The following is a 72089-nucleotide window of genomic DNA, read 5'->3' as shown; positions in this document are numbered from 1 at the left end:
GGAAGGAGAGAGGAGGACAAGGGTGGAGGTGGTGAAAGAAGGGGGATGCAGAGAGAAGAGGAGGGGGGATAAAGAGGTAGCGAGAGAGACAGAGGGAGGCAAAGGGAGAGAGGGAAAGAAGGAGGGAGAGAGAGGGAATGGAGGAAGTAGGAGGGGCAGAGAGAGAAAAGTGGGAGAGTGAGGGAGGGGAGAGAGAAGGGGTGAGGGTGAAGGAAGGGGGGAGAGACAGAGGGGGCAGAGAGAGAGAGAGAGTCGGAGGATAGGGAAAGAGGAAAGAGAGGAAAATAACTAATAGGAGAGAGAGAGAGAGAGAGAGAGAGAGAGAGAGAGAGAGAGAGAGAGAGAGAGAGAGAGAGAGAGAGAGAGAGAGAGAGAGAGAGAGAGAGGGAGGGGGTTGAAAGAAGTGGGAGGGAGAGAGAAGAGACGGAGGGGAGAGAGAAAAGAGAGAGATGGAGAGGTAGAGTGAGGGAAAGAGATAGGGAGAGAAAGAGGGAGAGAGGAGGGATAAAGATAGAGGAGAGAGGGAGAGAGAGAAAGAGGAGAGAGAGAGGAGGGAGAGAGGGTGGAGGGGTGAAAGAAGGGGGAGGGAGAGAGAAGAGAATTGAGGGAGAATAAAGAAGTGGTATAGAGAGACACAGAGGGAGGCAAAGAGAGAGACAGACAAGGAGAGAGGGAGGGAGAGAGCGATAAGAGAGAGGGAGAGAGGGATTAAGGTACAGATATATAGAGAAAAAACCAACAGACATGAATGCAATTGACCTACAGTGCCTTGCAAAAGTATTCATCCCCCTTGGCGTTTTTCCTATTTTGCTGCATTACAACCTGAAATTTAAATGGATTTTTATTTGGATTTCATGTAATGGACATACACAAAATAGTCCAAATTGGTGAAGTGAAATTTAAAAAATAACTTGTTTCAAAAAATTCAAAAATAATAATAAATGAAAAGTTGTGCGTGCATATGTATTCACCCCCTTTGCTATGAAGTCCCTAAATAAGATCTGGTGCAACCAATTACCTTCAGAAGTCACATAATTAGTGAAATAAAGTCCACCTGTGTGCAATCTAAGTGTCACATGATCTCAGTATATATACACCTGTTCTGAAAGGCTGAGAGTCTGCAACACCACTAAGCAAGGGGCACCAACAAGCAAGCGGCACCATGAAGACCAAGGAGCACTCCAAACAGGTCAGGGACAAAATTGTGGAGAAGTACAGATCAGGGTTGGGTTATGAAAAAATATCTGAAACTTTTAACATCCCACGGAGCACCATTAAATCCATTATTTAAAAAATTGAAAGAATATGGCACCACAACAAACCTGCCAAGAGAGGGCCGCCCACCAAAACTCACGGACAAGGCAAGGAGGGCATTAATCAGAGAGGCAACAAAGAGACCAAAGATAACCCTGAAGGAGCTGCAAAGCTCCACAGCGGAGATTGGAGTATCTGTCCATAGGACCACTTTAAGCTGTACACTTTACAGAGCTGGGCTTTACGGAAGAGTGGCCAGAAAAAATCCATTGCTTAAAGAAAAAAATAAGCAAACACGTTTGGTGTTTGCCAAAAGGCATGTGGGAGACTCCCCAAACATATGGAAGAAGGTACTCTGGTTAGATGAGACTAAAATTGAGCTTATTGGCCATCAAGGAAAACGCTATGTCTGGCGCAAACCCAACACCTGGTGGTGGCAGCATCATGCTGTGGGGATGTTTTTCATCGGCAGGGACTGGGAAACTGGTCAGAATTGAAGGAATGATAGATGGCACTAAATGCAGGGAAATTCTTGAGGGAAACCTGTTTCAGTCTTCCAGAGATTAGAGACTGGGATGGAGGTTCACCTTCCAGCAGGACAATGACCCTAAGCATACTGCTAAAGCAACACTCGAGTGGTTTAAGGCGAAATATTTAAATGTCTTGGAATGGCTTCGTCAAAGCCCAGACCTCAATCCAATTGAGAATCTGTGGTATGACTTAAAGATTGCTGTACACCAGCGGAACCCATCCAACTTAGACTCCCGAGTTGCGCAGCGATCTAAGGAACTGCGTCGCAGTGCTAGCTGTGCCACTAGAGATCCTGGTTCGAGTCCAGGCTCTGCCGGCCGCGACCGGGAGACCCATGTGCGGTGCACAATTGGTCCAGCGTCGTCCAAGGTAGGGGAGGGTTTGGCCGGCAGGGATGTGGGTTTGTTTCCCATGGGGGGCCAGTATGAAAAAAAAATACATAACTGTAAGTCGCTCTGGATAAGAGCGTCTGCTAACTGACTAAAATGTAAAATGTAAGGAGCTGGAGCAGTTTTGCCTTGAAGAATGGGCAATAATGCCAGTGGCTAGATGTGCCAAGCTTATAGAGACATACCCCAAGAGACTTGCAGCTGTAATTGCTGCAAAAGGTGGCTCTACAAAGTATTGACTTTGGGGGGGTGAATTGTTATGCACGCACAAGTTTTCTTCACAAGAAAAATATTTTGCATCTTCAAAGTGATAGGCATGTTGTGTAAATAAAATGATACAAACCCCCCAAAAAATCCATTTAAATTCCAGGTTGTAAGGCAACAAAATAGGAAAAATGCCAAGGGGGGTGAATACTTTCGCAAGCCACTGTATGCATCAATTACTTTAGGCATATCTATGTAGTTTGTGACCTTCATGACCTGTGCTTTGAGGTGCCCATGGCAACCACTTTATGCCATGGCCACCAGATGAGTAGAAATGATTCTGGTAAACAGGAGGACAAATGAACGAACCACAGGGCCCTGCTAGCACCTTTAATGATGATCCCATTCCCACAGGTGTCTCACCACTCAAAAGGTGTTGATAAACAATGGGGGTGATGTCATGTTTGGCAGTTTGTACTCATTTTGATTAGGCTCTGATCATGCAACTTTAAAGGAGCAATCTGGGATTCAAAAAAAGAACAAAGCTGACACCCCGCCACTTGTTTTTGAAAACAACTGAGGGATGGGGCTGTAAAAATGTAACCACGCTTCAATTTATAGAACAAGCTATGAATGCAAGGACTGACCATCAATGAGATTAAAATTATAGTTTGAAATTAAATTGAGCTGATCCCCTAACCCTAGCTTCATGTCCAGCCTAACTCTAGCATAACCCTAACCCTAACCTAACCCAACCCTAGAATAGTATTACAATGTCCCTACAGCTGTATTGGTAACAACAACCTAACCATAACTCTAACCCTAACCTAACCCAACCCTAGAATGGTATTACAATGTCCCTACAGCTGTAATGGTAACAACAACCCTAACCATAACTCTAACCATAAACCGAACCCTAGAATGGTATACAATGTCCCTACAGATTGCCCATTTATACATTTGTTAATCTGTATATTTTGTGCATTCTGTTGGTAAATTGTTATGAGACGGAGGAAATGATAACAAGTGAAGTAATAAGTATGAAAAAAAATTTATGCACTCACTAACTGTAAGTCGCTCTGGATAAGAGCGTATGCTAAATTACTAAAATGTAAATGTAAATGTAAGTACAATCTGCAACAAAAGTATCACAGAAAACATCACACATTGTCTCCTAAATGCAAACATGTTTTTAACATTTGTATTTGTATTTATAATGGATCCCCATTAGCTGCTGACAAGGCAGCAGCTACTCTTCCTGGGATCCAGCAAAATTAAAGCAGTTATACAGTACCAGTCAAACGTTTGGACACACCTACTCATTCAAGAGTTTTTCTTTATTTTTACTATTTTCTACATTGTAGAATAATAGTGAAGACATCAAAACTATGAAATAACACATATGGAATCGTGTAGTAACCAAAAAAGTGTTTGATAGTCAAAATATATTTGATATTTTAGATTCTTCAAAGTAGCAACTGTTTGCCTTGATGACAGCTTTGCACACTCTTGGCATTCTCTCAACCAGCTTCATGAGGAATGCTTTTCCAACAGTCTTGAAGGAGTTCCCACATATGCTGAGCACTTGTTGGCTGCTTTTCCTTCACTCTGCGGTCCAACTTATCCCAAACCATCTCAATTGGGTTGAGGTCGGGTGATTGTGGAGGCCAGGTCATCTGATACAGCACTCCATCACTCTCCTTGGTCAAATAGCCTTTACACAGCCTGGAGGTGTGTTTTGGGTCATTCTCCTTTTGAAAAACAAATGATAGTACCATGTCACGATTGTTGAGAGACGGGTCAGACAAAGGTGCAGCGTGGTATGCGAACATGTTTATTAATAATAAACACAAAACAACAAACCAAAGTAACGTGAAGTCCAAGGCTATACACAATACAAGCCTCACACAGGAACAAGATCCCACAAACATAGTAGGCAAACAGGCTACTTAAGTATGATCCCCAATCAGAGACAATGAGCAACAGCTGCCTCTGATTGGGAATCACACCAGGCCAAACATAGAAATACGAATCTAGATCCTAAACATAGAAAACATCACATAGATTTCCACACCCTGACTAAACAAACAAGAGTTCCATACGTCAGGGCGTGACAGTACCCCCCCAAAGATGCGGAGTCCGACCGCACAAACCTGACCTAACCGGGGAGGGTCCGGGTGGGCTTTCAACCTCGGAGGCGGATCTGGTCTAGACCTCGGAGCGATGCTTCCCCTCTCCTTCCTCCCACGATGCACCAAGCCCTGTCTGGACCCTGGTGTGGAAGACCCCGAACCTGGAGAGGGGCTGACGTCTGGGCCTGGATCGGCAATCCTCCCGCGATGCACCAAGCCTTGTCTGGACCCTGGTGTGGGAGACCCCGACCCTGGAGAGGGGCTGACTTCTGGGTCTGAAGTGGAGCTGCTGACCGGAGCTGAACTGGACCCCGGTGGAGCGGACTGCTCTGGCTCCGGAGTGGAGCCGCTGACCAGAGCTGGACTGGAAACCGGTGGAGCGGACTGCTCTGGCTCCGGAATGGATCCGCTGACTGGGGCTGGATTGGGCACCGGTGGAGCGGACTGCTCTGGCTCCGGAGTGGAGCCGCTGACCGGAGCTGGACTGGAAACCAGTGGAGCGGACTACTCTGGCTCCGGAATGGATCCGCTGACCGGGGCTGGATTGGGCACCGGTGGAGCGGACTGCTCTGGCTCCGGAGTGGACCCGCTGACCGGTGCTGGACCAGGCACCGGTGGAACGGGCACGGGCCATGCCGGACTGGGAACACGCACCACTGGCTTGGTGCGAGGAGCTGGCACGGGCCGGGCTGGACTGGAGACACGCACCACTGGCCTGGTGCGGGGAGCAGGTACGGGGCGTACCGGGCTGGCAACACGCACCACTGGTTTGGTGCGAGGAGCAGGAACGGGCCGTACTGGACTGGGAACACACACCACTGGCTTGGTGTGTGGAGCAGGAACGGGCCGGGCCGGACTGGGAACACGCACCACTGGCCTGGTGCGGGGAGCAGGTACGGGGCGTACCGGGCTGGCAACACGCACCACAGGTTTGGTGCGAGGAGCAGGTACGGGCCGTACCGGACTGGATACACGCACCACTGGTTTGGTGCGGGAAGCAGGCACGGGCCACGCCGGACTGGAGACACGCACCACTGGTTTGGTGCGGGGACCAGGCACGGGCCATACCGGACTGGGAACACGCACCACTGGCTTGGTACGAGGAGCAGGCACGAGGCGTGCCGGACTGGGAACCGGCGCTGGAGGTCTATGACTGTACCAGTCCTTTACTCTCCGCGCCCAGTCCTCCTCCAGTGAGGACTCCTCCTTGAGCCCCCACGAGTGTAGTGGTCGGGGCTCTTCTCTATCGATCACCGACCATCCTTTTAGCCCCCCCAAAAAAAATTATTGGGGCGGTCTCTCGGGCTTCCTCCTCGGTCAGCACCTTCTGTGTTGCCGTTGCTCCTCTCTAACCCGGGCCTCCTCTGTCTCTTCCCAAGGACGGCGATCCATCCCAGCCTGGATCTCCTCCCATGTCCAAGATCCCTTATCATCCAGGATCTCCTCCCATGTCCAGGATGTCCGCTCCTGGCCACGCTGCTTGGTCCTCGTTTGGTGGGATCTTCTGTCACGATCGTTGAGAGACGGGTCAGACCAAGGTGCAGTGTGGTATGCAAACATGTTTATTAATAATAAACACAAAACAAAACAACAAAACAACGTAACGTGAAGTCCAAGGCTATACACAATACAAGCCTCACACAGGAACAAGATCCCACAAACATAGTAGGCAAACAGGCTACTTAAGTATGATCCCCAATCAGAGACAACGAGCGACAGCTGCCTCTGATTGGGAACCACACCCGGCCAAACATAGAAATATGAATCTAGATCCTAAACATAGAAAACATCACGTAGATTTCCACACCCTGACTAAACAAACAAGAGTTCCATATGTCAGGGCGTGACATACAACTAAGCGCAAACCAGATGAGATGGCATATTGCTGCAGAATGCTGTGGTAGCCATGCTGGTTAACTGTGCCTTGAATTCTAAATAAATGACCGACAGTGTCACCAGCAAAGCACCCCCACACCATCACACCTCCTCCTCCATGCTTCACGGTGGGAAGCACACATGCGGAGATCATCCGTTCACCTACTCTGCGTCTCACAAAGACACAGCGGTTGTAACCAAAAATCTTAAATTTGGACTCATCAGACCAAAGGACAGATTTCCACCAGTCTAATGTCCATTGCTCGTGTTTCTTGGCCAAAGCAAGTCTCTTCTTATTGGTGTACTTTAGTGGTGGTTTCTTTGCAGCAAATCGACCATGAAGGCCTGATTCACGCAGCCTCCTCTGAACAGTTGATGTTGAGATGTGTCTGTTACTGGAACTCTGTGAAGCATTTATTTGGGATGCAATCTGAGGCTGGTAACTGTAATGAACTTATCCTCTGCAGCAGAGGTAACTCTGGGTCTTCCATTCCTGTGGCGGTCCTCATAAGAGCCAGTTTCATCATAGCGCTTGATGGTTTTTGCGACTGCGCTTGAAGAAACTTTCAAAGTTCTTGAAATTTTCCGTATTGACTGACCTTCATGTCTTAAAGTAATGATGGACAGTTGTTTCTCTTTGCTTATTTGAGCTGTTCTTGCCATAATATGGACTTGGTCTTTTACCAAATAGGGCTGTCTTCTGTATACCACCCCTACCTTGTCACAACACAACTGATTGGTTCAAAAGCATTAAGAAGGAAAGAAATTCCACAAATTAACTTTTAACAAGGCACACCTGTTAATTGAAATGCATTCCAGTTAACTACCTCATGAAGCTGGTTGAGAGAATGCCAAGAGTGTGCAAAGCTGTCATCAAGGCAAAGGGTGGCTACTTTGAAGTATCTCAAATATAACATAAATTTTGATTTGTTTAACACTTTTTTGGTTACTACATGATTCCATATGTGATGTCTTCACTATCATTCTACAATGTAGTAAATATTAGAAATAAAGAAAAACCCTTGAATGAGTAGGTGTGTCCAAACTTTTGACTGGTACTGTAAATTTTTTAAACGTTAAAATACATTCACAACAGATTTCACAACATATTAAGTGTGTGCCCTCAGGTCGCTACTCTACTACCTCATACAGTGAGGGAAAAAAGTATTTGATCCCCTGCTGATTTTGTACGTTTGCCCACTGACAAAGAAATGATCAGTCTATAATTTTACTGGAAGGTTTATTTGAACAGTGAGAGACAGAAAAACAAACAAAAATCCAGAAAAACGCATGTCAAAAATGTTATAAATTGATTTGCATTTTAATGAGGGAAATAAGTATTTGACCCCCTCTCAATCAGAAAGATTTCTGGCTCCCAGGTGTCTTTTATACAGGTAACGAGCTGAGATTAGAAGCACACTCTTAAAGGGAGTGCTCCTAATCTCAGTTTGTTACCTGTATAAAAGACACCTGTCCACAGAAGCAATCAATCAATCAGATTCCAAACTCTCCACCATGGCCAAGACCAAAGAGCTCCCCAAGGATGTCAGGGGCAAGATTGTAGACCTACACAAGGCTGGAATGGGCTACAAGACCATCGCCAAGCAGCTTGGTGAGAAGATGACAACAGTTGGTGCGATTATTCGCATATGGAAGAAACACAAAATACCTGTCAATCTCCCTCTGCCTGGGGCTCCATGCAAGATCTCACCTCGTGGAGTTGCAATCATCATTAGAACGGTGAGGAATCAGCCCAGAACTACACAGGAGGATCTTGTCAATGATCTCAATGCAGCTGGGACCATAGTCACCAAGAAAACAATTGGTAACACACTACGCCATGAAGGACTGAAATCCTGCAGCGCCCGCAAGGTCCCCCTGCTCAAGAAAGCCCTTCTGAAGTTTGCCAATGAACATCTGAATGATTCAGAGGAGAACTGGGTGAAAGTGTTGTGGTCAGATGAGACCAAAATGGAGCTCTTTGGCATCATCTCAACTCTCCGTGTTTGGAGGAGGAGGAATGCTGCCTATGACCCCAAGAACACCATCCCCACCATCAAACATGGAGGTGGAAACATTATGCTTTGGGGGTGTTTTTCTGCTAAGGGGACAGGACAACTTCACCGCATCAAAGGGACGATGGACGGGGCCATGTACCGTCAAATCTTGGGTGAGAACCTCCTTCCCTCAGCCAGGGCATTGAAAATGGGTTGTGGATGGGTATTCCAGCATGACAATGACCCAAAACACACGGCCAAGGCAACAAAGGAGTGGCTCAATAAGAAGCACATTAAGGTCCTGGAGTGGCCTAGCCAGTCTCCAGACCTTAATCCCATAGCAAATCTGTGGAGGGAGCTGATGGTTCGAGTTGCCAAACGTCAGCCTCAAAACCTTAATGACTTGAGAGGAGTGGGACAAGAGGAGTGGGACAAAATCCCTCCTGAGATGTGTGCAAACCTGGTGGCCAACTACAAGAAACGTCTGACCTCTGTGATTGCCAACAAGGGTTTTGCCACCAAGTACAAAGTCATGTTTTGCAGAGGGGTCAAATACTTATTTCCCTTTTTAAACTGCAAATCAATTGATAAAATTTTTTACATGGGTTTTTCTGGATTTGTTTGTTGTTATTCTGTATCTCACTGTTCAAATAAACCTACCATTAAAATTATAGACTGATAATTTCTTTGTCAGTGGGCAAACGTACAAAATCAGCAGGGGATCAAATACTTTTTTCCCTCACTGTACCTACAACACAAAATCCATGTGTAAGTGTGTGTATATTGCGTATATTATTGTGTGTTTGTATGTGTCTGTGACTATGTTTGTGTTGCTTAACAGTCCCCGCTGTTTCATAAGGTGTTTCATAACTGTGTTTTTTAAAATCTAATTTTACTGCTTGCTTGAGTTACTTGATGTGGAATAGAGTTCTATGTAGTCATGGCTCTATGTAGTACTGTGCACCTCTCATAGTCTGTTCTGGACTTGGGAACTGTGAAGAGACCTCTGGTGGCATGTCTTGTGGGGTATGCATCAGTGCATTCAACATGTCAATACCTCTCAAAAATACAGGTAGTGATGAAGTCAATCTCTCCTCCACTTTGAGCCAAGAGAGATTGACATGCATATTATTAATGTTAGCTCTCTGTGTACATCCAAGGGCCAGCCGTGCTGCCCTGTTCTGAACCTATTGCAATTTTCCTAAGTCCCTCTTTGTGGCACCTGACCACATGACTGAACAGTAGTCCAGGTGCGTATCCGGGAGGGGGATGAGTGGAAGACTGCATTTACTACCACCTCTGGGCACTATGAGTACCTAATCATGCCGTACGGGTTGATGAATGCTCCATCAGTCTTCCAATCCTTCGTAGATGCGATTTTCAGGGACCTGCACAGGGTGTAGTGGTGTATATAGGTGTTTGGTCGATGTATGTGTCCCTGGTGCGCAAGGTGTTTGGTCGACTGTTGGAGCATGACCTGTACGTCAAGGCTGAGAAATGTCTGTTCTTCCAACAGTCCGTCTCCTTCCTAGGGTACCGCCTGTCCGCGTCAGGGGTGGAGATGGAGAATGACCGCATTTCGGCTGTGCGTATTTGGCCGACTCCAACCACGGTAAAGGAGGTGCAGTGATTGTTAGGGTTTGCCAACTACTACCTTGGTCAGGTAGCGGCTCCCATTACCTCCTTTACCTCCCAGATGTATGACACAGAGGAGCGGTCCACGGATCCCACTCCCATACTTCCGGCTTCTTGCCTGGTTGCACCGGTGGTATGGGAGGTTGACGCGGACATCGAGCGGGTGTTACGTACGGAGCACACTCCCACCCAGTGTCCATTTGGGCGTCTGTACATTCGGTCTGATGTCCGTGATCGATTGATCTGTTGGGCACACACGTCACCCTCCTCTGGTCATTCTGGCATCGGTCGGACAGTGCGCTGTCTTAGTGGGAAGTCCTGGTGGCCCACTTTAACTAAGGACGTGAGGGTTTATGTTTCCTCCTGCTCGGTGTGTGCCCAGTGCAAGGCACCTAGACACCTGCCCAGAGGGAAATTACAACCCCTACCCGTTCCACAATGGCCGTGGTCACACTTATCGGTGGACTTCGTGACGGATCTTCCTCCGTCACAAGGTAACACCACAATCCTGGTCATTGTGGATCGGTTTTCTGAGTCCTGCCGTCTCCTTCCTTTGCCCGGTCTCCCTACGGCCCTACAGACTGCGGAGGCCCTGTTTACCCACGTCTTCCGGCACTACGGGGTGCCTGAGGATATAGTGTCTGATCGGGGTCCCCAGTTCACATCGAGGGTCTGGATGGCGTTCATGGAACGTCTGGGGGTCTCGGTCAGCCTGACCTCAGGTTTTCACCCTGAGAGTAATGGGCAGGTGGAGAGAGTTAACCAGGATGTGGGTAGGTTTCTGCGGTCCTATTGCCAGGACTGGCCGGGGGAGTGGGCAGCTTTCATCCCCTGGGCAGAGATGGCCCAAAACTCCCTCCGCCACTCCTCCACTAACATGTCTCTGTTTCAGTGTGTACTAGGTTATCAGCCGGTCCTGGCACTGTGGCATCAGAGCCAGACCGATGCACCTGCGGTGGATGAATGGTTTCGGCGCTCGGAGGAGACATGGGACACTGCCCATGTGCGCCTGCAATGGGCCATCAGGTGACAGAAGGCGAGCACTGACCGCCACCGCAGTGAGGCCCCGGTTATGCACCGCGGGACCGGGTCTGGCTCTCGACCCGAAACCTGCCCCTTCGCCTGCCCTGCCGGAAGCTGGGTCCGCGGTTTGTGGGGCCATTTAAAGTCCTGAGGAGACTGAACGAGGTATGCTATAGGTTACAGCTCCCCCCTGATTACCATATTAACCCCTAGTTCCATGTGTCTCTCCTCAGGCCGGTGGTGGCAGGTCCGCTCCAGCAGTCTGAGGTGCGGGAGGTTCCTCCGCCCCCTCTGGACATTGAGGGGTCCCGGCATATACTGTACGAGCCATCATGGACTCAAGGCGTCGGGCGAGGGGCCTTCAGTACTTCGTGGAGTGGGAGGGGTACGGTCCGGAGGAGAGATGCTGGGTGCCGGTGGAGGACATCCTGGACCCTTACCTTACTGCAGGAATTTCACCGTCTCCACCTGGATCGTCCTGCTCCTCGTCCTCCGGGTCGTCCCTGAGGGCGGTGTCGGCGCGCTGCTGGAGCCGAGCGTCAGGGGGGGGGGGGTACTGTCACGACTTCCGGCGAAGTTGTTACCTCTCCTTGTTCGGGCAGCGTTCGGCGGTTGTCGTCACCGGCTTTCTAGCTGCCACCGATCTACGTTTCTTTTTCGATTTGTTTTCTCTTGATTGTACACACCTGGTTCCCATTAAATTATATTATTTCCCTATTTAACCCTCTGGTTCCCACATGGTTTTGTGCGTGTTTGTTCTTTGTTTTGTGTCTGAGACTTATGTGAGCTGGTGTGTTTTCCCTGCGTGGAAATTAGTGTTTACTCAGTTCTGTGTCCTGCGCCTGACTCCGTCCTACCGCTGCACATTGACACTTGACAGCTATTATGCTCAGTAATTTTCCATCCAAGTTATCAGACCCCGGTGGCTTGTCATTGTTGATGGACAACACTAATTTTTTCACCTCTTCCACACTTACTTTACGGAATTCAAAATTACAATGCTTGTCTTTCATAATTTGGTCAGATATACTTGGATGTGTAGTGTCAGCGTTTGTTGCTGGCATGTCATGCCTAAATTTGCTAATCTTGCCAATTAAAAAATGTGTGACGAATGAGCCATCTGATTCAATTAATGATGGAGCGGAGTTTGCCTTTGTGTCCAAAATTTCATTTAAAGTGCTCCAAAGCTTTTTACTATCATTCTTTAGTGTAGTTTCTTCTTCTTTTTATTCAGTTTAGTCACACGATTTCTCAATTTGCAGTATGTTTGCCAATCGGTTGGACAACCAGACCTATTTGTCATTTATTTTTCCTCATCCCTCTCAACCATACAATTTTAATATTGTCCATCAATCCATGGGGATTTAACAGTTTTTACAGTCATTTTCTTAATAGGTGCATGCTTATTAGTAACAGGGATAAGCAATTTCATAAATGTGTCAAGTGCAGCGTCTGGTTGCTCCTCATTACACACCACGGACCAACAAATATCAATAACATAGGAATCACTCCAAAACGTATTGTATGACCTCTTATACACTATATTAGGCCCAGCCTTTTGAACTTTAGTTTTCCTAGATATGGCTACTATATTGTGATCACTACATCTGATGGATTTGGATACTGCTTTCAAACACATTTCTGCAGCATTAGTAAAGATGTGATCAATACATGCTGATGATTTCATTCCTGTGCTGTTTGTAACTACCCTGGTAGGTTGATTGATAACCTGAACCAGATTAAAGGCACTAGTTACAGTTTGAAGCTTTCTCTTGAGTGCGCAGCCTGATAAAAGCCAGTCAATATTTAAATCACCCAGAAAACAACCCTCTCTATTGATATCACATACATTATCAAGCATTTCACACGTGTAGCTCAGTTGGTAGAGCATGGCGCTTGCAACGCCAGGGTTGTGGGTTCGTTTCCCACGGGGGGCCAGTATATATATAATAAATATATATTTAAAAAAACATGTATACACTCACTAACTGTAAGTCGCTCTGGATAAGAGCGTCTGCTAAATGACTCAAATGTAAATGTAATCCAGATTCTGACTGTTAAGCACTTGGTGGTCTATAGCAGCTTCCCACCAGAATTGGCTTTAGGTGAGGCAGATGAACCTGTAGTCATATTACTTCAACAGTATTTAACATGAGATCCTCTCTAAGCTTTACAGGAACGTGGTTCTGAATATAAACAGACACACCTCCACCTTTGGCAATTCTGTCTTTTCTGTAGATCTTATAACCATATATTGCTACCACTGTATCATCAAAGGTATTATCTAAGTTTACATTACATTACATTTAAGTCATTTAGCAGACGCTCTTATCCAGAGCGACTTACAGTTAGTGCATACATTACTTTTTTCATACCCCCCGTGGGAAGCGAACACACAACCCTGGCGTTGCAAACGCCATGCTCTACAAACTGAGCTACATCCCCTGCCAGCCATTCCCCCCCCTACCCTAGACAACGCTGGGCCAATTGTGCGCCGCCCCATGGGTCTCCCAGTCGCGGCCGGCTACAACAGAGCCTGGATTCAAACCAGGATCTCTAGTGGCACAGCTAGCACTGCGATGCAGTGCCTTAGACCACTGCGCCACTCGGGAGTGTAACTGTAAATGTAAATCTAAGTGAGTTTCAGAGATTGTCAGAGTATGAATGTCATCTGTAACTAGCAAATTATTGATTTCATGAACCTTGTTTCTTAAGCTACATATGTTAACGTGGGCTATTTTTAACACTTTTCTGGGATGCTTGATTGTTTTTCTTGCTTTATTGTAAAGCTTAGCAGAGGTAGACATGCTCGAGTTATTTATGTTAGTGCAAGGTGACAACATAATTCCTGCTGCTTGAGTTGCAAAACGTCTTTTTTTTAAATGTAATTTCACCATTTAAGTTGACTGAGAACACATTCTCATTCACAGCAACGATCTGGAGAATAGTTACAGAGGGTAGGAGAGGGGATGAATGAGCTAATTGGATGCTGGGGATGATTAGCCATGAATCACAAGCTGGAATATTATTTATTTATTGACTAAACAAAGCAAAGTCACACACATAATATATTTGTTTTACTTGTTACAGATTAACCAAAATAACAATAATGTATAATACGGTACATACTGTAAGTCAATTTACAGCAAGAACATGCACAGTTATCCATCTTGAAAATGTTCATATTATTTTAGGCAGATTATATTTGTTGAAGTAAAATCTGTGCTCATATCATATAGTCCACTGAATAAGGTTAAGGATGGGAAAACAAAGAGGAATATCAGACATCTGAGTTATGAAAACGTGATCAAAAGGACTACTGGATCTCAGATACAGATGGAAATCACAAAGTAAAAACATTAACCAAAAACAGGAAAACATTTATATGTGACTCATTTGTAAATGAGACGTATAATTATCACATTATAGCCTAAAGTATGGGACAGTTTCCGTGACAGTACCCCCCCCCCCTTGACGCACGGCTCCAGCTGTGCTGCCGACCCCGGCCTTGGGGACGGCCAGGAGGACGTGGAGCAGGGCGAGTCGGATGACTCCGGTGGAAGTCCCTCAACATGGAGGGATCTAGGATGTCCCTCCTAGGGACCCAGCACCGTTCCTCCGGACCGTACCCCTCCCACTCCACGAGATACTGCAGGCCCCCCATCCGACGCCTCGAATCCAAGATAGAACAGACTGAGTACGCCGGAGCCCCCTCGATGTCCAACGGGGGCGGAGGAGCCTCTCGTACCTCATTCTCCTGGAGTGGACCAGCCACCACCGGCCTGAGGAGAGACACATGGAACGAGGGGTTAATGCGGTAATTAATGGGCAGTTGTAACCTATAACATACCTCATTCAATCCCCTCAGGACTTTAAATGGCCCCACAAACTGCCGACCCAGCTTCCGGCAGGGCAGGCGAAGGGGCAGGTTTCGGGTCGAGAGCCAGACCCGATCTCCCAGTGCATACACCGGAGCCTCACTGCGGTGGCGATCGGCGCTCGCCTTTTGCCGCCTGAGAGGCCGCTGCAGATGGACATGCGCAGCGTTCCAGGTTTCTTCCGAGCGCCGAAACCACTCGTCCACCGCAGAGGCTTCGATCTGGCTCTGATGCCAAGGTGCCAGGACCGGCTGATAACCTAGCACACACTGAAAAGGCGTAGGTTAGTGGAGGAGTGACGGAGGGAGTTTTGGGCTATCTCTGCCCAGGGAATATATCCCGACCACTCCTCCTGCCGGTCCTAGCAATAGGACCTCAGAAACCTACCCACATCCTGGTTCACTCTCTCCACCTGCCCATTACTCTCGGGGTGAAAACCTGAGGTAAGGCTAATCGAGACCCCCAGACGTTCCATAAACGCCCTCCAGACTCTAGAGGTGAACTGGGGACCCCGATCAGACACTATATCCTCAGGCACCCCGTAGTGCCGGAAGACGTGTGTGAACAGGGCGTCAGCAGTTTGTAGGGCCGTAGGGAGACCTGGCATAGGAATGAGACGGCAGGCCTTCGAAAACCGATCCACAATGACCAAGATCGTCGTGTTCCCCTGGGAGGGGGGGAAGGTCCGTGACAAAATCCACCGATAGGTGAGACCACGGCCGTTGTGGAACGGGTAGGGGTTGTAACTTCCCTCTGGGCAGGTGTCTAGGCACCTTACACTGGGCGCACACCGAGCAGGAGGAAACATAAACCCTCACGTCCTTAGCTAAAGTGGGCCACCAGTACTTCCCACTAAGGCAGTTCACTGTCCGACCAATACCAGGATGACCAGAGGAGGGTGACATGTGAGCCCAATATATCAATCGATCGCGAACCTCGAGCGGCACATACTTCCGACCCTCTGGACACTGTGGGGGAGTAGGATCGGTACGTAACACCCGCTCGATGTCCGCATCAACCTCCCACACCACCAGTGCCACCAGACAAGACTCCGGAAGTATGGGAGTGGGCTCAATGGACCTCTCCTCTGTGTCATATAGTCGGGACAGGGCGTCTGCCTTAGCGTTCTGTGACCCTGGTCTATAGGTGAGCTTAAATACAAATCGGGAAAGAAACATAGCCCACCTTGCCTGGTGAGGGTTCAGCCTCCTCGCTGCCTGGATGTACTCCGGGTTACGATGGTCAGTCAGAATGAGAAAAGGGTGTTTAGCCCCCTCAAGCTAATGCCTCCACATCTTCAGGGCTTGAACCACAGCCAACAGCTCCCTGTCCCCCACGTCATAATTGCGCTCCGCCGGACTGACCTTCTTAGAATAGAAAGCACAGGGGCAGAGTTTTGGTGGCGTACCCGAGCGCTGAGACAGCACAGCGCCGATCCCAGCCTCGGATGCATCCACCTCAACTTGGAACGCCAAAGAGGGATCCGGATGTGCCAGCACCGGAGCTGAGGTAAACAGGTCCTTCAGATGTCTAAACACCCTGTCCGCCTCAGCCGACCACTGCAGACGCACCAGACCCCCCTTTAGCAGGGAGGTAATGGGAGCTGCTACCTGTCCAAAGACCCGGATAAACCTCCGGTAGTAATTGGCAAAACCCAAGAACCGCTGCACTTCCTTCACCGTGGTGGGAGTCTGCCAATTACACACAGCAGAAACACGGTCAATCTCCATCTCCACCCCTGACGCGGACAACCGATGTCCCAGGAAGGAGATGGACTCCTGGAAGAACAGACATTTCTCCGCCTTCGCATACAGGTCATGCTCTAACAGTCTACCAAGCACTCGACGCACCAGGGACACATGCTCGGCTCGTGTAGCGGAGTATATTAGAATGTCATCAATATACACCACTACACCCTGTCCATGCAAGTCCCAGAAAATCTCGTCCACAAATGATTTGAAGACTGAATGAGCATTCATTAAACCGTATGGCATGACGAGGTACTCATAGTGACCCGAGGTGGTACTGAATGCTGTCTTCCACTCATCTCCCTCCCTAATGCGCACCAGGTTGTACACGCTCCTGAGATCCAATTTTGTGAAGAATCGCGCCCCGTGTAATGACTCCATCATACTAGCAATCAGAGGGAGAGGATAGCTGTATTTGATTGTGATCTGATTGAGACCACAGTAATCAATACACGGGCGTAAACCCCCATCCTTCTTCTTCACAAAAAAGAAACTTGAGGACGCAGGGGAAGTGGACGGCCGTATGTATCCCTGTCTCAGAGATTTGGTGACGTATGTCTCCATAGCCGCCGTCTCCTCCTGAGACAGAGGATACACATGACTATGCGGAAGCGCAGCGCCTACTTGGAGGTCTATCGCACAATCCCCCTGTCGATGAGGTGGTAATTGAGTCGCCTTCTTTTTACAGAAGGCGAGTGCCAAATCGGCATACTCAGGTGGAATGTGCATGGTGGGAACTTGGTTCGGGCTTTCCACCATCGTTGCCCATACGGAAACACCTACACACCGCCCGAAACACTGATCAGACCATCCCTTGAGAGCCCTCTGTTGCCATGAAATGTTGGGGTCATGAGATGTTAACCAGGGAAGCCCCAACACCACGGGAAGCGCAGGAGAATCAATCAAATACAAACGTAGTATCTCCTCATGGCCCTCCTGCGTTTTCATCCTGAGAGGCGCTGTGACTTCCCTAATCAATCCTGACCCCAAAGGGCGGCTATCTAGGGCATGGATGGGGAAGGGCACATCAACAGGTACAATAGGAATCCCTAACTTATAGGTGAATTGGTGATCGATAAAATTCCAGGCTGCGCCTGAATCTACTAGCGCCTTATGCTGGGAGTGAGGAGAAACCTTGGGAAACACAACTTTAATACACATATGCGCAACAGAGAGCTCTGGGTGAGTTGGGTGCCTACTCACCTGGAATGACTCATCAGTGCGCTGCCTACTGCCTCGATTCCTAGGAGACCCTCCCCAGCACCGACCAGCAGTGTGTCCTCTGCGGCCACAGTTGGTGCAGGGGACGGCCTCCCTCCTGGTCTCTCTCCTGGTCTCCCTAGCACCAGCACCTCCGAGCTCCATAGGGGTCGGCTCGGAAGTGCTGGGGGATGGAATGGACGGCCCTGAATCCGGACGTCCGCGGGTAGCCAACAGGGTATCCAGGCGAATGGACATGTCCACCAGTTGGTCGAAGCTGAGGTTGGTGTCCCTGCAGGCCAATTCCCGACGCATGTTCTCCCTCAGGCTACATCTGCAGTGGTCGATGAGGGCCCTCTCATTCCATCCCGCGTTGGCAGCCAGCGTCCGGAAGTCCAGCGCGAACTCCTGTGCGCTCCTCCTCCCCTGTCTAAGGTGGAATAGACGCTCACCCGCCGCTTTACCCTCTGGTGGATGATCGAATACTGCCCTGAAGCGGCGGGTGAACTCTGCATAGTTGACAGTAGTGGCGTCTATTCCCCCCCACTCGGCATTGGCCCACTCCAGTGCCTTGCCGGACAGACAGGAGATGAGGGCGGACACGCTCTCGTATCCCGAGGGCACCGGGTGGATGGTTGCTAGGTAGAGTTCAACCTGGAACAGGAAACCCTGACACCCGGCCGCTGTGCCATCATAAGCCCTCAGGAGCGAGAGCCGAATCCCACTGGACCCCGGAGGTGAAGCGCTGGGCATTGCCGATGGTGGTGGTATCGTTGGAGGAGGCGTAGGCAGACCCCCTCTTTCCCATCGCTCCATAGTGCTCACCACCCGTTCCATGGCGGTGCCGAGAGCCTGGATCATGGCCGCTTGGTGTTCGAAGCGTTCCTCCATTGATCCAGCTGGCACCGCCGGTGCTGCTGACTCCATGTGTGGTGTCTGATTCTGTCAGGGCGACGTGTATGGTGTGAGCGAAGTCAAGCGCAGGACACCGAGCTACTGGCAGACGAACTTTACTTGCACAGTAATCAAAAATACAAACAAAACCTCCAAACAGGGAGGAACAAAATACGCATACACCCGAACACTGCCGACCTCACGGAAAACAATCACACACAATAACCAATGAGAGACAGGGGGTTATAAAGGGAATACAATGTAACATAATGGGAAACAGGTGAAAACAATCAAGACAAACTAGACAAACACCGAAACATAGATCGGTGGCAGCTAGTACTCCGGGGACGACGAACGCCGAAGCCTGCCCGAGCAAGGAGGAGGAGCAGCCTCGGCTGATTCCGTGACAGCTAAAGCCTTATTCTAAAATGGATTAAATTGATTTTTTCCCCTCATCATTCTACACACAATACCCCATAATGACCAAAAAAACGGAAATATGACATTTACATAAGTATTCAGACCCTTTACTCAGTACTTTACTGAAGCACCTTTTGCATTGATTACAACCTCGAGTCTTCTTGAGTTTGCCACTACAAGCTTGGCACAACTGTATTTGGGGAGTTTCTCCCATTCTTCTCTGCAGATCCTCTCAAGCTCTGTCAGGTTGGATGGGGAGCGTCGCTACACAGCTATTTTCAGGTCTCTCCAGAGATGTTCGATCGGGTTTAAGTCCGGACTCTGGCTGGACCCCTCAAGGACATTCAGAGACTTGTTCCGAAGCCATTCCTGCGTTGTCTTGGCTGTGTGCTTAGGGTCGTTGTCCTGTTGGAAGGTGAACCTTCGCCCCAGTCTGAGGTCCTGAGGGCTTTGGAGCAGGTTTTCATTAAGGATCTCTCTGTACTCTCCCGAGTGGCGCAGTGGTCTAAGGCACTGCATTGCAGTGCTAGCTGTGCCACTAGAGATCCTAGTTCAAATACAGGCTCTGTCGTAGCTGGCCGTGACCGGGAGATCCATGGGGTGGCGCACAATTGGCCCAGCGTCGTCCAGGGTAGGGGAGGGAATTGGCAGCAGGGATGTAGCTCAGTTGGTAGAGCATGGTGTTTGCAATGCCAGAGTTGTGGGTTCGATTCCCACAGGGGGCCAGTACGAAAAAATAATAATAATGTTGTTGTAAATATACTTTGCTCTGTTCATCTTTCTCTCGATCCTGACTAGTCTCCCAGTCCCTGCTGCTGAAAAACTTCCCCACAGCATGATGCTGCCACCACCATGCTTCACCGTAGGTATGGTATTGGCTAGGTGATGAGCGGTGCCTGGTTTCTTCCAGATGTTACGCTTGGCATTCAGGCCAAAGGTTTCATCAGACCAGAGAATCTTGTTTCTCATGGTCTGTGAGTCCTTTAGGTGCCTTTTGGCAAACTCCAAGCGGGCTATCATGTGCCTTTTACTGAGGAGTGGCTTCCGTCTGGCTACTCTACCATAAAGGCCTAATTGGTGGAGTGCTGAAGAGATAGCTGTACTTCTGGAAGGTTCTCCCATCTCCACAGAGTAACTCTGAAGCTCTGTCTGAGTGACCATCGGGTTCTTGGTCACCTCCCTGACCAAGGCCCTTCTCCCCCGATTGCACAGTTTGGCCGGGTGGCCAGCTCTAGGAAGAGTCTTGGTGATTCCAAACTTCTTCCATTTATGAATGATGGAGGTTACTGTGTTCTTGGGGACCTTCGATGCTGCAGTAATGTTTTGGTACCCTTCCCCAGATCTGTGCCTCGACACAATCCTGTCTCAAAGCTCTACGGACAATTCCTTTGACCGCATGGCTTGGATTTTGTCCTGAAAATAAACATTCAAATCCGATCTTAAATCAGGGAAATGTAGTTGACAGTTTCTGGTTGCGACCATGGTGATTTCCATATGATTTGTTTAGATCTATCAAAAGTATTACACTTTCCAGACCGTGATTTTGCTTATTTCACAGTAGATGGTAAGCATGATACCTCTGCTTCAGGCCACTGTCAACTGTGGGACCTTATATAGACAGGTGTGTGCCTTTCCAAATCATGTCCGATCAATTGAATTGATCATAGGTGGACTCCAATCAATTTGTAGAAACATCTCAATGATGATCAATGGAAACAGGATGCACCTGAGCTCAATTTCGAGTCTCATAGCAAAGGGTCTGAATACTTATGTAAATAAGGTATTTCTGTTTTTTATTCTTCATAAAATTGCAAACATTTCTACAAACCTGTTTTCGCTTTGTCATTATGGGGTATTGTGTGTAGATTGATTAGGACAAATAATTTAATCAATTTTAGAATAAGGCTGTAATGTAACAAAATGTATGTATGTGCTAGATATGGGAGTGGAGAGGCTACACTAACTCTCACTAGTGAATATTGCTGGATTTGCTGTGGATAGGCTGACTGCAGTCTCCCCTATGTTCAAATAAAATGTTATTAAATTGCTTTTGAATCCTATACCCCTGTGGCTGATGTGGTTTTAAAAAGGACTAACAGCAAGGCAAATATTTGTCACGCTTCCTTGTCAGTACCGGTTTTGGACATGTTTATTTTAACAATTGTATTAATGAACAATCAGTTTGAAATATTTTACAAGAAATGTTCATTCTAAACCCCCTCTTGAACCAACTGTAAAATAATGAATACAACATGGGATTCATAGTTTAATTCAAATAGCCAATCCATATAAATGTTACAGACAAAACTGGTGTCGTAGAGTAACGAATATAGGGATCAATACAGTTGGAGATAAAATGGTGTCCAGAATGATAGAAATACCCCCATAATGATACCAAATGTTTTGATGGCTTTTCTCTGTGATTTGCCTAAAGAGTTCTGATTGGTTGTACCCTGATTTGAGTGTGCCTTTCTCTGTGCTATAAGGAAAATCTTTAGGTAGATGCTAAGCATCCCTACTCCTGGGATGTAGAATGAGATCACTGAAGACACAGTACTCAATACTTGTGAAACAAAATAACCTCACAGGCAACATATTTATAGGAACACTTCCAATGCCCCAAATATTGCACTCTGCTTCCTGATCTGCATGTCATGCTTTCAGTCACTTGATCCACTCTATGCTCTGCTTTACAGCAAGATCAAATTTCAAATCGGACTCAAACCCGGGTACCTGCTGTTTAGTTCAACATCAGCCATTAGACAAAATGGATGTTGTTGAACTGGGGAGGTAGCCTAGCGATTAGGAGCGTTGGGCTAGTTCCTTAAAGGTCACTGGTTTGAATCCCTGAGCTGAATAGAGGAAACATCTGTTGATGTGCCCTTGAGCAAGGCACTTAACCCTTATTGCTTCTGTAAGTCACTCTGGATAAGATAAATAAATGATGTAAATGTAAACAGTTTAGTTCAATATTAAACCAAATAACTGTTTAGTTCAACACCTGCCATTAGACCAAAGAACTGTTTAGCTCAACACCAGCCATTAGATCAAAGATGATTGAGTTAAAAGAAAATCCAATGATACATTTTATGTACTTTATGAAAATGTATTCAAAGGTACAATAAAAATACAATTCAAAATACAATAAAAGGTAAATAAAAGAGTTAGAAAGGATTTATAAGTTAAACACAGTTACACCAAAAAGACCTGGCAAGTATTGACAGCAGTAGAATGTGCAGAAGAGGTTTTGTCAAATGCTTCTCTTCATTTGCCTCCTTGAACACATTATTCAATGTGGCCATGTAATTGTGAGGTACATACTGTTCACACACAGTTTTAAATTATATTAATGTAGCTTGACAATATATCATATAGTAGCAAATACATTTATATATGAGGAATTTGTATTGAATATTTTCAATGTGACAATGAGATTAAGACATTTTCTAAACCAAGGATAAAACAGTGCATATATGATTGGATTTGCAGTAGAATTAAAGTAACCCAGCCAGATAAACACTTCAAAGAGAATAGGTGGTGTGCTAAAGTTTGTGTATGGATCAACTATAGAATTAACAAAGAAAGGCAGCCAGCAAAAGATGAAAACACCCACCACAATGCCTAAAGTTTTAGCTGCTTTTCGCTCTGACCGTTGAGACACCACACCTCTACCTCCCTCATTGGAATTATTTTGGCTCTCTTCAATCTTTCGGAGATGTTCTTTTGCCACCAAAAATATTTTGGTATACAAACCCACCATTACAGAGCATGGAAAGAAAAAGGCTATCAATGTGTCTAGGGCGCCCCACAGTGCATTAAAGAAAAGATTACAACTTCCCAGGCAGTACATGGATGCAATGAATTCATTCAGTCCTCTCACATTTGCTTTTGAATATAGTAGGCCATAGGAGTACAATGCCGCAACGGCCCAACTGGCAAAAACCATGAGCCATGCAATTGGTATAGTAATCTTGGTGGAATAGCGAAGTGGATTGCACACCGCCTCATATCGATCTATGGCTATGAATACCAGGTGAAAAATTGAAACAGATGTGAGGAACATATCAAAACTAGAATGCAGCAAACAAAAAGCATCTCCAAAGTACCAGCAGCCCTCCGCAGCCCTCACTGTACTAAAAGGCATCACAGTCACTCCAAGCAGCAGGTCTGCAAGTGCCAAAGACATTATAAGCATGTTAGTTGGCGTGTGGAGCAGTTTTATGTGAGCAATGGAGATTATGACCACACCATTCCCTAGAATAGTGACCAGCATACTTGAAACAAACAAAAAGTATAAAGCAATTTGAGCTCCTTCACTGAAGATTTCTCTGGTGCAGGAGGCATTTGATTCTGGGTAACAGAACATCTTTGGATCAAGATGTTGATGAGATGAGATATCCATTGGCAAAAACAAAACAAAAACACATTCAAGTTAGAGCTGATCACTTGCTACTGTAGTCACAGGTGCATTAGAGCTGATCACTTGCTACTGTAGTCACAGGTGCAGGTGTGTAAGTGGTGCTGAATCAAGCACAGTCTTTTTAGAAGAATGACAGTGTTTATATACTGTATTGGGCATATTTTGGACACACCCCTTTCCCGGCTACCAGCCAGTTATAATAGGTTAAATGATTTACATCTGTTTATATTATATGTGTATATTCAAGTAATGTACAACGGTATGATAGTGTAGTAAGATAATGATGTCATGAGCTCTAAGCTCAAGTGGGCCACTCAACACAGAATTACTGTTCCAGCAATAGACACTAGGAGGAGACAAAGAACACTATTCAACAAGGTGACAGGCACAAGTATCACATTTATTTTAAGCAAACAGCTTTATTTGAAACAGGTTAAAAGCAGCTTCTGTTACATTTTCACTCAAGCTTTATAACTTTGAGTAGCATAACTGTCACATGTTACATCCCATCATAATTCATATATTTATTTGAACACGTCATACAGTAACATCAACTGAAACTTTACTCAGAATACAATCTAAATCTACATGAACCCCTGTGAAAGATGTGACCACTGATGATGATTCTCAAAGCCCTCCTGAACCAAGTGTAAAAGAAAGCATAGACAACAGGGTTAAAAGCAGAGTTCAAATATCCAAACCAAACCAGGGTATCTCCCAACAGCGGTGGGATGGAGTACTGTATGAAAGGGTCAATGATGAGGCACAAGGAAAAGGGACTCCAGCAGGTTAGAAACACTCCCACTACTATTGCCAGAATATTTGCCCCTCGTCTCTCTCTACGTCCAGAGTCTGCCTCTTTAAACTGACGAGATAAATCTTTAATGGACCTGGCCTGAGTCCTGGCAACCCAATATATCTTGGAGTATATACAAATCAAGATCAGGCCTGGGATGTAAAAACTGAAGGACGATGCTACTACAGCCGCCACTGGACTAAAGAACACATAACAGCCTCCAATACACTTGACATGTGTTTCATAGAAATCCTCCCTGCCTTTTAGATTCATCTCAGAGAAGATCATTCCATAAGCAAAAATGGCAGGGACCAGCCAACTGGTGGCGATCATGATCAATACAGTGTTATTGCTGATGATCAGTCTGTACGACAGTGGCCTGCAGACAGCAAAGTAACGGTCAATGGAGATGAAGGATAGATGGAAGATGGAGGATGTGCTCAGCATAATATCAGTGCTGGTGTGGAGCTTACACAGAAACCCTCCTAGGTACCAACAGCCCTGGACAGAGCGCACAGCACTGCACGGCATTACAAACAGTCCCAGAAGGAGGTCACACACAGCCAGGGAGAGGAGGAGTTGGTTTACGGAGGTTTGGAGCTGCTTGAAGTGTGCAATGGAGGTGATGACCAGAAGGTTCCCAATAACAGTCACCAGTATGGCCAACCCCATCGATGTGAACATAGGAACCTGAGTGCTCAGGGGTCGAGCAAACCTCACACACGATCCACTCAAAGACTCGTAGCAGAAAAGAGTCTGTGTTTTCACAGTGCTGTTAAGGTTTGAAGTATTTGAGAAGTCCATTCCACCTGGTGTTTTAGACCTAGAGACAAGGAACAATTTGATCACAGCTTTAAATGTGTAATTACAACATTTTTCATAGTTTCATCTGTCATCTACATCTTTGTTTGCTAAAATTAACTGGACTTACGTTCAATTAACGTTTTGCAACAGTAGCGTTACTGTAACAGACGGAACAATGAACTGCTAGTCCAAAGCGTTGTTCTGAATCAGATTAATGGGCTTCTGAAAATAGAACACATCCTGCTGATAATGCTTCCCATCGGAATTCAGTTTATTTCCAAAAATAACACAAATGATGGAAATGTGGCCACTTGAGGGAAATTTGGCTCTTGTAACAAATTTCCATATAAATAATAAGCCATGCTGTCTTCATGAAATAGTTACACATTTAATAAACACCATTTTATTAAACGTTTATACTATATATTCATAGTATGTAGTTTCTTATTCTTGTTCCTTTGAAAATACAAATATGTAGTATGAATAAAACTGAAACCTATACTCACCTTAATATCTAAAATGATTATTTCTCAGCAATCAATCCCTCAATCTGTATTTGTCCATGGGAAGCACTAAGAACAAATGGTGTTTGATTTTGAGCTCTGGTCAGGATCCTTTCAGCAGAGGGAAACAAAGAGACAAGTAAACACTCTATAGTCATGTTGACTTGTTGAACAATTGGTTATACAATTATGGTGTGTAATATAGATCATGCATAAGAAAAGTTTAATCTCACCTAATCATAGTGAGCAAACCATGCACCCCCTCGATCAGTCTGAAGCTCTTCGAAAGCTTCTGTGCATTATATAAACAGAAGGACGCTGTTAAAGGGACGCTCCAAAAATGATCACCACAACATTTTGGAACTGTTTACTATTCTGTCTGTTCCACAGCCAATGAAATCATGGTTTTAGTCTGTGGAGACTCCTACTGTATGTTGTTCACTGTGTCTGATGAGTCCACATGATTCAGTTGGCAACAGGTATTCAACAATTATGGGCCCAGTTGTAATAAACAATTACCGTTGTAATAATGCAGGATTGTATGTCATAATCTAAGATGGCAATCAAGCATAAGCAAAGATCACACATCTAATTCTTCAAGAATGAATGGGTATACTTTATACTGCATGACCATGACCAAATGACAATTGAACAACAGGACATCTTACAGATTTAGCCTTTAATGAGTGGCTTGGAATGCAAGATAAATTGTACATCACTTTTGAGAATTGTGTGAAACACGTCAAATGTCTCGATTAAAATAATTTACATAATTTTGCCTTGTGCTGAAAATAAAACGACAACAGAGGTAGTAGGCTGTGACCTCTATGACCTGTGCTTTGAGGTGCCCATGGCAACCACTTTATGCCACGGCCATCAGATGAGTCTTCTATCATAGTAATGATTCTGGGAAATAGGAGGACAAATGAACCTACCAGAGGGCCCTGTTAGCACCTATAATCTGACTTCACCTTTAATGATGATCCCATTCCCACAGGTGTCTTGCCACTCAGAAGGTGTTGATAAACAATGGGGGTGATGTCATGTTTGGCAGTTTGTACTAATTTTGATTAGGCTCTGCTCATGGAACTTTAAAGAGGCAATGTCGGATTTGAAAAAACAACAAAGCTGACCCTCTGCCACTAGGGCTGTAGAAATGTAACCACTCTTCAATTCATTGAATGAGCTATGAATGCAAGGACGACCATCAATGAGATTAATATGATAGTTTGAAATTAAATTGAGCAGAACCCCTAATCCTAGCTTCATGTCCAGCCTAACCCTAACCATAACCCTAACCGTAGTTAGCATTGGCTCGTGAAACTACATCTAACTTCCTTCATACTAGACACAGAGACATAAAAATGGTATCCACAAGTTAATCTGGCTCTGGGGAAGTAGTTAAAGGGCCTCATTGCCAAAATCCCAAAGTATCCATTTAACCTTCTTCATTGGACTATATGATATGAGCACAGATTTTACTTCAACAAATATAAGATTTTCCAGATGGATAACTGTGCATGTGCTTGCTGTAAATGTAACTATATTTTAATATAGTGTATTATACATGATATACTGAAGCAACATAAATTAGGTTGTCTATAAATGACATGGTAAAAACGTGTGCATTAAGGTGATATTCATACCATTACAGATTTATGGACATCGTGATACCATATACATGATGTAATGCATTATAGATGACGCCAAAGGAAATACTGTACCATGTTTGACTATTGACTGCTTTGTATTTGTATTTGTATTTATTATGGATCCCCATTAACTGCTTCCAAGGCAGCAGCTACTCTTCCTGGGGTCCAGCAAAATTAAGGCTATTATACATTTAAAAAATAATACATTCATAACAGATTTCACAACATATTAAGTGTGTGCCCTCAGGCCTCTACTCTACTACCACATATCTATAACACAAAATCCATGTGTACATGTGTGTATAGTGCGTATGTTATCGTGTGTTTGTATGCATGTGTCTATGTTTGTGTTGCTTCACAGTACCCGCTGTTCCACAAGGTGTATTTGTATCTGTTTTTTTCTAATCTAATTTTATTTCTGGCATGAGTTACTTGATGTGGAATAGAGTTCCATGTAGTCATGGCTCTATGTAGTACTGTGCGCCTCCCATAGTCTGTTTTGGACTTGGGGACTGTGAAGAGACCTCTGGTGGCATGTCTTGTGGGGTATGCTTGGGTGCATTTAACATGTCAATACCTCTCACAAATACAAGTAGTGATGAAGTCAATCTCTCCTCCACTTTGAGCCAGGAGAGATTGACATGCATATTATTAATGTTAGCTCTCTGTGTACATCCAAGTGCCAGCCGTGCTGCCCTGTTCTGAGCCAATTGCAAGTCCAGGTGCGACAAAACTAGGGCCTGTAGGACCTGCCTTGTTGATAGTGCTGTTAAGAATGCAGAGCAGTGCTTTATTATAGACATACCTCTCCCCATCCAAGCTACTGTTGTATCATTATGTTTTGACCATGACAGTTTACAACACAGGGTTACTCCAAAAAAAATGCTTTTAGTTTTTGAAATATTTAGGACTAACTTATTCCTTGCCACCCATTCTGAAACTAACTGTAGCTCTTTGTTAAGTGTTGTCATTTCAGTCACTGTGGTAGCTGACATTGTCACAAGTGTAGAGAGGAGTAAGCAGGAGGCAGTCGGAGGTTTAGAACTACATAATTTATTAAAGCACCATAGCTTAAAGCGGGACGAAACCCACAGTGCAAAATATAAAGTACTCAGGAAAAAGTAGGGGAGATTCCTCTCAGGAAAACAATCAACACATACAGTGCCTTGCAAAAGTATTCACCCCCCTTGGCATTTTTCCTATTTTGTTGCATTACAACCTGTAATTTAAATAGATTTTTATTTGGATTTCATGTAATGGACATACACAAAATAGTCCAAATTGGTGAAGTGGAATGAAAAAAATAACTTGTTTCAAAAAATTCAAAAAATAACGAACGGAAAATTGGTGCGTGCATATGTATTCACCCCCTTTGCTATGAAGCCCCTAAATAAGATCTGGAGCAACCAACTACCTTCAGAAGTCACATAATTAGTTAAATAAAGTCCACCTGTGTGCAATCTAAGTGTCACATGATCTGTCACATGATCTCAGTAAATACACACCTGTTCTGAAAGGCCCCAGAGTCTGCAACACCAACACCAAAGAGCTCTCCAAACAGGTCAGGGACAAGTACAGATCAGGGTTGGGTTATGAAAAAATATCCAAAACTTTTAACATCTCTCGGAGCACCATTAAATCCATTATTAAAAAATGGAAAGAATATGGCACCACAACAAACCTGCCAAGAGAGGGCCGCCCACCAAAACTCACGGACCAGGCAAGGAGGGCATTAATCAGAGAGGCAACAAAGAGACCAAAGATAACCCTGAAGAAGCTGCAAAGCTCCACAGCGGAGATTGGAGTATCTGTCAATAGGACCCCTTTAAGCCGTACACTCCACAGAGCTGGGCTTTACGGAAGAGTGGCCAGAAAAAAGCCATTGCTTAAAGAAAGAAATAAGCAAACATGTTTTTTGTTCGCCAAAAGGCATGTGGGAGACTCCCCAAACATATGGAAGAAGGTACTCTGATGAGACTAAAATTGAGCTTTTTGGCCATCAAGGAAAATGCTATGTCTGGCGCAAACCCAACACCTCTCAAACCCCCTGAGAACACCATGTTTTTCATCGGCAGGGACTGGGAAACTGGTCAGAATTGAAGGAATGATGGATGGGAAACCTGTTTCAGTCTTCCAGAGATTTGAGACTGGGACGGAGGTTCACCTTCCAGCAGGACAATGACCCTAAGCATACTGCTAAAGCAACACTTGAGTGGTTTAAGGGGAAACATTTAAATGTCTTGGAATGGCCTAGTCAAAGCCCAGACCTCAATCAAATTGAGAATCTGTGGTATGACTTAAAGATTGCTGTACACCAGCGGAGCCCATCCAACTTGAAGGAGCTGGAGCAGTTTTGCCTTGAAGAATGGGCAAAAATCCCAGTGGCTTGATGTGCCAAGCTTATAGAGACATACCCCAAGAGACTTGCAGCTGTAATTGCTGCAAAAGGTGTCTCTACAAAGTATTGACTTTAGGGGGGTGAATTGTTATGCACGCACAAGTTTTCTGTTTTTTTTTGTCTTATTTCTTGTTTGTTTCACAAGAAAAATATTTTGCATCTTCAAAGTGGTAGGCATGTTGTGTAAATCAAATGATACGAACCCCAAAAAACCCATTATTAATCCGCAAAATACAGGTTTACGCAGAAATGCGTCAAACACACTCCAGAGCACAAAACAGGCTCACTGGAAAATACAAGGCACACTGGAAAATACTCCTGTCGATACGCACTACACGAGCTCCACGAGCTTCACAAACCTCCACAATAAACAATCACCCACACAGACAAGGAAACAGAGGGAACACTTATACCATGACTAATGAGGGAATATGGACCAGGTGTGTGTGATTGAAGACAAGACAAATGGAGTGATGATAAATGGATCGGCAGTAGCTAGTAAGCCGGTGACGGCGAACGCCGAAACCTGCCCGAACAAGGAGGGGAGGCAGCCTCGGCGGAAGTTGTGACAGTACCCCGCCCCTTGATGCGCGGCTCCAGCAGCGCGCCGACCACGGCCTCGGGGACGGCCAGAAGGACGCGGAGCAGGGCGAGCCGGATGGCGACGGTGGAAATCCCGTAACGTGGAGGGATCGAGGATATCCCTCACCGGAACCCAGCACCGTTCCTCCGGACAGTACCCCTCCCACTCCACGAGGTACTGAAGGCCCCCTACCTAACGCCTCGAATCCAGGATGGAACGGACAGAGTACGCCGGGGCCCCCTCGATGTCCAGAGGAGGTGGAGGGACCTCCCGCAGCTCAGCCTCCTGGAGCGGACCAGCTACCAGAGAGACACATGAAACTAGGGGTTAATACGGTAATCAGGGGGAAGTAATAACCTATAAGTGACCTCATTGACTCTCCTCAGGACTTTGAACGGCCCCGCAAACCGCAGGCTCAGCTTCTGGCAGGGCAGGCTGATGGGCAGATTCCGGGTCGAAAGCCAGACCCGATCCCCCGGTACAAAGTCGGGTCAGTGGTGGTCAGCGTTGGCCTTCTGACGACGCATGGCACGTTGGAGGTGAACGTGGGCAGCATTCCATGTCTCCTCCATGCGCCAAAACCAGTCATCCACCGCAGGAGCCTCGTTCTGGCTCTGGTGCCACGGTGCCAGAACCGGTTGGTAACCTAGAATACACTGGAAAGGTGTTAGGTTAGTGGAGGAGTGGCGGAGAGAGTTCTGGGCATATTCTTCCCATGGCAAGAACACCGACCACTCCCCCGGCCGGTCCTGGCAGTAGGACCGCAGGAACCTACCCACGTCCTGATTTACCCGTTCCACCTGCCCATTACTCTCGTGGTGGAACCCAGAGGTCAGGCTGACGGAGACCCCCAGATGTTCCATGAATGCCTTCCAGACCTTGGACGTGAACTGGGGACCTCGGTCAGACACTATATCCTCTGGTACCCCGTAGTGCCGGAAGACGTGTGTAAACAGGGCCTCCGCAGTTTGCAGAGCCGTGGGGAGACCGGGCAGAGGAAGGAGGCGGCAGGCTTTAGAAAAGCGGTCCACAACGACCAGGATGGTGGTGTTACCTTGGGAGAGGGGAAGATCAGTTAGGTGAACCAACACTTAGGTGAGACCATGGTCGTTGTGGAACTGGTAAAGGTTGTATCTTACCAGCTGGGAGGTGCCTAGGTACCTTACTCTGGGCGCACACTGAGCAGGAGGAGACATACACCCTCACGTCCTTAGCCAAGGTAGACCACCAGTATCTTCCGGTCAGGCAGCGCACTGTACGGCGATACCTGGGTGACCAGAGGAGGGTGACGTGTGTCCAGTAGATCAGACGATCACGGATAAGAGCAGGCACATACTGTAGCCCATCTGGACACTGAGGTGGAGAGGGATCCGTGCGTAATGCCTGTTCTATATCCGCGTCCATCGCCCATACTACCGGTGTCACAATGCAGGAGGCCGGCAGTATGGGAGTGTTGTCTCTGGGCCTCTCCTCTGTGTGATACAGCCGGGACAGCGCGTCTGCCTTCATGTTCTTTGTCCCCGGGATGTATGATAGAGTGAAATCAAACCGGGTGAAGAATAGGGCCCACCTGGCCTGGCGAGGATTCAGCCTCCTTGCTGCCAGGAAGTACTCCAGGTTACGGTGGTCCATCCAGATGAGGAAAAGGTGTTTTGCCCCCTCGAGCCAATGCCTCCACACGATCAAGGCTCGGACAACAGCCAACAGCTCCCGATTACCAACGCCCTAGTTCTGCTCCACCGGGCTGAGCTTCTTCGAAAAGAACGCACAGGGGCGGAGCTTGGGTAGCGTACCCAATCGTTGAGACAGGACAGCTCCTATCCCAACCTTGGACGCATACACCTCCACTACGAATGGTAGTGATGAATCGGGGTGGGCCAGTACTGGGGCTGAGGTGAACAGACCCCGCAGTTCGCTGAAGGCCAGGTCAGCCTCAGCAGACCAGCGGAGCCAGGACGGCCCACCCTTCAACAGGGAGGTAATGGGAGCTGCGACCTTGCCAAAGCCCCGGATAAACCTCCGATAATAGTTGGCAAAGCCAAGGAAGCGCTTCACCTCCTTAACCGTGGTTGGAGTCGGCCAATTACGCACGGATGAAATGCGATCTCTCTCCATCTCCACATCTGAGGTGGAAATGCGGTATCCAAGGAAGGAGACGGACTGCTGGAAAAACATACACTTCTCTGTCTTAGCATAAAGGTCATTTTCCAACAGTCGGGCCAGCACCTTGCGAACCAGGGACACATGCTCGGCGTGCGTAGCAGAATACACCAGGATGTCATCGATGTTGACCACTACACCGTGACCAAGCATGTCCCGAAACACCTCGTTCACAAAGGACTGGAAAACAGAGGGAGCATTCATCAAACCATAGGGCATCACCAGGTATTCATAATGCCCTGTGGTTGTGCTGAATGCTGTCTTCCACTCATCTCCCTCTCGGAAACGCATCAGGTTGTATGCACTCCTGAGATCTGGTGAAGAAGCGCGCCCCATACATTGATTCAATCACTGAAGGAATGAGGGGGAGAGGATAACTAAATCTTATCGTCTCCCTGTTCAGTGGTTGATAATCAATGCACGGGCTCAGACCTCCATCCTTCTTCTTCACAAAGAACAAACTCAAGGTGGCGGGTGAAATGGAGGGACGTACAGTGGGGAGAACAAGTATTTGATACACAGCCGATTTTGCAGGTTTTCCTACTTACAAAGCATGTAGAGGTCTGTAATGTTTATCATAGGTACACTTCAACTGTGAGAGACGGAATCTAAAACAAAAATCAAGAAAATCACATTGTATGATTTTTAAATAATGAATTTGCATTTTATTGCATGACATAAGTATTTGATCACCTACCAACCAGTAAGAATTCCGGCTCTCACAGACCTGTTAGTTTTTCTTTAAGAAGCCCTCCTGTTCTCCACTCATTACCTGTGTCAACTGCACCTGTTTGAACTCGTTACCTGTATAAAAGACACCTGTCCACACACTCAATCAAATAATTAATTTGCATTTTATTGCATGACATAAGTATTTGATACATCAGAAAAGCAGAACTTAATATTTGGTACAGAAACCTTTGTTTGCAATTACAGAGATCACACGTTTCCTGTAGTTCTTGACCAGGTTTGCACACACTGCAGCAGGGATTTTGGCCCACTCCTCCATACAGACCTTCTGTCACGATCGTCTTGAGAAGAAGCGGGCCAAGGCGCAGCGTGTTATGCGTACATAATATTTATTGAATGTACAACACAACGAACAAAACAACAAACGATACGAAATGTGAAGTCCTACGGTTACACAAACCAAACGGAACAAGATACCACACCAAAACAATGCCAAACGGCTACCTAAGTATGGCTCCCAATCAGAGACAACGAGCTACAGCCGTCTCTGATTGGGAACCACCCTGGCCAACATAGAAATACCAAAATAGAACACAAAACAATGAAAACTCACACCCTGGCTCAACATACAAGAGTCCCCAGAGCCAGGGCGTGACACCTTCTCCAGATCCTTCAGGTTTCGGGGCTGTCGCTGGGCAATACGGACTTTCAGCTCCCTCCAAAGATTTTCTATTGGGTTCAGGTCTGGAGACTGGCTAGGCCACTCCAGGACCTTGAGATGCTTCTTACGAAGCCACTCCTTAGTTGCCCTGGCTGTGTGTTTCGGGTCGTTGTCATGCTGGAAGACCCAGCCACGACCCATCTTCAATGCTCTTACTGAGGGAAGGAGGTTGTTGGCCAAGATCTCGCGATACATGGCCCCATCCATCCTCCCCTCAATACGGTGCAGTCGTCCTGTCCCCATTGCAGAAAAGCATCCCCAAAGAATGATGTTTCCACCTCCATTCTTCACGGTTGGGATGGTGTTCTTGGGGTTGTACTCATCCTTCTTCCCTCAGTAAGTGGAGTTTAGACCAAAAAGCTCTATTTTTGTCTCATCAGACCACATGACCTTCTCCCATTCCTCCTCTGGATCATCCAGATGGTCATTGGCAAACTTCAGACGGGCCTGGACATGCGCTGGCTTGAGCAGGGGGACATTGCGTGCGCTGCAGGATTTTAATCCATGACGGCGTATTGTGTTACTAATGGTTTTCTTTGAGACTGTGGTCCCAGCTCTCTTCAGGTCATTGACCAGGTCCTGCCGTGTAGTTCTGGGCTGATCCCTCACCTTCCTCATGATCATTGATGCCCCACGAGGTGAGATCTTGCATGGAGTTCCAGACCGAGGGTGATTGACCGTCATCTTGAACTTCTTCCATTTTATAATAATTGCGCCAACAGTTGTTGCCTTCTCACCAAGCTGCTTGCCTATTGTCCTTTAGCCCATCCCAGCCTTGTGAAGGTCTACAATTTTATCCCTGATGTCCTTACACAGCTCTCTGGTCTTGGCCATTGTGGAGAGGTTGGAGTCTGTTTGATTGAGTGTGTGGACAGGTGTCTTTTATACAGGTAACGAGTTCAAACAGGTGCAGTTAACACAGGTAATGAGTGGAGAACAGGAGGGCTTCTTAAAGAAAAACTAACAGGTCTGTGAGAGCTGGAATTCTTACTGGTTGGTAGGTGATCAAATACTTATGTCATGCAATAAAATGCAAATTAATTATTTAAAAATCATACAATGTGATTTTCTTGATTTTTGTTTTAGATTCCGTCTCTCACAGTTGAAGTGTACTTATGATAGAAATTACAGACCACTACATGCTTTGTAAGTAGGAAAACCTGCAAAATCGGCAGTGCATCAAATACTTGTTCTCCCCACTGTATATACCCCTGGCGCAGGGACTCGTGACATATGTTTCCATAGCCACCGTTTCAGCCTGTGACAGGGGGTATACATGACTCCTGGGAGATACAGCGTCTACCCAGAGGTTTATCACGCAATCCCCCGCCCGATGAGGTGGTAATTTTGTAGCCTTCGTTTTAGAGAACGCTTGCGCCAGATCGAGGTATTCAGGGGGAATGCGCACGGTGGAGGTAATGTCTGGACTTTCCACTGTGGTTGCACCAACGGAAACACCTAGACACCTACCCTGACACTCTTGCGACCACCCAGTGAGAACCCTCTGCGGCCATGAGAAGGTGGGGTTGTGGCGTGCTAGCCAAGGGATACCTAATACCACTGGGAAAGCAGGAGACTCAATAATGGAAAAAGTAACCTGCTCACAATGAGTCTCTTGGGTAATCATGGTGACTGGTGCAGTAACTTCCTCAACCAACCCGGACCCTAATGGTCGACTATCAAGTGCTCTGATGGGGTGTGGAATGGATAGGGGAATCAATGGAATGCCTATATGGTGTGCGAATGCCCTGTCCATAAGGTTCCCAGCTGCGCCTGATTTGACAAGCGCCTTACACTGGGGAACATACATGTGCTCAAGAAAGGAGACGAGTATTTTACAGTGCGCAGCAGAGGGCTCTGAACGAGTTTGGGTGTTCGATACCTGGGGTGATGTGAGAGTACCCTGCCTGCCGCCTCCAAACCCAGAAGAGCGTTGACGACAACGTGTGGTGAAATGTCCCTTCAAGCCACCAGTGTGGCACTGGCGCTGTCATCCTCCGCTCTCTCGGCTAGCGGTTCCACCCATCTCCATCGGTTCTGGATCCGAGTCGGCCGGGATGGAAACGGGCAGACCTCCTCCAGGACGTCCTCTGGTTGCCAGCAGGTTGTCCAAATGAATGGCCATGTCCACCAGTTGCGAGAAGGACAACATGGTGTCAGGCTAGCTCCCGTCGGACGTCCTCTCGCAGATGGCACCGGAACTGGTCGATCAGGGCCCGCTCGTTCCACCCGGACCCAGCTGCCAGAGTTCGAAACTCGAATGCGAAGTCCTGTGCAGTCCTCGTCCCCTGCCTCAGGTGGACCAGCCGCTCGCCCGCCTCTCGACCCTCGGCGGGTGATCGAAGACCGCCCGGAAGAGACGAGCAAACTCCCTGTAGTTCTCCAATGCGGCTCCTCCTTCATTCCACACCACGTTGGCCCACTCCAGGGCTTTCCCCGAGAGGCAGGAGATGGAACCGGCCGGATGCTGGAGAAGTAGAGCTCCAGTTGGAGAAAAAATCCAGGTGTGTGTGATTGAAGACAAGGCAAATGGAATGATGATAAATGGATCGGCAGTAGCTAGTAAGCCGGTGACGCCGAACGCCGAAACCTGCCCGAACAAGGAGGGGAGGCAGCCTCGGCGGAAGTCGTGACAGCAGCAGGTTCGGCAGCAGCTAGAAGGCCGGCGACGCCGAACACCTGAGCTGGACAGGAGGGGGAGCCAAAGCGAAGGCTGGTGTGACAGACGTGTATAGTGTTGAGTCATCCGCACACAAAGACACACTGGCTTTATTCAAAGCCATTAGTAAAGATTGAATAAAGTAAGGGGCCTAGACTGCTTTTAGTGTCTCAAAACTATATTTGAGTGTTGTAGTTTTTTTGTATTGTAAACTATTCTATCATTGTGGAGTGACACTAAAAAGGTCCAATGCAGCCATTTTGATCTCAATATCAAATAATTAACAATTAAGTACCTTACTGTGATTGATTTCAATTAAAATGGTCAAAAATAAACAAAAATAGCTTCTTAGCAAAGAGCAATTTCTCAAATAAGATTTTTGCTAGGACTGTCTGGGAGTCGTCTGAGTGGGGAGGGGAAAACCGAATACTAGCTGTTATTGGCAGAGAGGTTTGGAACTCTCTCTTATTGGTGATGTCACCAGAAAGGCCAAAACTAAATCCCAACAAAACAGAGATAAAACATGGCTGCATTGGGACATTAAGAAATGTTTCTAACTCTATCATACTGGGGAAGTAGATATTGCCAAAATCCCGAAGTATCCCTTTAAAGATGGGAAAACAAATAGGAATATCAAACATCTGCGGTATGAAACTGATCAAACGTACTACTGTTTGCATCTCAGATACAAATGCAAATCAGAATATAAAAACATTTACCAAAAACAGGACAAAATATATAAATAAATACATAAATAAATACATAAATAGAATATATGATTCATTTGTGAAGGAGAAAGCATAATGATCACATTCTAGCCTACATTATGGGACAGTTTCTCAGACCCAGATTAATCGGAATATTGTACTCATACTGTTGGTCAGTTGTTATGAGACAGAGGAAAATTAAGGGATATATCATGTGAAGTATAAAGTACGATCTGGAAAAATAATCAAAGTATTACAGAAAACATCACACATTAGCAACACAAATAATCTTTATTTCAATAATATTACGTAAATTAAAACATGTTTCCACCATAGATAACATAATTTATGCTGCTTGAGTTGCAAAACAAAATGTATGTATGTATGTATGTATGTATGTATGTACGTACGTACGTACGTACGTACGTACAGGTACGTATGTATGCAGTGTTTCCCCTATATAATATTCATTTAGCTGCTAAATCGTTGTCGCCACTCCAAAAAATATGATAAAACCAGATATAATGTATGCAGAGAAGATAATGGAGCTATATATAGTTTTAAATAAGATAATCTTTCAGTACTAAAAATCACCAAAAGCAAAACAAGACAGTCAGGGAGAATACATGCATACATACAAACAAACAGTTGAAGTCGGAAGTTTACATACACTTAGGTTGGAGTCATTAAAACTCATTTTTCAACCGCTCCACAAATTTCTTGTTAACAAACTATAGTTTTGGCAAGTTGGTTAGGACATCTACTTTGTTGACTGTGCCTTTAAACAGCATTGAAAATTCCAGAAAATTGTGTCATGGCTTTAGAAGCTTCTGATAGGCTAATTGACATCATTTGAGTCAATTGGAGGTTTACCTTCAAACTCAGTGCTTCTTTCCTTGACATCATGGGAAAATAAAAAAAAATCAGCAAAGACCTCAGTCTGGTTCATCCTTGGGAGCCATTTCCAAACGCCTGAAGGTACCACGTTCATCTGTACAAACAATAGTACGCAAGTATAAACACAATGGGGCCACGCAGCCGTCATACCGCTCAGGAAGGAGACGCGTTGTCTCCTAGAGATGAACGTACTTTGTGTGCGAAAAGTGCAAATCAATCCCAGAACAACAGCAAAGGACCTTGTGAAGATGCTGGAGGAAACAGGTACAAAATTATCTATATCCACAGTAAAATGAGTAATATATCGACATAACCTGAAAGGCCGCTCAGCAAGGAAGAAGCCACTGCTCCAAAACCGCCATAAAAAAGCCCGACTACAGTTTGCAACTGCACATGGGGACAAAGATTTTACTTTTTGGAGAAATGTCCTCTGGTCTGATGAAACAAAAATAGAATTGTTTGGCCATAATGACCATCGTTATATTTGGAGGAAAAAGGGGGTGCTTGCAAATCGAAGAACACCATCCCAACCGTGAAGCACGGGGGTGGCAGCATCATGCTGTGGGGGTGCTTTGCTGCAGGAGGAACCGGTGCACTTCACAAAATAGATGGCATCACGAGGAAGGAAAATTATGTGGATATATTGAAGCAACATCTCAAGACATCAGTCAGGAAGTTAAAGCTTGGTCGCAAATGGATCTTCCAAATGGACAATGACCCCAAGCATTCTTCCAAAGTTGTGGCAAAATGGCTTAAGGACAACAAAATCAAGGTATTGGAGTGGCCATCACAAAGCCCTGACCTCAATCCTATAGAACATTTGTGGGCAGAACTGAAAAAGCGTGTTCGAGCAAGGGAGCCTACAAACCTGACTCAGTTACACCAGCTCTGTCAGGAGGAAGGGACCAAAATTCACCCAACTTATTATGGGAAGCTTGTGGAAGGCTACCCGAAATGTTTGACCCAAGTTAAACAATTTAAAGGCAATGCTACCAAATACTAATTGAGTGTATATAAACTTCTGACCCACTGGGAATGTGATGAAAGAAATAAAAGCTTAAATAAATAATTATCTCTACTATTATTCTGACATTTCACATTCTTAAAATTAAGTGGTGATCCTAACTGACCTAAGACAGGGACTTTTTACTAGGATTAAATGTAAGGAATTGTGAAAAACTGAGTTTAAATGTATTTGGCTAAGGTGTATGTAAACTTCTGACTTCAACTGTATATTCACTACTGGTCAAAAGTTTTAGAACACCTACTCATTCAAGGAGTTTTCTTTATTTTTTACTATTTTCTACATTGTAGAATAATAGTGAAGACATCAAAACTATGAAATAACACATATGGAATCATGTAGTAACCAAATGGAAGTGTTAAACAAATCAAAATATATTTTATGTTTGAGATTCTTCAAAAAGCCACCCTTTCCCTTGATGACAGCTTTGCACACTTGGAATTCTCTCAACCAGCTTCACCTGGAATGCTTTTCCAACAGTCTTGAAGGAGTTTCCACATATGCTGAGCACTTGTTGGCTGCTTTTCCTTCACTCTGTGGTCCGACTCATCCCAAACCATCTCAATTTGGTTGAGGTCGGGGGATTGTGGAGGCCAGGTCATCTGATAAAGCACTCCATCACTGTCCTTCTTGGTAAAATAGCAGTTACACAGCCTGGAAGTGTGTTGAGTCAATGTCCTGTTGAAAAACAAATGATAGTCCCACTAAGCCCAAACCAGATGGGATGGCGTATCGCTGCAGAATGCTGTGGTAGCCATGCTGGTTAAGTGGGCCTTAAATTCTAAATAAATCACAGACAGTGTCACCAGCAAAGCATCCCCACACCATAACACCTCCTGCTCCATGCTTTACGGTGGGAAATACACATGTGGAGATCATCCATTCACCCACACCACGTCTCTCAAAGACACGGTGGTTGGAACAAAAAATCTCAAATTTGGACTCCAGACCAAAGGACAAATTTCCACCGGTCTAATGTCCATTGCTTGTGTTTCTTGGCCAAGCAAGTCTCTTCTTATTATTGGTGTCCTTTAGTAGTGGTTTCTTTGCAGAAATTCGACCATGAAGGCCTGATTCAAACGGTCTCCTCTGAACAGTTGATGTTGAGATGTGTCTGTTACTTGAACTCAGTGAAGCATTTATTTGGGCTGCAATTTCTGAGGCTGGTAACTCTAATGAACTTATCCTCTGCAGCAGAGGTAACTCTGGGTCTTCCATTCCTGTGGCGGTCCTCATGAGAGCCAGTTTCATCATAGCGTTTTATGGTTTTTGCGACAGCACTTGAAGAATCTTTCAAAGTTCTTGAAATGTTCCGTATTGACTGACCTTCATCTCTTAAAGTAATGATGGACTGTCGTTTCTCTTTGCTTATTAGAGCTGTTCTTGCCATAATATGGACTTGGTCTTTTACCAAATAGGGCTATCTCCTGTATACCCCCCTCCCCCTACCTTGTCACAACACAACTGATTGGCTCAAACACATTAAGAAGGAAGGAAAGAAATTCCACAAATTAACTTTTAACAAGGCACACCTGTTAATTGAAATGTATTCCAGGTGACTACCTCATGAAGCTGGTTGAGAGAATGCCAAAAGTGTGCAAAGCTGTCATCAAGGCAAAGGGTGGCTATGAAATAACACATATGGAATCATGTAGTAACCAATAATGTGTTAAACAAATCAAAATATATTTTATATTTGAGATTCTTCAAATAGCCTCCCTTTGCCTTGATGACAGCGCTGTGCATTCTGCAGTGATACGCCATCCCATCTGATTTGCGCTTAGTAGTCGTATCATTTGTTTTTCAACAGGACAATGACCCAACACACCTCCAGGCTGTGTAAGGGCTATTTTACCAAGAAAGAGAGTGATGGAGTGCTGCATCAGATGACCTGGCCTCCACAATCCCCCGACCTCAACCCAATTGAGATGGTTTGGGATGAGTCGGACGGCAGAGTGAAGGAAAAGCAGCCAACAAGTGCTCAGCATATGTGGGAACTCCTACAAGACTGTTTGAAAAGCATTCCAGGTGAAGCTCGTTGAGAGGATGCAAGAGTGTGCAAAGCTGTCATCAAGGCAAAAGGTGGCTACTTTGAAGAATCTCAAATATTAAATATATTTTGATTTGTTTAACACTTTTTTGGTTACTACGTGATTCCATATGTGTTATTTCATAGTTTTGATGTCTTCACTATTATTCTACAATGTAGAAAATAATAAAAAAAATAAAAAAAATTAGAATGAGTAGGTTTGTCCAAACCTTTGACTGGTACTGTACATGATTGTGCTTTTGGTTAACATGTAAAAAAGATTGAAGATTGAAGACAAAATAATTGTAATGAGGGAGGTAAAGGCATGCTGTCTCAACAGTCAAAGCAAAAAGCAGCTAAAACTGTTGGCATTGTGGTGGGTATTTTCATATTTTGCTTGCTGCCTTTCTTTGTTAATTTCATAGTTGAGCCAAACACAAACTTTAGCACACCACCCACTCTCTTTGAAGTGTTTATCTGGCTGGGTTACTTTAATTATACTGCAAATCCAATAATCTATGCACTGTTTTATCCTTGGTTTCGAAAATGTCTTAATCTTATTTTCACTTTGAAAATATTCATTACAAATTCCTCCTATATAAATGTATTTGCTACTACATGATCTATTGTAAAGCTACATTAATATAATGTAAAATTGTGTGTGAACAGTATGTACCTAACTTCTTTTTTTATTTTAACCTAAGCAATGACCTGTCCACCTTGGATGGTGTGTTTAAAGAAGCAATTGAAGAGAAGCATTTGATAAACCTCTTCTGCATATTCTACAACTGTTCATATTTACCTGGTCTTTTTCGTGTAACTGTGTTTAACTTACACATCCTTCAGTTGAACTTAACAGTTCTTTGGTCTAATGGCTGGTGTTAAACTAAACAGTTTACATTTACTTATCTTATCCAGAGTGACTTACATAAGCAATAAGGGTTAAGTGCCTTGCTCAAGGGCATATCAACAGATTTTTCCCCTATTCAGTTCGGGGATTCAAACCAGTGACCATTTAGGTACTAGCCCAATGCTCCTAACCGCTAGGCTACCTCCCCAGTTCAACACCAGCCATTTGGTCTAATGCCTGGTGTTAAGCTAAACAGCAGGTACCCAGGTTTGAGTCCCGTTTGAAATTTGATCTTGCTGTAAAGCAGAGCATAGAGTGGATCATGTGACTGAAAGCATGGCATACAGATCAGGGAGCAGAGTGCAATATTTGGGTCATTGAGGAGTTTTACTATAAATATGTTGCCTGTGAGGTTATTTTGTTTCACAAGTATCGAGTACTGTGTCTTCAGTGATCTCATTCTAAATCCCAGGAGTAGGGATGCTTAACATCTACCTAAAGATTTTCCTTAAAGCACAGAGAAAGGCATACTCAAATCAGGGTACAACCAATCAGAACTCTGTAGGCAAATCACAGAGAAAGACCATCAAAACACTTGGTATCATTATGGGGGTATTTCTATCATTCTGGACACCATTTCATGTCTCCAACTGCATTGATCCCTTTATTAGTTACTCTACGACACTAGTTGTGTTTGTAACATTTATATGGATTGGCTATTTGAATTCAACTATTAATCCCATGGTGTATGCATTCATTCACAGTTGGTTCAGTAGGGCGTTCAGAATGATAATTTCTGGTGAAATATTTCAAACTGATTCTTCAATAATACAAATGTTTTTGCTAAAACCAGTACTGCCAAAGAAGTGTGAAAAATGTGCCTTGCTCCTAGTCCTTTTTTAAATCACATCAGAGATGTGTATAGGATTCAAAAGCAATTACAATCCAGTTGTCACCAAAACCTTTTTTATTATATTAATAACATCATTGTATTTGAACATGGGGGAGACTGCAGTAGACCTATCCACAGCAAATCCAGTAATGTCCACTCGTGAAAGTTACTGTGTTCTCTTTACTCCCATAAATTACCGACCGGCTTGAAATTGTGTTTTTTACATCGGATAAAAGTAGAGACAGAGCTAGAAAATGGGATATCATACACTACAGTTGAGGAACAATGGGAAAGTAATTCTGCTTTGAAAGTTGATAAACTTGTAACCTCACTTTTGTGAAAATGGCCCTTGAATGCTTTGGTACACCTACTGGAGAGCTCTTCTTTGTCTACACCCATTCAACATTTTTCACACCCTCTAAAGCCTTAGCCCCACCCATCTCTTTAAGGATTAACATGTGAGGCCATGTACTAAACAACCAAAGCTTTCAAGACTAAAGGCTGGTTTATACTACGGGTGTGTTTGTAAATTTAATCTGGAGTGCCACAGTGTGCTCAGAGCGCACTCTGGGCGTTCGTAAACTCAGAGCGTTGTCAGATTGTCCGTTTGTAAATTCAGAGCGTTTTGCTCTCGGAGCGTTCAGAGCGCATACTGGAGCTCTGGCCGAGGAGTAGGGTTGATCCGAGTGTTCTGACCTAACAACAGCAGTCAAGTACCCAAGCTAACTGGCTAACGTTGGCTAGCTTGCTAGCTACTTCCAGAACAGCTCACAATTTTACTCGCCCTAGTAGAGCTGGTTGGGCTGTTTTTATGTTATCAAGGGCGTTGGTGACTGCAACTGTGCTGCTGGCAACAATTTAATTACTAATTTTTGCCAACGTTTACTGACACCGGCCATATTCAACGGGTGTTAAGTGTTCATAAATTCGTCAGTTATTCTGCGCTCTGGCACACTCAGACAAGAGTGCTCTGAAATTGGAGTAGATAGCCAAAGCGAATTTACCAACTACGTCCATCGACAGTTGACATCATGAATATTATATTTAAATGGTTACTTGTATAGTGGAGTCTTTTGTTTAGACATGTATGTCACGCCCTGGCACTGAGGACTCTTAAATGTTGAGCCAGGGTGTGTCGTTTCTATGTTGTGTTTTCTATGTTTAGTTTCTAGATCGTTTAGATCTATGTTGGCCAGGGTGGTTCCCAATCGGAGGCAGCTGTAGCTCGTTGTCTCTGATTGGGGACTATACTTAGGTAGCCTGTTGGCACTAGTGGGTTGTGGGATCTTGTTCCGTGTAAGGTATGTTGTTTGTATGCTACCTTGGACTTCACGTTTCGTTTGTTGTTTTGTCGTGTGTTTAGCCGTAAATAAATATGAATGTACATCACGCTGCGCCTTGGTCCTTCTCGTCCGTAAACGATCGTGACAATGTAGCTAGCTAGCTAGCTAAACAATAAACCATAATCCCAACTCAAAACATTACTACCCTGCATGAATTTGCAGGTAGCTAACCAACCAGGATCAATATTAGCTAGCTAACATTAGGCTATAACTGGCAATGCAAATGGCTCTGCGATACGAATAATATAACTACACAGCAAGCCAGCCAGCTAACGTTAGCTAGCTAGCTAACAGTACACTTTAACTTGAAATTAAAATGACTTTCTGACAAAATTAGAAACGTGTAATATCTGAAAATGTAGCTAGCTAGACTATCTTACCCGTATACATGGATGGACGCTTCTCCCTCTCTATCACGGATGCCATGGTTGCCCTTAGTTTGAAGATGTAATCCAAAAATAGGTGTTTTATACAACAGCCTTCTGTGTGTTCTCTTTTCGACTCCGTCTGCATATTTGCAATGAAACGCCAACATTTTCTCCATCTCCTTAGCTATCATACTCTAATTCCAATGATTTCAAAACTCAGTCCTCCAGAAAATGGAGAGCAACACTTATGCAATTCTACTACATGATATCTTTCAAAAAAGCCAGCGGCGTAACAAAGGATTACCAACACATACTGACCAGCTCATGTTATAGACAGAAGCGTTCTAGATGGCAGACCAATCCGAACTCATCTCTCAGCATGTCCAGCCCACTCATTATCTCAGCCAATCATGGCTAGCGGGAAGGTTGCTGTCTTTTTCTGTGGCTAAATCAACTAGGCTTGTAATTTAACGATTTTATTCATATTTACAGATGGCAAACAAGTTTGTTATTAAGGCACATGAAAGTGCACATGTTCCAGAAGGCATTTCTGCTAGAAAAAGCTTTTGATTAAAAAAAAAGTTTTAGTTCAAATGGCAACATACAGTATGTCTAGTTTCCTGAAACGAGTCACATATCTAGTACATTTTATTTTATTGTTCACAAAATATAAACATACACAGAGAAAAGACAACAGACAGACGCACACAAACATCAATGACATCACACCTGCCCCACATGCTCCCACCGCATCCATCACCACCGCCTCCAAGACTCTATGCCACATGGCCTCAAACTGTGCCACTCTGCCCTTCTCTGTCGCCTACGCCCTTTCAATATTCAAATAATAATGTATTTGATTCTTCCACAGTCCCAATGATGGAGGATCTCTTGATTTCCAGTTTGTAAGTAAAAGTTTTTCTAAATGATTGATGAGAAAAGTATGGTCCAACCGATTGGGTATCTCACCGCACCCTCATATGCCATGTCTTGAAATATGTAGATAGACTGAATTAAAAGTACATTTACATTGTAAAACTTCTGACAGCCAACTTTCCAACTCCGCCCATAACTTTTGGACTTTATAGCACTCCCAAAAGGCATGAATTATTGAGTCCTTGTTAGTTTTACACTTAAGACATGACTCTGCTGTTGTGCCATAGAATTTGTGAATTTTGTCTCTTGTATAATAGATTCTATACATTAGTTTATACAGGATTAAACGTACATTTCTATTAACTGTAATTTTATTATGTATGTTCGAACACTCCCTCCATCTTGTGTCAATATCAATTATTTTTATGTCTTGGTTCCAATAGTTTATATTTTTTTTCGAAGAGATTGACAGTTAGATAGGCTCTCTGCAAGGTTTATTATATCTTACCTATCATATTCATATCCTTTTCTGACTCAAATAGGATTCCCTCAACGTTGCTCTGATGTGAAAAAGATTTCATGATATAAAACTTTTAAGTTGCATGTATTTTAAAATGTTTACATTGGTCAGTCCAAAATGGCTTTTAATTCTGTCATGGAAATAATAGTAATACAAATGATAATTGTACCAAGTCATTTACGGTTTCCATGCCTTTAGTTTTCCTTGTGGGCCAATTTATCGGTGAATTCGAAAAAGCTATGCAAGTATTTTTCCAAGGGCTGTATTTTTTGGGAGTGATATTGGTTCTTGTGGAATCTGTTTAATTTTCTTTCATATTGTTATAGTGTTTTTAACTATGAAGTTGTTAATGTTCTTACCTTTATCCTTTGAAAATAGACACGTGAAAAGATTCTGAGGATGTACAGTACATGCGCATCTTCAATATGTACCCATTGTTCCTCTTCAGTGCGTTTAACAATATGTCGCAAGTAAAAGCCTCGGGTGGCGAGTTGATACAATTCCAACTCTGGAAGGTTGAAACCAACATCAGACTTAGGGAGATGTTAGTTGCTTCAGGATTATTGAGTTGTCTAATTCTAAATTAATATAGATTTTCATAGGAGCTTTTAAAATTGTTATTAATACCATTGTTGTTTCTAATTAAAGCATTTGTATCCTTATCTTTTAAAATTATACCTGGTTTGGTATGTATTTGTTTTGTGAGGGCTGCAAGGTGTTTACCAGGTTTATTTGCCATTAAATAGTATGCTTTATTTGAATTTAACTTGAAAAAGATCATATTCCTGTTTAAGTTCAGAAAAAGAATTTTCTTCTTAACCTTGTAAATATTTTTGAGGGGCTTTTTCTAATACAGTAATTGATTTGTCTTAAATGTAATTAAATTTTGTGGGTTGGCTTTTCTCTGTCCTCTATGTCTACAATTGTAATGGTAAAGGTCTTTATTTTTTTGTTTACCTATTTAATACATTTCGGGTCTTGAAGATGTGCTCTGTTCATTCTCCATATTCTGTCGCTAAGTGTATTTTCTGTTGGTGTAATTAAGCATGATACAGGAGAATAATCCGATATCACTATGTCATGGATTTCTTTAACCCAGTATATATTTTTGGAAATAAAAATGTAGTCAATTCTTGAATAGCTTTTCTTTTTTTGAGGGAAAAAAAGGAGTAGTCTTTTGTAGTTGGGAATAGTAATCTCCAGGTGTCCTGTAAATTATTTTGTAGAAAATACAGTTTTCAGCCCCTTTGGAGGCATTTATTTCTACACCTCAAAACTTTCACCTAGGACAGACTTTGAGTATAATAATACTATTTTCACCACAGTAATCTCTGTATATATTTGTTAACTTTGTGTTTGTGTGAATTAGTCAGTCTGTTTTCAGACAGAGGGCAGCTGATATTTGGCTCAAAGCCCTGTAAGGTCATTAAAGTTGTATTGATTATACATTCACAGTTGTATATGACATTGAGCCTTATACATTGTTACATTTAAATGTCATGTTGTGTTAAACAAAATAGGCGTGGTGTCTCAACGGTCAGAGTGAAAAACAGATTAAACTTTAGGCATTGTGGTGGGTGTTTTCATCTTTTGCTGGCTGCTTTTCTTTATTAATTACACAGTTGAGCCATACACAAACTTTAGCACACCACCTATTCTCTTTGAAGTGTTTATCTGGCTGGGTTACTTTAATTCTACTGCAAATCCAATCATCAATGCACTGTTTATCCGTGGTTTAGAAAATGTCTTAATCTCATTGTCACATTAAAAATATTCAATAGAAATTCCTCCTATATACAGTGGGGGAAAAAAGTATTTAGTCAGCCACCAATTGTGCAAGTTCTCCCACTTAAAAAGATGAGACAGGCCTGTAATTTTCATCATAGGTACATGTCAACTATGACAGACAAATTGAGGGAAAAAACCCCAGAAAATCACATTGTAGGATTTTTTATGAATTTATTTGCAAATTATGGTGGAAAATAAGTATTTGGTCACCTACAAACAAGCAAGATTTCTGGCTCTCACAGACCTGTAACTTCTTCTTTAAGAGGCTCCTCTGTCCTCCACTCGTTACCTGTATTAATGGCACCTGTTTGAACTTGTTATCAGTATAAAAGACACCTGTCCACAACCTCAAACAGTCACACTCCAAACTCCACTATGGCCAAGATCAAAGAGCTGTCAAAGGACACCAGAAACAAAATTGTAGACCTGCACCAGGCTGGGAAGACTGAATCTGCAATAGGTAAGCAGCTTGGTTTGAAGAAATCAACTGTGGGAGCAATTATTAGGAAATGGAAGACATACAAGACCATTGATAATCTCCCTCGATCTGGGGCTCCACGCAAGATCTCACCCCGTGGGGTCAAAATGATCACAAGGACGGTGAGCAAAAATCCCAGAACCACACGGGGGACCTAGTGAATGACCTGCAGAGAGCTGGGACCAAAGTAACAAAGCCTACCATCAGTAACACACTACGCCGCCAGGGACTCAAGTCCTGCAGTGCCAGACGTGTCCCCCTGCTTAAGCCAGTACATGTCCAGGCCCGTCTGAAGTTTGCTAGAGTGCATTTGGATGATCCAGAAGAGGATTGGGAGAATGTCATATGGTCAGATGAAACCAAAATATAACTTTTTGGTAAAAACTCAACTCGTCGTGTTTAGAGGACAAAGAATGCTGAGTTGCATCCAAAGAACACCATACCTACTGTGAAGCATGGGGGTGGAAACATCATGCTTTGGGGCTGTTTTTCTGCAAAGGGACCAGGACGACTGATCCGTGTAAAGGAAAGAATGAATGGGGCCATGTATCGTGAGATTTTGAGTGAAAACCTCCTTCCATCAGCAAGGGCATTGAAGATGAAACGTGGCTGGGTCTTTCAGCATGACAATGATCCCAAACACACCGCCCGGGCAACGAAGGAGTGGCTTCGTAAGAAGCATTTCAAGGTCCTGGAGTGGCCTAGCCAGTCTCCAGATCTCAACCCCATAGAAAATCTTTGGAGGGAGTTGAAAGTCTGTGTTGCCCAGCGACAGCCCCAAAACATCACTGCTCTAGAGGAGATCTGCATGGAGGAATTGGCCAAAATACCAGCAACAGTGTGTGAAAACCTTGTGAAGATTTACAGAAAACGTTTGACCTGTGTCATTGCCAACAAAGGGTAAATAACAAAGTATTGAGAAACTTTTGTTATTGACCAAATACTTATTTTCCACCATAATTTGCAAATAAATTCATTAAAAATCCTACAATGTGATTTTCTGGAGAAAAAATATCTAATTTTGTCTGTCATAGTTGACGTGTACCTATGATGAAAATTACAGGCCTCTCTCATCTTTTTAAGTGGGAGAACTTGCACAATTGGTGGCTGACTAAATACTTTTTTTCCCCACTGTAAATGTATTTGCTACTACATGATCTATTGTAAAGCTACATCAATATCATGTAAAACTGTGTACTGTACTGTACCATTATTATTATTTTTAAACCTAAGCAATGACATGGCCACCTTGGATAGTGTGTTCAAGGAGGCAAATGAAGAGAAGCATATGAGAAACCTCTTCTGCATATTCTACTGCTGTCAGTATTTGCCTGGTCTTTTTCGTGTAAATGTGTTTAAGTTATAAATCTTTTGGTTTAACTAAACAGTTCTTTGGTCTAATGGCTGGTGTTGAACTAAACAGTTCTTTGGTCTAAAGGCTGTTGTTGAACTAAACAGTTCTTTGGTATAATGTTGAACTAAACAGTTTACATTTAGCAGACACTTTTATCCAGAGCAATTTACAGGAGCAATTAGGGTTAAGTGCTATGCCCATGATGGGCACATCAACAGATGTTTCACCTATTTGGCTTGGGGATTCAAACCAGTGACGTTTCGATTACTGGCCTAATGCTCCTAACCGTTAGGCTACCTCTCCAGTTGAACATCAGCCTGTTTGAATTTTGGTCTTGCTGTAAAGCAGAACATAGAGTAGATCATGTGACTGAAAAGCATGACAAACAGATCCGGAGCAGAGTGCAATATTTGGGTCATTAAGGAGTTTTACTATAAATATGTTGCCTGCAAGGGAGGATGTATTTTGTTTCAAAACGAAGTATTGAGTACTGTGTCTTCAGTGATCTCATTCTAAATCCCAGGAGTAGGGATGCTTAGCATCTACCTAAAGATTTTCCTTATAGCACAGAGACAGGCATACTCAAATCAGGGTACAACCAATCAGAACTCTGTAGGCAAATCACAGAGAAAGGCCATGAAAACATTTGGTATCATTATGGGGGTATTTCTATCATTCTGGACACCCTTTTTTGTCTGCAACTGTATGATACCTTTATTACCAGCTTTGTTTTCAACATTTATATGGATTGGCTATTTGAATTCAACTATTAATCCCATGGTGTATGCATTCTTTCAGAGTTGGCTCAGGAGGGGGTTTAGAATTATAATTTCTGGTAAAGTATTTCAACCGGACTCTTCAATAATACAGTTGTTTTCAAAATGAATATGTCCAATACCAGTACTGAAAAAGAACTGTGACCAATATTTGCCTTGCTCTTAGTCATTTTATAAACCTTATCAGCCACATGTATAGGATTCAAAAGCAATTACAACCCAGTTGACCCTATTTATTTATTAATAATTTAATTTAATTTGAACATGGGGGAGACTGCAGTCGGCCTATCCACAGCAAATCCACCCAAATCCACTAGTGAGAGTTACTGTAGCCTCTCCACTCCCATATCTAGTACGTACAGTTGAAGTCGGAAGTTTACATACACTTAGGTTGGAGTTATTAAAACTCGTTTTTCAACCACTCCACACATTTCTTGTTAACAAACTATAGTTTTGGCAAGTCGGTTAGGACATCTACTTTGTGCATGACACAAGTCATTTTTCCAACAATTGTTTACAGACAGATTATTTCACTTATAATTCACTGTATCACAATTCCAGTGGGTCAGAAGTTTACATACACGTTGTTGACTGTTCCTTTAAACAGCTTGGAAAATTCCAGAAAATGATGTCATGGCTTTAGAAGCTTCTGATAGGCTAATTGACATCATTTGAGTCAATTGGAGGTGTACCTGTGGATGTATTTCAAGGCCTACCTTCAAACTCAGTGCCTCTTTCCTCGAGAGGGGCTGACGTCATGGTCTGGACTGGAGCCGCTGACTGGAGCTGGATTGGGCACCGGTGGAGCGGACTGCTCTGGCTCCGGAGTGGAGCCGCTGACCGGAGCTGGATCAGGCACCGGTGGAGCGGACTGCTCTGGCGCCGAAGTGGAGCAGCTGACCGGTGCCGGACCAGGCACCGGTGGAACGGGCACGGGCCGTGCCGGACTGGACAAATGCACCACTGGTCTGGTGCGAGGAGCAGGCACGGGCCGGACCGGACTGGCGACGCGCACCACTGGCTTGGTGCGAGGAGCAGGAACAGGCCGGGCCGGGCTGGCGACGCGCACCACTGGCTTGGTGCGAGGAGCAGGAACAGGCCGGACCGGGCTGGCGACATGCACCACTGGCTTGGTGCGAGGAGCAGGAACAGGCCGGGCCGGGCTGGAGACGTGCACCACTGGCTTGGTGCGAGGAGCAGGAACAGGCCGGGCCGGGCTGGCGACGTGCACCACTGGCTTGGTGCGAGGAGCAGGAACAGGCCGGACCGGGCTGGCGACGCGCACCACTGGCTTGGTGCGAGGAGCAGGAACAGGCCGGGCCGGGCTGGCGACGCGCACCACTGGCTTGGTGCGAGGAGCAGGAACAGGCCGGGCCGGCGACGCGCACCACTGGCTTGGTGCGAGGAGCAGCAGGAACAGGCCGGGCCGTACTGGCGATGCGCACCACTGGCTTGGTGCGAGGAGCAGGAACAGGCCGGGCCGGGCTGGCGACGCGCACCACTGGCTTGGTGCGAGGAGCAGGAACAGGCCGGGCCGGGCTGGCGACGCGCACCACTGGCTTGGTGCGAGGAGCAGGCACGGGCTGGGCCGGACTGGGAACACGCACCACTGGCTTGGTGCGGGGAGCAGGAACGGGCCGGACCGGACTGGCGACACGCACCACTTGCTTGGTGTGAGGAGCAGGACTGGGTTCCTTTATTAACCCCCACTCCTTCTGCTGCCTAACCAGCTCCTCTCGCCGTGCCTCTACCTTTTCCTTCTCCCTTTTAGCTTCCTGTAGTGCCTCCCTCTGACCGAATAACTCCTGCTCCCTCTGAACAAATAGCCCCCGTAACATGGCGGCCTCCTGCTGCCTCATCGTCCACACCGTGTGCCCCCCCAAAATGTTTTATTGGGGTTGCCTCTCGGGTCTCCGTCGTCGGCACTCCTCTTCCCGTGAGGACTCCTCCAGGAGCCCCCACGAGTTAGGGAACAGAAACTCGTCGTCGTCGTCATCCTCCGACTCCTCAGTATAATATTGGGTCCCCATGGTCGTGGGGACCCAATCTGGAAACCAACCGGGTGCAGTGGTCGGGGCTCTTCTCTCTCGCTCCCCGACCACCCCTTTAGCCCCCCCCCAAAACATTTTCTTGGGGCTGCTTCTCGGGCTTCCTCCTCGGCCGGCTTCCGTGTTGCCGTTGCTCCTCTCCTGCCTGGGCTTCCTTCTTCGCCCAGGGTCCTTTTCCCGAAAATATCTCCTCCCATGACCAAATCTTCCCCACCTGTGTCCAGGGTGTTCGGTCCTCCTGGGCACGCTGCTTGGTCCATGTTTGGTGGGATCTTCTGTCACGTACGTTCATAGACAGGTCTGACCAAGGCACAGCGTGATATGCATACATGTTTATTTAAACTTAATAAACAACGACAAAACAATAAACCAACGAAACGTGACGTCCAAAGGTAACACACAACAAACCTCACACGGAACAAGATCCCACTAGTGCCAATAGGCTGCCTAAGTATGGTCCCCAATCAGAGACAACGAGCGACAGTTGCCTCTGATTGGGAACCACACCGGCCAACGTAGATCTAGACATACTAGATCCTATAACATAGAACAAGCACAACAAGGAATATACACACCCTGACTCAACATATAAGTGTCCCCTGAGTCAGGGCGTGACAGATACAGAGCAGAATTCATGGTTCCTTCTATTAAGGCAAGTCGTCCTGGTCCTGAGGCAGCAAAGCATCCCCAAACCATCACACCACCACCACCATGCTTGACCTTTGGTATGATGTTCTTACTGTGGAATGCAGTGTGGCAGGACTTGAAACGAGCAGTTCATGCTTGAAAACCCACACGTCACTGAGTTAAAGCAGTTCTGCATGGAAGAGTGGGCCAAAATTCCTCCACAGCGACGTGAGAGACTGATCAACAACTACAGGAAGCATTTGGTTGGAGTTATTGCAGCTAAAGGTGGCACAACCAGTTATTGAGTGTAAGGGGGCAATTACTTTTTCACACAGGGGAATTGGGTGTTGCATAACTTTGTTTATGAAATAAATATGTAATTGTTGTGGTATTTGTCCACTTATGTTCCCTTTATCTAATATTAGGTTTTGGTTGAAGATCTGATAACATTCAGTATCACAAATATGCAAAAGTAGAGAAAATTAGAAAGGGGGCAAATACTTTTTCATAGCACTGTACATACGAGGCGACAGTACGTCACCTTTTGTTTGAGGGTATATTCATACATATATGTTTCGAAGTTCAAGGACTTCATATATACTGAACAAAAATATATACGCAACATGTAAAGTGTTGGTCCCATGTTTCATGAGCTGAAATAAAAGGTCCCAGAAATGTTCCAAACACACAAAAAGCTTATTTCTCTTAGTTTGTGTACAAATTTGATTACATCCCTATTAGTGAGCATTTCTCCTTTGCCAAGATAATCCATCCACCTGACAGGTGTGGCATATCAAGAAGCTAATTAAACAGCATGATCATTACACAGGTGCACCTTGTGCTGGGGTCAATAAAAGACCACTCTAAAATGTGCCGTTTTGTCACACACCACAATGCCACAGATGTCTGAAGTTTTGAAGGAGCGTGCAATTAGCATGCTGACTGCAGGAATGTCAACCAGAGCTGTTGCCAGAGAATTGAATGCTAATTTCTCTGCCATAAGCCACCTCCAATGTCGTTTTAGTGAATTTGGCAGTAGATCCATAGTGTCACAACCGCAGACAACGTGTAACCACGCCAGCCCAGGACCTCCACATCTGGCTTCTTCACCTGCGCGATTGTCTGAGACCAGCCACCAGGAGAGCTGATGAAACAGTGGGTTTGCACAACCGAAGAATGTCTGCAAAAACTGTCAGAAATCGTCTCACTGAAGCTCATCTGAGTGCTCGTCGTCCTCAACAGGGTCTTGACCTTACTGTAGTTTGGCGTCGTAACCGACTTCAGTGGGCAAATGCTCACCTTCGATGTCCACTGGCACAGGCCACAATCAACAGCCTGATCAACTCTACAGTGTGGGAAAAAAGTATTTGATCCCCTGCTGATTTTGTAAGTTTGCCCACTGACAAAGAAATGATCAGTCTATAATTTTAATGGTAGGTTTATTTGAACAGCGAGAGACAGAATAACAAACAAAAAAATCCAGAAGAACGCATGTCAAAAATGTTATAAATTGATTTGCATTTTAATGAGTGAAATAAGTATTTGACCCCCTCTCAATCAGAAAGATTTCTGGCTCCCAGGTGTCTTTTATACAGGTAACGAGCTGGGAGTGCTCCTAATCTCAGCTTGTTACATGTAGAAAAGACACCTGTCCACAGAAGCAATCAATCAATCAGATTCCAAACTCTCCACCATGGCCAAGACCAAAGAGCTCTCCAAGGATGTCAGGGATAAGATTGTAGACCTACCCAAGGCTGGAATGGGCTACAAGACCATCACCAAGCAGCTTGGTGAGAAGGTGTCAACAGTTGGTGCGATTATTCGCAAATGGAAGAAACATGAAAGAACTGTCAATCTCCCTCGGCATGGGGCTCCATGCAAGATCTCACCTTGTGGAGTTGCAATGATTATGAGAACGGTGAGGAATCAGCCCAGAACTACACGGGAGGATCTTGTCAATGATCTCAAGGCAACTGAAATCCTGCAGCGCCCGCAAGGTCCCCATGCTCAAGAAAGCACATATACAGGCCCGTCTGAAGTTTGCCAATGAACATCTGAATGATTCAGAGGAGAACTGGGTGAAAGTGTTGTGGTCAGATGAGACCAAAATGGAGCTCTTTGGCATCAACTCAACTCACCGTGTTTGGAGGAGGAGGAATGCTGCCTATGACCCCAAGAACAACATCCCCACCATCAAACATGGAGGTGGAAACATTATGCTTTGGGGGTGTTTTTCTGCTAAGGGGAAAGGACAACTTCACCGCATCAAAGGGACGATGGACGGGGCCATGTACCGTCAAATCTTGGGTGAGAACCTCCTTCCCTCAGCCAGGGCATTGAAAATGGGTCGTGGATGGGTATTCCAGCATGACAATGACCCAAAACACACGGCCAAGGCAACAAAGGAGTGGCTCAAGAAGAAGCACATTAAGGTCCTGGAGTGGCCTAGCCAGTCTTCAGACCTTAATCCCATAGAAAATCTGTGGAGGGAGCTGAAAGTTCGAGTTGCCAAACGTCAGCCTCGAAACCTTAATGACTTGGAGAAGATCTGCAAAGAGGAGTGGGACAAAATCCCTCCTGAGATGTGTGCAAACCTGGTGGCCAACTACAAGAAACGTCTGACCTCTGTGATTGCCAACAAGCGTTTTGCCACCAAGTACTAAGTGATGTTTTGCAGAGGGGTCAAATACTTATTTCCCTCATTAAAATGCAAATCAATTTATAACATTTTTGACATGCGTTTTTCTGGATTTTTTTTGTTATTCTGTCTCTCACTGTTCAAATAAACCTACCATTAAAATTATAGACTGATCATGTCTTTGTCAGTGGGCAAACGTACAAAATCAGCAGGGGATCAAATACTTTTTTCCCTCACTGTATGCTAAGGAGATGTGTCGCGCTGTATGAGGCAAATGGTGGTCACACCAGAGACTGACTGGTTTTCTGATCCACGCTCCTACTTTTTTATTTATTTTTTATCTGTGACCAACAGATGCATATCTGTATTCCCAGTCATGTGAAATCCATAGATTAGGGCCTAATGAATGAATTTCAATTGACTGATTTCCTTAAATGAACTGTAACTCTAAGCTTTGAAATTGTTGCGTTGATATTTTTGCTCATTATATCTAGTCCCCCCATTTAAAAGTGTCATAAGTATATGGACATAATTCAATTATAGTGTACTAAAGTAGTCAAAACTGTAGTATATGATCCCATATTTCTTGCACACAATGACGACATCATACTTGTGACTTTACAAACGTGTTGCATGCATTTGCAGCTTGTTTTGATTATGTTTTGCCCAATAAGAAGTGAATGGTGAATAATGTATTGTGTCATTTTGTAGTCCATTTTATTGTAAGAATAGAATATGTTACTGAATATGTCTACATTAATGTGGATGCTGCTATGATTGTGGATAATCATGAATGAATTGAGATTGATCAAAAGTGAGAATGTTACAGAGGGACACAGATCATACCCCCACCCCCCAAAAAATGCTAATCTCCCTTGTTATTGGTAATAGTGAGAGGTTAGCATGTTTTGTTGTTTCTCACTCATCATTATTCATGATTCATTCATTACTTTTCTTAATCATGGTGTTATCAGGATACATTTTGACGTGTTCATAAACATCTTATCTACTCACTTAGAAAGAAATTTACTCCAGTCATCATTCAGTTTCTATTTGGCAAAACATAACCCAAAACACAACCAAAACAAACTGCAAATGCATCCAACGAGGATAGAATCAAAAGATTTATGTAGTTATTGCGTGCTAGGAATATGGGATCAAATACCAAACTTGACCACTTTAATACACTATAAGTGAATGTTGTCCAAATACTTATGACACCTTCAAATGGGGGGACTAGATATGTAAAGTGCTTTCATTTCTAAAGGGTAAAACAGATATGTATGAACACACCCTCAAATAAAAGGTGACATTCTGTACTGTTGCCTCATATGGAACATTTGATCTCAAATCCAAAATTGAGTATATAGTGAAAATTACAATATTAGCTTCACTGTCCAAATAAATATGGAGGGGAGTGTATGTTCTCCATTCATTGTTTCCTCTATCATTACCAGTCTCCCAGTCCCTGTTGCTGAAACGCATCCCCATAGCATGATGCTGCCACCACCATGCTTCATGGCAGGGATGGTGTTAGACGGGTGATGAGCTGTGCCTGGTTTTCTCCAGACATAGCGATTTGCATTCAGGCCAAAAAGTTACATTTAAGTCTCATCAGACCACAGAATCTTTTGCCTTAAGATCTCAGAGTATTTCATGTGCCGATTGCAAACTCCAGGCGCGCTGTCATGTTCCTTTTTCTCAGGAGTGGCATCCGTCTGGCCACTCTCCCATAAAGCCCAGAAAGGTGAAGTACTGTAGACTGTTGTGATTCTGGCAGGTTCTCCCATCTTATATATGCCATCACAATTAAGAGATCTACGGACAGATCCTTGGACTTCATGATATAGTTTCTTCTCTGACATGCACTGTCAACTGTGGGACCTTATATAGACAGGTGTGTTTCTTTCTAAATCATGTCCAAACTATTTTATTGGCCACAGCTGGACTCCGAACAAGTTTAATTGACATCTCAAGGATGATCAAAGGAAATTGGATGCACCTGAGCTCAATGTGGAGTGTCATAGCAAAGGGGTGTGAATACTTATAAAATGAGATATTTCTGTATTTAATTTTCAATAAATGTGCAAAGATTTCTAAAAACATGTTTTCATTATGTCATTATGGGGTATTGTGTGTAGATGGGAGAGAAAAAAATATATTTAATCAATTTTGAATTCAGGCTGTAACACAACAAAATGTGAAATAAGTCAAGGGGTATGCTTTCTGAAGGCAATTTATGTATGTATGTATGTATTTATGTATATGTACACTACCAGTCAAACGTTTTAGAACACCTACTCATTCAAGGGTTTTTCTTAATTTTTACTATTTTCTACATTGTAGAATAATAGTGAAGACATCAAAACTATGAAATAACACATATGGAATCATTTAGTATCAAAAAAGTGTTAAACAAATCAAAATATATTTTATGTTTGAGATTCTTCAAAGTACGCTTTGCCTTGATGACAGCTTTGCACACTCTTGTCATTCTCTCAACCAGCATCATGAGGTAGTCACCTGGAATGCATTTCAATTAACAGGTGTACCTTCTTAATGCATTTGAGCCAATCAGTTGTGTTGTGACAAGGTAGGGGGCGTATACAGAAAATAGCCCTAGTTGGTAAAAGACCAAGTCCATATTATGGCAAGAACAGCTCAAATGAGAAAAGAGAAATGATAGTCCATCATTACTTCAAGACATGAAGGTCAGTCAATATGGAACATTTCAAGAACTTTGAAAGTTTCTTCAAGTGCAGTTGCAAAAACCATCAAGCGCTATGATGAAACTGGCTCTCATGAGGACCGCCACAGGAATGGAAGACCCAGAGTTATCTCTGCTACAGAGGATACATTCATTAGAGTTACCAGCCTCAGAAATTGCAGCCCAAATAAATGCTTCACATGGTTCAAGTAACAGACACATCTCAACATCAACTGTACAGAGGAAAATCAGGCCTTCATGGTCGAATTGCTCCAAAGAAACCACTACTAAAGGACACCAATAATAAGAAGAGACTTGCTTGGGCCAAGAAACATGAGCAATGGACATTAGACCGGTGGAAATTTGTCCTTTGGTCTGGAGTCCAAATTTGAGATTTTTAGTTCCAACCGCCGTGTCTTTGTGAGACGGGGTGTGGATGAACGGATTATCTCTGCATGTGTATTTCCCACCGTAAAGCATGGAGGAGGAGGTGTTATGGTGTGGGGGTGCTTTGCTGGTGACCCTGTCTGTGATTTATTTAGAATTCAAAGCACACTTAACCAGCATGGCTACCACAGCATTCTGCAGTGATGCGCCATCCCATCTGGTTTGGGCTTAGTGGTACTATCATTTGTTTTTCAACAGGACAATGACCCAACACACCTCCAGGCTGTGTAAGGGCTATTTGACCACGAAGGAGAGTGATGGAGTGCTGCATTAGATGACCTGGCCTCCACAATGCCCCGACCTCAACCAAAGTGAGATGGTTTGGGATGAGTCGGACCGCAGAGTGAAGGAAAAGCAGCCAACAAGTGCTCAGCATATGTGGGAAATGCATCAAGACTGTTGCAAAAGCATTCCAGGTGAAGCTGGTTGAGAGAATGCCAAGAGTGTGCAAAGCTGTCATCAAGGCAAAGGGTGGCTATTTTGAAGAATCTCAAATATAAAATATATTTTGATTTGTTTAGCACTTTTTTGGTTACTACATGATTCCATATGTGTTATTTTATCGTTTTGATGTCTTCACTATTATTCTACAATGTAGAAAATAATAAATATAAAGAAAAACCCTTGAATGAGTAGGTCTTCTAAAACTGTTGACCGGTAGTGTATGTATGTACAGTGGGGTCTGAAATTATTGACACCCTTGATAAAGATAAATATAAATATATAATTCAAGTAATGAGGTACAGTGCCTTCAGAAACTATTCATAACCCTTTACTTTTTCCACATTTTGTTGTGTTACAGCCTGAATTGAACATTTATTAAATATATTTAAAAAATTGGTCACTGGCCTACACACAATACCCCATAATGTGAAAGTGGAATTATATTTTAGATATGTTTACAAATTCATTTCTAATGAAAAGCTGAAATGTCTTGAGTCAATAAGTTATGGAACCCTAAAATGGTTCAGGTGTAAAAATTTGCTTAACATGTCACATAATAAGTTGCATGGAATCTGTGTGCAGTAATGGTGTTTACATGATTTTTGAATGACTACCTCATCTATGTACCCCACATATACAATTATCTATAAGGTCCCTCAGTCGAGCAGTGAATTTCAAACACAGATTCAACCACAAATCAATCAATTAATCAAATGCATTTATAAAGCCCTTTTACATCAGCAGATGTCACAAAGTGCTTATACAGAAACCCAGTCTAAAGCCCCAGAGAGCAAGCGATGCAGATGTAGGAGCAGAGTGGCTACATCTGTGAACAGGGTTCCATAGCCGCAGGCAGAACAGCAGAAACTGAATCAGCAGCACGACAAGGTAGCATGAACGGTGAACAGGTCAGGTTTCCATAGCCGTAGGCAGAACACAAGATACTTAATCAGCAGCATGACCAGGGGGACTGGGGATGGGGACAGCCAGGAGTCGTAAGGTCAGGAAGTCCAGAGGCATAGTCCTAGGGCTCAGGTCCTCCAGGAGGGGAGAGAGAGAGAGAGAGAGAGAGAGAGCGAGAGAGAGAGAGAGAGAGAGAGAGAGAGAGAGAGAGAGAGAGAGAGAGAGAGAGAGAGAGAGAGAGAGAGAGAGAGAGAGAGAGAGAGAGAGAGAGAGAGAGAGAGAGAGAGAGAGAGAGAGAGAGAGAGAGAGAGAGAGAGAGAGAGAGATGGGAGAATTAGAGGGAGCATACCTAAGATCACACAGGACACCAGATAAGACAGGTGAATTACACCAGATATGACAGACTGACCCAAGCCCCCAGGCACATAGACTATTGCAGCATAGATAATGGAGACTGAGATGGGGGACAGGGGGACGGGGATAGGTGGATATCAACAGACCACTTACTTACTCTCCCCCACCACATGAGCCCGAGGACAGGGAGGATGGGAGAGTGTGAGCAAGCCAGTGACTCAGCCCATGTAATAGAGTCAGAGACAGATAATCCCTGTGGAGATAGGGGAGTCGGCCAGGCAGAGACAGCAATGGTGGTTCTTCACTTCAGTGCCTTGCCGTTCACCTTTTGCACCCCTGGGCCAGATTACACTCAATCATAGGACCTACTGAAGAGATGAGTCATCAGTAAAGACTTAAAGGTTGACACCAAGTCTGCGTGTCTCACATGGATCGGCAGACCATTCCATAAAAATGTAGTTCTATAGGAGAATGCCCTGCCTCCAGCTGTTTGCTTAGATATTTTAGGAACAATAAGGAGGCCTGCGTCTTGTGACCGTAGCATATGCGTAGGTATGTACAGCAGGACTAAATCGGCGAGATAGGTAGGAGCAAGTCCATGTAAAGCTTTGTAGGTTAGCAGTAAAACCTTGAAATCAACCCTAGCCTTAACAGGATGTCACGCCCTGACCTAGAGAACTCTAGTTAGTTTGGTCAGGGTGTGCATGTTTAGTTCTAGGTTGTTGTATATCTATGTTTAGATTCTAGTTGTTATACTTCTATGTTTGGCCGGGTATGATTCCCAATCAGAGGCAGCTGTCGCTCGTTGTCTCTGATTGGGGATCATACTTAAGTAGCCTGGTTGCAGTCCTTGTTTGTGGGATCTTGTTCCGTGTAGGCTGGTTGTTGTATAGCCCATAGGACTTTCACGTCACGTTACGTGGTTTTGTTGTTTTTGTATCTTTATTCTATATAATAAACATGTACGCTTTTCATGCTGCACCTTGGTCCGACCCGTCTCTTAACGTGCGTGACAGAAGATCCCACCAACAATGGACCAAGCAGCGTGTCCGGGAGAAGCAGACACCTTGGACACAGGTGGGGAAGAGTTTTTGGACATGGGAGGAGATTGCGGCAGGTAAAGGAGGCCCAGGCAGGAGAGGAACACAGAAGGCGCCGGCCGAGGAGGAAGCCCGAGAGACAGCCCCAATCATTTTTTTGGGGGGGGCTAAAATGGTGGTCGGGGATCGATAGAGAAGAGCCCCGACCACTGCACTCGTGGGGGCTCAAGGAGGAGTCCTCACTGGAGGAGGACTGGGCGCGGAGAGTAAAAGACTGGTACAGTCGGAGATCTCTAACGACAGTTCCCAGTCCGGTACACCTCGTGCCTGCGTCTCGCACCAAGCTAGTGGTACATGCTCCCAGTCCGGTACGGCCCATACCTGCTCCCCGCACCAAGACAGTGGTGCGTGTTCCCAGTCCAGTGTGGCCCATCCCTGCTCCTCGCACCAAACCAGTGGTGCGTGTCGCCAGCCCGGTACGCCCCGTATCTGCTCCCCGCACCAGACCAGTGGTGCGTGTTCCCAGTCCCGCCCGGCCCGTGCCTGCTCCTCGCACCAAGCCAGTGGTGCATGTTCCCAGTCTAGCACAGCCCATGCCCATTCCACCGGTGCCTGGTCCAGCACCGGTCAGCTGCTCCACTCCGGAGTCAGAGCAGTCCGCTCCACCGGTGCTAAGTCCAGCTCCGGTCAGCGGCTCCACTCCGGAGTCAGAGCAGTCCGCTCCACCGGTGCCTGGTCCAGCACCGGTCAGCTGCTCCACTCCGGAGTCAGAGCAGTCCGCTCCACCGGTGCCCGGTACAGCTCCGGTCAGCGGCTCCACTCCGGAGTCAGAGCAGTCCGCTCCACCGGTGCCCAGTCCAGCTCAGGTCAGCGACTCCACTCCGGAGTCAGAGCAGTCCGCTCCACCGGTGCCAAGTCCAGTTCCGGTCAGCGGCTCCACTCCGGAGTCAGAGCAGTCCGCTCCACCGGTGCCCAGTCCAACTCCGGTCAGCGGCTCCAATCCGACGTCAGAGTATTCCGCTCCACCGGTGCCCAGTCCAGCTCCGGTCAGCGGCTCCACTCCGGAGCCAGAGCAGTCCACTCCACCGGGATCCGGTTCAGCTCCGGTCAGCGGCCCCACTCCGGATCCAGACGTCAGCCCCTCTCCAGGTTCGTGGTCTCCCACACCAGGGTCCAGACAGGGATCGGTGCATCGTGGGAGGACTGAGAGGGGAAGCTCCGCGTTGAGGTTCAGACCGGTCCAGGGGTGCAACGCGGAGGCAGTAAGGGAGAAGACGTCACGCCCGGCGCCGCCAACGAGGCTGGTCGCCAGCCCGGTACGCCCCGTACCTGCTCCCCGCACCAGACCAGTGGTGCGTGTTCCCAGTCCGGCCCAGCCCGTGCCTGCCTCTCGCACCAAGCCAGTGGTGCGTGTTCCCAGTCCAGCACGGCCCATGCCCGTTCCACCGGTGCCTGGTCCAGCACCGGTCAGCTGCTCCACTCCGGAGTCAGAGCAGGCCGCTCCACCGGTGCCCAGTCCAGCTCAGGTCAGCGACTCCACTCCGGAGTCACAGCAGTCTGCTCCACCGGTGCCTAGTCCAGCTCCGGTCAGCGGCTCCACTCCGGAGTCAGAGCAGTCCGCTCCACCGGTGCCAAGTCCAGTTCCGGTCAGCGGCTCCACTCCGGAGTCAGAGCAGTCCGCTCCACCGGTGCCCAGTCCAGTTCCGGTCAGCGGCTCCACTCCGGAGTCAGAGTATTCCGCTCCACTGGTGCAAATTAATTACTTAAAAATCATACAATGTGATTTTCTGGATTTTTGTTTTAGATTCCGTCTCTCACAGTTGAAGTGTACCTATGATAAAAAATTACAGACCTCTACATGCTTTGTAAGTAGGAAAACCTGCAAAATCGGCAGTGTATCAAATACTTGTTCTCCCCACTGTAGGTCTATTAGCACGAGAACAGACACAGAGCCTTGGTTTGATGCCATTAAAAGGTCATTTACCATCTTCACAAGTGCGGTCTCAGTACTATGATGGGGTCTAAAACCAGACGGAGCATTTCGTATACATTATCTGTCTTCAGGAAGGCAGTGAGTTGCAGAGCAACACCTTTTTCTAAAATGTTTGAGAGGAATGGGAGATTCGATACAGGCCGATAGTTTTAGACATTTTCCAGGTCAAGGTTTGGCTTTTTCAAGAGAGGCTTTATTACAGCCACATATCCAGACAATATGTTCAACATAGGAGGGCCAAGCACAGGATGTAGCTCTTTCAGTAGTTTAGTTGGAATAGGGTAAAGTAACAGCTAGAAGGTTTAGAAGCCATTACTATTTTCGTGAGTTTTCTATATACCAGGGTGCTAGTTTCTTGTGACATTTTTTGGGGGGTTTTAGCGGTGCGACTGCATGTAGGGTATTACGCAAGGTTAAGTTTAGATCCTAGGTTAGGTGGTTAACTGATTTTTGTACTCCATTGTCCTTGGGTTAGTGGAGGGAGTCTGGAAGGGCGGCAGGTAGCTTAGTGGTTAAGAGCGTTGTGCCAGTAACCGAAAGGTCGCTGGTTCTAATCCCCGAGCCGACTAGGTGAAAAATCTGTCAATGTGCCCTTGAGCAAGGCACTTAACCCTAATTGCTCCTGTAAGTCGCTCTGGATAAGAGCGTCTGATAAATGACGTAAATGTAATGTCTGAGAATTTATAGCATGGCTTTTAATAATCCTTGGTTGGTGTCTAAGCAAATTACTTGTTGCGATTGCAAATGTAGTAAGATGGTGGTCCGATAGTCCAAGATTATGAGAAAAAACACTTAGATCCACAATATCTATTCCACGGGACAAAACTAGATCCAATATGTATGTCCCGAGACATGTTGGACAAAACCCACTGAGTCGATGATGGCTCCAAAATACTTTTGGAGTGGGTCTGTGGACTTCTCCATGTGAATATTGAAGTCACCAACAATTTGAATATCATCTGCCATGACTACGAGGTCCGATAGGAATTCAGGGAACTCAGTGAGGAACGCTGTATATGGCCCAGGAGGCCTGTAAACAGTAGCTATAAAATAGATTTCATGACTAGAACCTTTTTTAAAATAAATGTTAGCAACACCTCCGCCTCTGCGGAATGAGTGGGGGATATGGTCACTAGTGTAACCAGGAGGAGAGGCCTCATTTAACGCCGTAAATTAATCATGCTTAATGGTGCCGGAGGGGATGGATGCCTTTTTACGGGCTCCAAACCAACTGTGCTATTTTGTTAGTTTTTTTGCATTGTTTGTAACATATTTTGTATATAAAGTTGCTGCTATCGTCTCTTATGACCGAAAAGAGCTTCTGGACATCAGAACAGCGATTATTCACCTCAAACTGGATGAAGATTTTTTATTTAATGAGTCCGACGTGAAGGATATACTGCTTCCCGGAGACCAGGCCCAAATCCCCATCATTCGCATGAAGAAAAGTCGAGGATTCGTAAGCGAGTGAGTAAATCGCCACTAACTTCAGTTCTATTGGCCAACGTGCAATCACTGGAAAACAAACTGAATGATCTACGGTCGAGACTATCCCACCAACGGGACATTAAAAACTGTAATATCTTATGTTTCACCGAGTCATGGCTGAACGACGACACGGAAAATATAGAGCTGGCTGGGTTTTCTGTGCATCGGCAAGACAGACCAGCTACAGTTGAAGTCGGAAGTTTACATACACTTAGGTTGGAGTCATTAAAACTCGTTTTTTCAACCACTCCACAAATTTCTTGTTAACAAACTATAGTTTTGGCAAGTCAGTTACGACATCTACTTTGTGCATGACACAAGTAATTTCTCCAACAATTGTTTACAGACAGATTATTTCACTTATCATTTACTGTATCACAATTCCAGTGGGTCAGAAGTTTACATACACGTTGTTGACTGTTCCTTTAAACAGCTTGGAAAATTCCAGAAAATGATGTCATGGCATTAGAAGCTTCTGATAGGCTAATTGACATCATTTGAGTCAATTGGAGGGGTACCTCTGGATGTATTTCGAGGCCTACCTTCAAACTCAGTGCCTCTTTGCTTGACATCATGGGAAAATCAAAATAAATCAGCCAAAATTGTAGACCTCCACAAGTCTGGTTCATCCTTGGGAGCAATTTCCAAACGCCTGAAGGTATCACGTTCATCTGTACAAACAATAGTACGCAAGTATAAACACCATGGGACCACGCAGCCGTCATACCGCTCAGGAAGGAGACACGTTCTGTCTCCTAGAGATGAACGTACTTTGGTGCGAAAAGCGCAAATCAATCCCAGAACAACAGCAAAGGACCTTGTGAAGTTGCTGGAGGAAACAGGTACAAAAGTATCTATATCCACAGTAAAACGAGTCCTATATCGACATAAACTGAAAGGCCGCTCAGCAAGGAAGAAGCCACTACTCCAAAACCGCCATAAAAAAGCCAGACTACGGTTTGCAACTGCACATGGGGACAAAGATCGTACTTTTTGGAGAAATGTCCTCTGGTCTGATGAAACAAAATAGAACTGTTTGCCCATAATGAACGTTGTTATGTTTGGTGGAAAAAGGGGGTGCTTGCAAGCCGAAAAACACCATCCCAACCGTGAAGCATGGGGGTGGCAGCATCATGCTGTGGGGGTGCTTTGCTGCAGGAGGAACTGGTGCACTTCACAAAATAGATGGCATTATGAGGAAGGAAAATTATGTGGATATATTGAAGCAACATCTCAAGACATCAGTCAGGAAGTTAAAGCTTGGTCGCAAATGGGTCTTCCAAATGGACAATGACCCCAAGTATACTTCCAAAGTTTTGGCAAAATGGCTTAAGGACAACAAAGTCAAGGTATTGGAGTGGCCATCACAAAGACCTGACCTCAATCCTGTAGAACATTTGTGGGCAGAACTGAAAAAGTGTGTGCGAGCAAGGAGGCTGACAAACCTGACTCAGTTACACCAGCTCTGTCAGGAGGAATGGGCCAAAATTCACCCAACTTATTGTGGGAAGCTTGTGGAAGGCTACCTGAAACGTTTGACCCAAGTTAAACAATTTAAAGGCAATGCTACCAAATACTAATTGAGTGTATGTAAACTTCTGACCCACTGGGAATGTGATGAAAGAAATAAAAGCTGAAATAAATAATTCTCTCTACTATTATTCTGACATTTCACATTCTTAAAATTAAGTGGTGATCCTAACTGACCTAAGACAAGGACATTTTACTAGGATTAAATGTCAGGAATTGTGAAAAACTGAGTTTAGATTTGGCTAAGGTGTATGTAAACTTCCGACTTCAACTGTACGTCTGGTAAGACGAGGGGCGGGGGTGTGTGTCTATTTGTCAATAACAGCTGGTGCGCGATGTCTAAAATTAAAGAAGTCTCAAGGTATTGCTGCCTGAGGTAGAGTACCTCATGATAAGCTGTAGACCACACTATCTACCAAGAGAGTTCTCATCTATATTTTTTGTAGCCGTTTATTTACCAACACAAATCGATGCTGGCACTAAGACTGTACTCAACGAGCTGTATAAGGCTATAAGCAAACAAGAAAATGCCTATCCAGAAGCGGCGCTCCTAGTGGCCGGGGACTTTAATGCAGACAAACTTAAATCCGTTTTACCTAATTTCTACCTGTCTCATGTGCAACCAGAGGGAAAAAAAATCTCTAGACCACCTTTACTCCACACACAGAGATGCATAGAAAGCTCTCCCTAGCCCTCCATTTGGAAAATCTGAACATAATTCTATCCTCCTGATTCCTGCTTACAAGCAAAAACTAAAGCAGGAAGTACCAGTGACTGGCTCAATACAGAAGTGGTCAGATGACACGAATGCTACGCTACAGGACTGTTTTGCTAAAACAGACTGGAATATGTTCCGTGATTCATGCAATGGCATTGAGGAGTGTACCACCTCAGTCACCGGCTTCATCAATATGTACATCGACGACATCGTCCCCACAGTGACCGTACGTGCATATCCCAACCAGAAGCCATGGATTACAGGCAACATCCGCACCGAGCTAAAGGCTAGAGCTGCCGCTTTCAAGGAGCGGGATGCTAATCCGGGCACTTATAAGAAATCCCGCTATGCCCGCAGACGAACCAGACGAACCATCAAACAGGCAAAGCATCAATACAGGACTAAGATTGAATCCTACTACACCAGCTCTGATGCTCGTCGGATGTGGCAGGGCTTGCAAACTATTACGGACTACAAAGGGAAATCCAGCCACGAGCTGCCGAGCCTACCAGACGAGCTAAATGCCTTTTATGCCCAGTTCGAGGCAAGCAACACTGAAGCATGCATGAGAGCACCAGCTGTTCCGGATGACTGTGTGATCACGCTTTCAACATTCACAAGGCGGATTACCAAGGCGTGTACTCTGAGTATGCACGGACCAACTGGCAAGTGTCTTCACTGACATTTTCAATCTCTCCCTGACAGAGTCTGTAATACCTACATGTTTCAAGCAGACCACCATAGTCCCTGTGTCCAACAATGCAAAGGTATCCTGCCTTAATGGCTACCGGCCCGTAGCACTCACGTCGGTAGCCATGAAGTGCTTTGAAAGGCTGGTCATGGCTCACATCAACACCATCATTCCGGAAACCCTAGACACACTCCAATTCGCATACCTCCCCAACAGATCCACAGATGACGCAATCTCAATCGCACTCCACACTGCCCTTTCCCACCTGGATAAAAGGAACACCTATGTGAGAATGCTGTTCATTGAATACAGCTCAGCGTTCAACACCATAGTGCCCACAAAGCTCATCACTAAGCTAAGGACCCTGGGACTAAACACCTCCCTCTGCAACTGGATCCTGAACTTCCTGATGGGCCACCCCAAGGTGGTAAGGGTAGGCAACAACACATCTGTCACGCTGATCCTCACCACCGGGGCCCCTCAGGGGTGCGTGTTTAGTCCCCTCTTGTCCTCCCTGTTCACCCACGACTGTGTGGCCAAGCACGACTCCAACACCATCATTAAGTTTGCTGATGACACAACAGTGAAAGGCCTGATCACCGACAACGATGAGACAGCCTGTAGGGAGGAGGTCAGAGACCTGGCAGTGTGGTGCCAGGACAACAACCTCTCTCTCAAAGTGAGCAAGACAAAGGAGATGATCATGGACTACAGGAAAAGGAGGGCCGAACAGGCCCCCATTAACATCGATGGGGCTGTATTGGAGCGGGTCGAGAGTTTCAAGTTCCTTGGTGTCCACATCACCAACAAACTACCATGGTCCAAACACACCAAGACAGTCGTGAAGAGGGCATGACAACACCTTTTCCCCCTCAGGAGACTGAAAAGATTTGGCATGGGTCCCAAGATCCTCAAAAAGTTCTACAGCTGCGCCATCGAGAGTATCCTGACCGGTTGCATCACCTCCTGGAATGGCAACTGCTCGGCATCCGACCGTAAGGCGCTACAGAGGGTAGTGAGTGCGGCCCAATACGTCACTGGGGCCAAGCTTCCTGCCATCCAGGACCTATTTACTAGGCGGTGTCAGAGGAAGGCCCAAAAAATTGTCAAAGACTCCAGTCACCCAAGTCATAGACTGTTCTCTCTGCTACCACAGGGCAAGCGATACAGGAGCGCCAAGTCTAGGTCCAAAAGGCTCCTCAACAGCTTCTAACCCCAAGCCATAAGACTGCTGAACAATTAATGAAATGGCAACCCGGTGTTTTTACACTGCTGCTACTCGCTGTTTATTATCTATGCATAGTCACTTTGCCCCTACCTACATGTGCAAATTACCTCGAATAACCTGTACCCACGCACATTGACTTGGTACCGGTACCCTCTGCATATAGCCTCGTTATTGTTATGTAATCTTATTGTGTTACTTTTTATTTAATTTTCTACTTTAGTTTATTTAGCAAATATTTTCTTAACTCTATTTCTTGAACTGCATTGTTGGTTGAGGGCTTGTAAGTAAGCATTTCACGGTAAGGTCTACAGCTGTTGTATTCGGCGCATGTGACAAATGAAATATGAGTTGATTTGATTTGATGTTTCAGTCAGGTCAATCACATCAAGGTTAGGATCAGTGATTAGTTCATTGACTATGACTGCCTTGGAAGTGAGGGATATAACATTAAGTAGTCCTATTTTGAGATGTGAGGTATTATCACAATATCTTTCAAAAATGGCAGGAATGGAGGAGGCCTTTATTCCAGTGAGATTACTGAAGCGAACACCGCCTGGGTTAGTTTTTCCCCAATCTAGATCGAGGCACAGACACGGTCTCAATGGGGAAAACTGAGCTGACTACACTGACTGTGCTGGGGGCAGACTCCACTAAACTGGCAAGCTGGCTAACAGCCTGCTGCCTGCACCCTATCTTATTGTGGAGCTAGATGAGTTAGAGCCCTGTCTATGTTGATAGATAAGATGAGAGCACCCCTCCAGCTAGGATGGAGTCCGTCACTCCTCAGCAGGCCATGTTTGGTCCTGTTTGTGGGTGAGCCCCAGAAAGAGGGAGGTTTTCCAATTGCCCCCCCTCCTGGTTCGGGCAGGCTTCAGCGTTCGTCGTCACCGGAGTACTAGCTACTGCCGATCCCATTCTCATCACTCCACTTGTCATGTCTTGTCAATCACACACACCTGGTGCTCATTCCCCTAATTAGTATGTGTATAAGTGTTCCCTCTGTTCCCCTTGTCTTTGTGAGTGATTGTTTGTTGTGAGAGCGTGTAGCTCGGTTGAGCTACTATTCACTGTGTTTATGCCAAGGTGGATGTTTTCCCTTGTATAGTTACGTTTGACGCTTTGGGCGTTTGATTTATGTCAACGGAATAAACTCTGGACTTCAGTATTTTACCTCCTGCGCCTGACTCTTTCATTCACACCTCGTCACACCAATGCCTCACAAACATGGGCACCTGTTGGTGGATGGGTTAAAAGAAAAGCAGACATTTCATATCCCTTTGAACAGGTTTAAGTTATTAATTACACTTTGGATGGTGTATCAATACACCCAGTCACTCCAAAGATACAGTACTGTACAGGCGTCCTTCCTAACTCTGTTGACGGAGAGGAAGTAAACTGCTCAGGAATTTCTCCAATGGTGATTGGTAGTTACAATTGGTAGTTACAGTCTTGTCCCATCGCTGTAACTCCCGTGCGGACTTGGGAGAGGCGAAGGTCGAGAACCATGTGTCCTCCGAAACACGACCCCGCCAAGCTGCACTGCTTCTTGACACACTGCTTGCTTAACCCGGAAGCCAGCCACACCAATGTGTCGGAGGAAACACCGTACAGCTGGTCACCGAAGCCAGCATGCATGTGCCCGGCTGCCACAAAGAGTCGCTAGAGCGCGATGGGACAGGGCCAAACCCTCCCCTAACCCAGACGACGCTGGGCCAATTGTGCGCCGCCTCATGGGTCTCCCGGTCGCAGCCGGCTGTGACACAGCCCGGGATCGAACCCGGATCTGTAGTGACGCATCAAGCACTGCAGTGCCTTGGACCGCTGCACCAATCGGGAGGCCCTATGCCAATGGTGACTTTAAAACAGTTTAACCAATTTGACAGAGCTTGAAGAATTTTGAAAATAATAATGGGCAAATGTTGCACAAGCCAGGTGTGTAAAGCTCTTAGAGACTTACCAGAAAGACTCACAAAGGTGATTCTAACATGTATTTTTATTTTTTTTACGAATGTTCGAATTTTTCTTCCATTTTTACATTAGAGTATTTTGTGTAGATTGTTGACAAAAAATGACAGTTAGATCAATTTTAATCCCACTTTGTAACACAACAAAATGTGGTAAAAGTCAAAGGGTGTGAATACTTTCAAAAAATTGGGAAATTATATTATTTTATACTAATACAATTGCTCAGAGAAAGAGATTTTGTTTATCAAGTAATATAAATTTTTCTCAAAAAGGTAGGGGTCATAATTATTGACACCTGTAAAGATTTGGTCCTCTGTAGCTCAATTGGTAGAGCATGGCGCTTGTAACACCGGGGTAGTGGGTTCGATCCCCGGGACCACCCATACGTAAAAATGCATGCGCACATGACTGTAAATCGCTTTGGATAAAAGCGTCTGCTAAATGGCATATTATTATTATTATATTATTATTATTATTATAAATAAAGTAGTCAAACGTTGAGTATTTGGTCCCATCTTCCTAGCACACAATGACTACATCAAGCTTGTGACTCTTGTTGTGTTTCAGATTATTTTGAGCACAATAGAAATGAATGGTAAATAATGTATTGTGTCATTTTGGAGTCACTTTTATTTTACATAAGATTTTAATATATTTCTAAACACTTCTTCATTAATGTGGAGGCTACCATGATTACAGATCATCCTGAATTAATCGTGAATAGTGATGAGTGAGAACGTTACAGAGGGTCAAAGATCATACCCCCAAGACATGCTAACCTCTCACCCGTACCAATAACA

At 45.1% G+C, this 72089-nt stretch overlaps 2 protein-coding genes across 2 annotated transcripts; both read right to left on the bottom strand.

Moving 5' to 3' along the window:
* Positions 1–22547: 22547 nt before the first annotated feature.
* Positions 22548–23582, bottom strand: LOC121552159 (trace amine-associated receptor 13c-like). Its single transcript, XM_041864881.1, has one exon. It carries the CDS (start codon positions 23580–23582, stop codon positions 22548–22550), a length of 1035 nt encoding a protein of 344 aa, XP_041720815.1.
* A 527-nt stretch (positions 23583–24109) lies between these two features.
* Positions 24110–25294, bottom strand: LOC121552801 (trace amine-associated receptor 1-like). Its single transcript, XM_041865846.1, has one exon. It carries the CDS (start codon positions 25198–25200, stop codon positions 24163–24165), a length of 1038 nt encoding a protein of 345 aa, XP_041721780.1. The 5' UTR covers positions 25201–25294; the 3' UTR covers positions 24110–24162.
* Positions 25295–72089: the final 46795 nt, after the last annotated feature.

Source organism: Coregonus clupeaformis, chromosome 36 (assembly GCF_020615455.1).
Source record: "Coregonus clupeaformis isolate EN_2021a chromosome 36, ASM2061545v1, whole genome shotgun sequence".
Classification (NCBI taxonomy): Eukaryota; Metazoa; Chordata; class Actinopteri; order Salmoniformes; family Salmonidae; genus Coregonus; species Coregonus clupeaformis.
Note: the sequence above shows the minus strand (reverse complement) of the source record. Positions and strands in the feature narration are given on the sequence as shown.

Excerpts from the sequence above, each read along its gene's own strand:
- LOC121552159 (XM_041864881.1), bottom strand. The coding sequence starts at position 23,582 with ATGGATATCTCATCTCATCAACATCTTGATCCAAAGATGTTCTGTTAC.
- LOC121552801 (XM_041865846.1), bottom strand. The coding sequence starts at position 25,200 with ATGGACTTCTCAAATACTTCAAACCTTAACAGCACTGTGAAAACACAG.